Source organism: Melospiza georgiana, unplaced genomic scaffold, assembly GCF_028018845.1.
Source record: "Melospiza georgiana isolate bMelGeo1 unplaced genomic scaffold, bMelGeo1.pri scaffold_29, whole genome shotgun sequence".
Taxonomy (NCBI): Eukaryota; Metazoa; Chordata; class Aves; order Passeriformes; family Passerellidae; genus Melospiza; species Melospiza georgiana.
In genome coordinates this window covers 3976502-4041908 of record NW_026652215.1, presented here as the reverse complement: position 1 = coordinate 4041908, position 65407 = coordinate 3976502, and the positions used below count along the sequence as shown (strand labels likewise).

Genomic DNA, 65407 nt, shown 5'->3' with positions numbered 1-65407 from the left:
GAGATCCAAAATGAGGGAATCCTCCTTGAAACCCACAGTGGTTGCCATTACCCCAAGAACAGCAGGCAAAGCACCAAAGAGAGGTGACAATAAAACCTCACTGGCAATCCAGACTTTGTCTCAGCCTAGGCTGCAGTACACTTTGGCACTCCCCTGATGTCACTAGAGGACAGGAAAGAACAGAAGCACACATGGCTGTTCTCAAGGTGAAGAAAAAATGTGAAGTTTATATTCTGACTCCAGCATTTATAGTTTTCCAAAAGTGACAGTGGATTGGAGGGTGACAGTGCCACCTCTCCAATGACACTGATCAAACCAACAGCCCTTCAACTCTCTCCTCCTCCATAAAAGGAATGCGAAACAATGAGTTATTTACAGAAAGTGTGTGAGAAAGTTCACTACAAGAATGTCAACATCAGAAGGCTTAGAAAATCTTAAAAAACCAGGATGACACAAGTTGGGCTAAACTTGACCTCTGGTGACTGCTTCTCTGGTGACTGCCCCTGCACCACTGGGGCTCACTTGTTTCCTTCCTATGGAGACCATTGTGACACTGCGGAGCATTGTGGAACCAATGGGCCATGGTGACACTTAGGGACTTGTGGAACCAAGAGGAACATTGTGACCCCGCAGGGTACCATGGATCCCAGGGGCCACTGTGACACTCTGGGACCTTGTGGAACCAAGAACATCTTTCTGTTCTCTTCGAACCAAGAACATGTGGCCCAGTTGGGCCTCACGGTCCCAAGGGGCCAGTGTGAAGCAGCAGGACTTTGTGGAACCAAGAGGCTATTGCTGCATTTCAGGGCCTTGTGGAGCCAAAGGCCCGTTGTGATCCTGCAGGGCACTGTGGATCCATGGAGAGCATTGTGGCATTGCAAGGCCCCATGGAATCAGGGAGACAATTGTGACCCTGCAGGGGCTCATGGAAGGAAGGGGCCATTGTGACACTATGGGAAGTTGTGGAACCAAGGGAATCATTGTTGCACTACTGGGCCCCAATGGAACCAAGGGGCCATTGGACACAGCGGGACTTCATGGAACCTATAGACCATTATGGCACTGTGGGGCCTTGTGGAACCATGGAGACCATTAAGATCCTTAAGGACTTGTGTAATCAAGTGACCATTATGACACCTGAGGGCCTCATGGAAGCAAGGAGCCATTGTGACACTGCAGGGCCCTGTGGAATGAAGGGAACATGAACTAGGCGTGGCTGCCTTGGCTTCCCAGGGGTCTCCTGACAGGTCTGCCTGACCTTGGAATGCTGAAGGCCATTCCCATCTGCCCTGAAACATTTGGGCTCTGGGCTTTTCTTTTTATGGAAAAGAACTGTCCATGTTTTCCAGGCATCCATGGCCAAAATTACGATTCCACCTCCCAATGTTTGTCTATCCAAGGATTGCTCCCAGACAGAAGCTGCCAGGACAAACAGGTCTGGCTTGTCTTTGACTTCTGTGTGGCAGCACTCATCTGTTTTCCAAACACTGGAAAGGGCTCTGTGCTTTTCTTTGTATGGAAAAAAAAATCCCTCTTTTCCAGGCACAAATGTTCTAAATTAGGACTCCACATTCTTAATTTCAAATATCCAAGGGTTGCTCCAAGCAAACCTGCAAGGACAGACAGGTCAGGCTTGCCTTGGCTGCTGATGGCTGCTGCTCATCAGCTCCTGAAACATTGGGGCTCTGTGGTTTCCTTCCTATGGAGACCAATGTGACATTTGAGAGCCTTGTGAAATGAAGGGGCCATTGTGACACTGCAGAGCCTTGTGGAACCAAGGATAGCATTGTGGCTCTGTTTGGCCACATGGTCCCAAGGGGTCAGTGCAAAGCAGCGGTGTGGGAGTTAGCCCAGATATAACTCAGAGTCAGACAGATTTTACCCTGGAAGAACTGGGCATGAGTTTCAAGTCCTAGGAATCATTCAATTTACTTAGGGTGAGCTTGAGACATTTCCCATAAGCCTTTAGTGTTGTTATGCTAAGTTGTCCAAGTTCTACTCCTGTATTGGTTTATTGGTTACTTATTTCTTCTACATGATTGTTGTTCTAGTTTTCTAGCCCCAAGTTGTTGCTGCTTGCCCTTTGTCTCAGGTTTTAGCATCCTGCCCCTTGTACTGTGCTGGATTTCTCCATGTTTATTATTTTTCACCCTGTTATTAAAGTTCCTTTTAAACAACTCCATTGATCCTGCTCCTTTTCATTTTCGCCACACTCACCCTGAACTCAGGGAGGCAGAGATGTTTGTCAGAGCCACCCTCATTGGGACATTTGGTGCCCAAACAGGGACCATGACATTCAGGGATCCCTGTGTCAGTCATGTCAGCTGGGGTTAGCTGATGGATAGGCCAGTGCTCCCTGGGATTTTAGATTGTGCCGGGCCTGGCGGATTCATCGTTGCTTCAAGGGACCTTGCCCAGGATCGGCAGGGACAACGATGGTTTCACCTGCATAGGATTGCAGGTGGGTTTGGGGAAATGCAAGATATTTATTGCCCATTTTGCCATTGTGTTTTTACAGTATGCACCCATAATAATTTGAGGTGTTGCGGTGGCTCTTCTCCATAAGGCAAAGAAAGGAAAATGGCCAGCCAGATGTCCACAGTAGAAAGGAGTGTATATGAATGCTTTAATTGTCACTGGTCATGATGAAATATTTTCAAAGAACGAATAAAAATCAATCATGAGGTGGATCATTAAAAAATTTCCAGACACCTCTGGTGTCAAAATCCATACCACTGAATTTTGAGACTAAGTGGAAGTTAAATTGTACAACCTTTTGATCAAAAGGGACTCCATTGCATCCCACATACTCCCCATCATCCACAACACCCTTGAGACCCTTCACCAGCCAGCAGTGTGTTGAAAACTCAATCCATTGGTCACTCCTAACTTGGGACCTCGCCCCAAACCTGCCTTTCTCAGACCTTCCACGATGGTCCAAGATGGTGATGGCCATGCTCTCTTGGAGTATCATGCCCTGGAGAGTTAAGATGGAAGGAGCCTGAACGTGGCTCGAGAGGCCAATCATCCTCCCTCCATCTTGGCTCCTCCATTTCCTGCTACCACAACATTCTCTTCCGCCCCGAACGCACCTCCAGACTCCACCCCCACAACTGTGGGTCACACCCCCACTGTCAATCATTTCACCTCCACCCTGGGCCATGCCTCCAGAATGCCAGCCCAGTTGTTTGCCATCCTAAATCAAGGCCCTTCCTCCCCAACACCTGACAAAATGGCAGTGCCCTTTGCCTCAACCTCCAGCAACAATATAACCCCATGGTCAAAGATACTAAGGCCAACTGTCACACTATTTCTAATCCAAATATTTCTCCTCCAAGTTATTCTTCCTCCTTAGAAAATAGTTTGGATTCCCCAGAGCCACCTCACCCCTTTAACCCCAGAAGATCCCTGGGAAATGATCTGGAAATAAGCAGTTAAGGAAAGAGATTGGCAAACAGTCTCAAAACCCCTCATTGCCCCCGTATGTTATGAAAGAAGGGGCCAGAATCCCAGGTATCAGCCATTGATTTGAGGGGAAATCAAGGATCTGTGTAGGGCAGCTAAAGACCATAGGAGAGACTTCCCTTGTTTTAATGGCCTAATGAGGGCCATGTTTACAGCACATGTCTTAACTCCCTATGATTTAAAATATATTATGACCATGTTGTTGTCACCCACAGAATACACCCTGTGGGAAGGGGGATGGAAGTGTTTACTAAATCAATTAATAGCGACTATGCTAATAATGACGCAAGAGCGGAATCAACCATCTAGCTGGAGAAGGACAACACAGCCTACCAGATGACCAAGCAGCAGGTATCCCTAGAGAAGTACTGGATGATATCAAAGAGATGGCTTTGTAAGCTTTAATCCAGGTATTGGATGGTAGCATCCCCAGTGTGGACTACCTTGGGTGGCTGCAGCTAAAACTTTAGGACAATTAGACCATCTTGGGTGCCTGTTAAGTAAGCAAACCAATGTTACTCCCTCACACTGAGTGGCCTGCTCTCAGACATAGAGACCATCAAACATGCCACCTTGCAGAACAGCGATAGAGTTTTTACTCTGGGAACAGGGGCATGGCTGTGTAGACTGTGAGGGCATGTGTTGCATGGACCTCTCCATCCACAGCGAGTCAATCCACAAGAGCATTCAGGTACTTGAAGGATTCAAGAAGCTTCAAGTGGAAAAAAAAGACTGGTTCAATAAACTCTTCCAGTCCAAGGGACTAAAGGGTTGGATGATGTCTATCTAAAACAGGACTATTAATTCTCTTGGTGGTTGTTGTTGTATTGTTAATGTTCCCATGATTGTTTGAATGCTTTTAGAAAGTCTTACAAAATTTTTTAAGTTCCATCTTTGTTGTAAAACAGAAAGGGGAAAGATACACAACACAGGCTCCTCATGGACTCCTTGGAGGAGAGAATTGGAGGCCAGGATGGCACAAAAACCTCTCAGAGACTCAGTGAGGAAAGGAAAATCTGTAAAAATACCTAAAAGGATTCTTAAATCCAGAAAGTACCTTAAAACCTTGAGTATCTCAAAGCATTAATGAGCCCTGCTAAGTTTCAGTACAAAGCTCTCAAGGGACTCGTTAAAGCAGATAACTGGGGCCATGATTGCACAAACCTCTCACAGATTCTGTATCAAAAGGGAAACATCAAGTACTTTGAAAAAACTCAAGTACCCTGAAGCATAAACGAGCTCCACTGAGTGTTGTTACTGACAAAGCCTCTCCAGGGACTAAGTACAGCAGATAATTGGAGGCCATGATTGCACAAAACTTTTAGAGACTCCAAGGCAAAAGCCAAACCGAAAGTCCTTTGAAAAACCTGCACAGAGGCTCCTGGCACAGAGGCAGCTCCTGGCAAGGGCAGTGCTGCAGAGAGACAGCTCTGGCCAGGAGCAGCTCCTGTGCACAGCCCAGCAGGGCTGGGGCACTGCCTGCAGCCCCCCTGGGCACAGCACAGGGGCACAGAGGGGTTAAACTCAGCCTGGGCTGGGAGCACCGAGCAGAGCTCACTCAGGGCTCACTAGAGCAGAAATCAGCCCAGCTTTGAAACAGTCATTCCCTGGCTTTGGGAAGAGAAGCTGCTGTTCCTGCCAGGATCTCCTGGAGCAGGCACATCCCACAGCTATGTGGACCTTTCAGGAGGACTCTCAGAGCTGCTCCAGGGCAGGGCTGTGTCCCCAGGGCAGGGCTGGCTTTCCCTGCTGCCCCAGCCCAGGCACAGCCCAAGGCAGCTCTTGTTGCCAGGCTCTGCTGCAGGGCTGAGCAGCCAGGGCTGCAGCCAGGGGTGCCCAGGGCTGTCCTGCAGAGCAGGGTCCTGCAGCCCAGGGTGCTGTGCTGGGGCAGGGACTCTGCTGCCTGCCAGGGACAGCTCTCAGCCGGCCCGGGGAGCTGCTGCCAGCGCTGGGGAGAAGCTGTGGGGGGAAGGAGCCACCCTGAGCAGGGCAGGGGCTGCTGCAGAGAGGGGCTGGGTGGGGCAGGGCTGCTCCCAGCTTCAGACCTGCCTGGGCACAGCTCCGGAGTACACTTCCCAAAGAAGGTAAGCCAGGGATTGCTGTAAAGGTCAGGAGCTTTACTGAGAGTGTTTTCAATTTCCTACTTGGAGAAGGGGGAAAGGTGGGGTGATGACAAAAAGGTTTATACATTTTATACTTTTTTATATACTCAAAGCTCTGTTAATTATTACCAATTATATAGTTATAAATCTACAATCCTTACATAACACTACTACATTTTTAATTAACAGTATTAAATTACTATTATATACTTACATACTTATAATCCTTATTTAACTATAGTACAGTTCCTAACCTTTCTCTTAGATTTTAGAACAATAATCTCACTGTCTAAATACATTTCTGAAATACTGTCATATCAGTCTTACTATCCAATAATCTTATTATGAGGAAGAGAACCTACAAAAACATTTTTTTAATTGACCACGATGTGAACAATCAGAACAAAAAGTGAAGGTAAAGAAGCCTTTGGACCTACTCCAATTGGTTGTCCCAGGGGTGTGTAACCAGGGCAACTGAATCTCATATTGGATGCTCCTGTTAAATATCCTAATTTATCAACCTTGATAAATTGCTGAAATCAGGGGCCAGGATGTGCTACATCCTCAAAGGGACACCTGAAAGCTTCCTATAAGTGTCTCTTTTCTTACTTTACTGTTCTAACATAGTTGGAAGGGTTTTTTTTTCTCTCTTGATTATAGACAACAGGGGGATGACAGAAGCAGAACAGGAATTGTAATCCCAGAATCACAGAATATTCTGAGTTGAAAGGGACACACAGGATCTTACAACGAATGTTTGAACATTTACAGGGACTGCAGAACTGTGACTTAAGCTGGTCAGTATCTCTGCTGGGAGCCTCCCAAAGGGCCCTCAGCCACTCCTCAGCCCTGGACAGCAGCAGCATCAACTCTGCAGGGCCCAGCAGGGCACTCCTGAGCTGCCCTTTGCCCAGCTGCACACAGAGCCTGCCCCAGCCAGGGCCCTGCACACAGGCAGGTTTCTGTAGGGCCCCGGCCAGGGCACACAGGCTGGGATGGGCTCTGTGAGCACGGGCAGGGACAAGGCTCCTCTCAGGAGGGAATGTCCAGGCCCAGGGAGATGCTCAGGGAAGGAGAGGGGGCTGAAGAGAGCAGAGCTGGGGGCAGGTTGAGGGCACTGTTGGTGTGTGGGAGGTGCCAGGCACAGGTGGGCATGGGAACACTGTCCTGAGTGTCCGGCTGTCTCTGCCCTGCCCTCTCAGGCACACAACATCTTCTCTTGTTTCTGCCCTGCCCTGATATTGTCACTGTTATCTGCTGCTCTCAGGGAGGCTCTGGCATTTGCAGCAGCTGAGTCAGGCATTGCCCTTGGCATTCCTGCCAGGCAGGGGTGTGTCCATGGGAATGAGGTGTCCAAGCTTCCCTGGCACCTGTGGGGCTGTGGGCAAAGCAGTCCATGGGAAAGGGGAATGAGCTGAGCCCCCTCCCTGAGATCCCATCATGGGCACAGCCAGGGATCTCCTTGCTGTGCCCTTCCAAGCTCTGAGCTGCCCTCCTGGGTGCAAATCTGTGCCAGAGCCTCTGGGAGTTCCCTGAATGTCCCACGGGGAAGGGCAGAGCTGCCACAGCTGAGGAAATGCTGTTGGGTTTGCCCAGGGAGCCGTGAGTGTCCTTGGTACAAGGGGGGGCTGAGACCTTACCCAGACACCTTTAGAGAGGGTGAGACATTCAGGGATCCTCTGATCTGGGAAGGGGCTGGTTTATCCCAGGGTGACCTGGGAGTGTGACTGTGCTCTGATTGCAGACAAAGGTTCCCCCCAGAGCAGGAAGGGGGAAGAGTGAGTCCCAGCTATAGGGACTGTCTACAGGGAATGGACGAGGTTTGGCTCCAAGCAGCCTCTCCTGACTTGTCACTGTCCTTTCTCCATGAACAGGTCCCCAGAAGCCTCAGCAAATGTCCAACAGCAGCTCCATCAGCCACTTCCTCCTGCTGGCATTGGCAGACACGCGGCAGCTGCAGCTCCTGCACTTCTGCCTCTTGCTGGGCATCTCCCTGGCTGCCATCCTGGGTAACAGCCTCATCATCAGCGCCGTAGCCTGCGGCCACCACCTGCACACGCCCATGTTCTTCTTCCTGCTCAACCTGGCCCTCAGCGACCTGGGCATGATCTGCACCACTGTCCCCAAAGCCATGCACAATTCCCTCTGGGACACCAGGGACATCTCCTACACTGGATGTGCTGCACAGCTCTTTTTCTTTGTGTTCTTCATTGGAGCAGAGTTTTATCTGCTGACCGTCATGTGCTATGACCGCTACGTGTCCATCTGCAAACCCCTGCACTACGGGACCCTCCTGGGCAGCAGAGCTTGTGCCCACATGGCAGCAGCTGCCTGGGCCAGTGCCTTTCTCAATGCTCTGCTGCACACCGCCAATACATTTTCCCTGCCCCTGTGCCATGGCAATGCCCTGGGCCAGTTCTTCTGTGAAATCCCACAGATCCTCAAGCTCTCCTGCTCACAGTCTAAACTGAGGAAACTGGGGCTCATTGTTGGTAGTTCCTGTTTAGGTTTGGGTTGTTTTGTGTTCATTGTTTTCTCCTATGTGCAGATCTTCAGGGTTGTGCTGAGGATCCCCTCTGAGCAGGGACGGCACAAAGCCTTTTCCACCTGCCTCCCTCACCTGGCTGTGATCTCCATGTTCCTCAGCACTATTGTCTTTGCTCACCTGAAGCCCCCCTCAGTCTTGTCTCCATCCCTGGATCTGGCCCTGTCATTTCTGTACTCGGTGGTGCCTCCAGCCCTGAACCCCCTCATCTACAGCCTGAGGAACCAGGAGCTCAAGGCTGCAGTGTGGAGACTGATGGCTGCATGCATTCAGGAACATTAAAACGCTGGCCAATTTCTGCCTATCACTTCTACTAAAAGACATCTTTCATACTTCTTGTTGCTTTGGTTGTGGTTTGTTCTTTTTTTCCTTTGTATTAGTTTTTCATATTGCCCACAAAGAAATGTCATTGTTTTTGCCATTTCTCATTTTGTTTCTCTCCAACTTCCCTGTGGCCAGAGACTGTGTCAATGAGGGGCCACGCACTTGTGGCTTTAAAGGAACTAAAGGATCTCCCAGCCAAGTTGTTTTGCATAGATGCCCTTTTGTTCCCTTCTCTGGAGCTGCAGCAGCAATGTCTGTGTGCAGAGCTGTGGGCAGATCAGTGTTGGCACAGCAGCTGTGCTGCTGCTGGCCCCACCATTCCTGATCCAGGCCAGGAGCCATTGGCATTCTTGGCCACCTGGGCACACTGCTGCCTCATGCCCAGCCTGCTGTCCATCAGTCCCTGCAGGTCCCTTTCTGCCTGGCTACTGTCCAGCCATTCTGTCCCCAGCCTGTAGTGCTGCAGGTGTTGTTGTGGCCAAAGTGCAGGACTCGGCACTTGGTCTTCCTAAACCTCCCCTTGTTGGATTCACCCCCTAGATCCACCTGTCCAGGTCCCTGTGCAGAGCCCTCCTATGCTCCCACAGAATCAACACTCACACTCAGCTTGGTGTCATCTGCAAAGATGTCCTTGGTTCCATGAGGCCTCTCATTGTCACAATGGCCTCCTTGTTACACCAGGCCCTGCACTGTCACACTGGTCTCCTGGGTTCCATAGGGCCCCAATATTTGACAGTGGACTCCTTGGTTCCATGGGGCTTCACAGTGTCACAATGTTCTCATTGGTGCCACAGTTTCACAGTGGCCCCTTGGTTCCATGGGGCCCCAGAGTGTCACAATGGCCCCATGGTTGTTTTGCAGAGAAAAGAAGAAACCTCACAACTTTGTAAAAGTTGTAAAGCCCGGAATGCTTTTATTACGACGGGTGCCGGACGCAAGTCCCCCAAAAAGGCATGCATACCTCTGAAGACTTTGGGTCTTCTTTTATCCCCCTTCCAAATGCATATGAATACAGTTTCTCAATAAGTTTATACATATTCATTCCGTGTGACATTTAGCACCAGTTCTTCTTTATCATAGGAATTTCTAAGTCGGGGGCAAATTGATCTTGTAGTCTTTTCTGTTTTTCTTTCTCTGTCTCCTTGCTGTCTCGGCATGCGAGTTCTTCCTTCAGCTTTGGCCTCACAGACTTTTCACCTCTCTTAGACACTTCACCTAATTCAGAATGGATCTTTACTCTGTCTCATTCCCCCCTTTCCTAGGAAATAAGTAAATTCTTTTACTTAATGAAAACCTTCATGACAGTAAGTGTCTTTTAGTGCTTCACCATGTACATTTGACACAGAGGTTAGTACAGCCATTCGTTGTAGCATTCTCCAGTTCCAAATTAACAATATAATAGATAATCCTAATCTTATCCCAACTAATATTAGTAAAGCTACAATGGGGTGGCACAAGTTAAAGATTCCATTTGCAGTTGGTGACCACCCAAAGATCACATCTCACCAGTGACGATTCATATTTTGTTTTATTCTTTGTAGAACTCTGGTTATCTCCTTTGTATCATGTTGGACAGTAATTAAAGTTTTCTTTCCGCTTCCTTGGATTCCTTTCAAGCCTTCCAATAGGTCTTGGTGCTTAATTAATTGTTTTACCAATGAAAGGTTCATCCCACTAGGGGTAGGTGGTAGTCTGTGATACATTGTGTAATTGCCTTAAATCAGCTGGTGGGATATTACTGGTACCAAATACGAAAAATCACACCCAATAATCTTAACAAAATTAGAAATACAGAGATTAGAATGGTTTCTACTAGACAGAATAACATCATTGCTATCAATTTGTACAGCAGCACAAGCAGTTCTCAAGCATACACCATTTTCCAGTATATACAAGCACAGTTCTCTGGTCAGTGACTGGATGAATTTCAAAGTGACAAATACTCTGTTCAGTGTCCAAACACACATCCTGAGCATTAATAGTATTGCTTTCACAAATTAATCCCATCTGTTCTCTAGTAATGCAGGATTCCAAGTGTACTGTCTGCCACTTTCCATTCATCTTTCGTGCCCACACTCTATGTTCTGGAGGATAGAGTATTTTTTTTTCATGGTTTAATCCTAGAGCAACGATGGGATGGATAACATAAACAGTGGCATTACGTACGGTAAGCACACAGGCAGTTGCCACATTAGAAACAGGATCACAGGTGAAATTCACCATAGTCCACCAGGATTGAAACTTCCTTTCAATATCAATTGCATTATCCCACACAATTTCTTGAATTTCAGCTGGAAAATTACCTTCACCCCTTTCCCATTTGATCAGAGCTGCTGTTGCTTGTATCCATAACTGTGCTTGTATACAACTGAAAGCTAAAGACACATTATCTTGAACTATACTAAGTGCTTCTGCTATCAACTGTGTGGTCTTGGTCCCCGGCCTTTTCATACTTCCTTACTTTGGCAGTACATTTGAAATCTGTCACTGGCTAGTTCCTAATGCCAATAGAGATTACTATAAAGGCTGCTTCAATTTTGTTAGGCTACCTGCTGCAGTGGCCAGTTTATTCACCAGTATTTCTGAATCAATTCCATTTAAAACTCCTAATCTTGTCCCTAATATGCCAGTTAGATGTTTGTTATGGGGAACAGGAACTGTTTCTGTCCATGACCATCCCTCCCTGCCAGAGGGATGTGCTGGGCTCACACTGCAAATTCAGACACACTTCACAAGTGTATCTGACAGAGGTTTAGGTCATACTTGAGGCAGATGTTTGTTCTGAAATGTAGAGACCTCAAGGAATCTCCTTCCCCCTCCAGAGCACCTGATTTCCCAGATGTGTGGCAAGCAGGAATGTCTCTCCTGGTCTACAAAACCTCACCCACCTTGCCCCTAGCTTCAGGTCCAAGCCTCAAGTAAATAATGAAGGGGAAGTCTGAGAGAAGAGCCTAAATTCATTGCAGTGCCTCAGAAGAAACTGGGATCAGGTTTCTGCTACTTGAAACACTCCCCACAAAAGTGATGCACAAAATCCTACAGCCTGCTGCTGAGCTCTGAGGGGGGGGGGGGGTCTCTCTCCACCTCTTTTAAGCAGAATCCAACCGCCTCAGACTGGGACAATCACTGATCCAGATCTCAGTAGGAAAAGGGATAGCTATAAATAAAGAAAATCACCTTCCTTGCTTGGGTTAATTTACCACCTGCAGTTCAGCACCCTTTACCAGCCATTGCTTGAGTGTTCAGCCAACCAGCTTGGAAAATGACCTAGGGAAACTGATTTCTTGGTGTTCCTGGTTTTAGGCACCAGGAGAGCTGGCTCCTTCCTTTCTTGTCCTGAGATATGCCTGTTTTTGTAACCATGTTGTCCAGCCCTCAAAGGAAGTTTTTAGGGAGGAGGAGCAGGCTGGTTGGATTTTTGAGATGCTAATTTGCATTATCAACTCCACACATTTGAGAGACCATTCTGGATTGAATAATAGCTGTTGTTCAGTCGCATTCTTTACTACGTTAGGTTCTAGTTTGGAGTTTTGGTAGAGTCTGAACTAGTATGGGGTGTATAAGGCCCTGCTGTGGTAAAAAGTGCAGTGTCCACTTCGAATTCAAATGAAAGTCTGATAGTAATTCAAGCTCAAAGGCAGGTCACTTCTACAGGCTGTATCAAGGTGAAATTACACCAACAGTCTGATTCACTTAGGTTATCACAGACTTCCTGGTGTTCATATACACCAGGGGAGGTTCAGACACTAATTACATCTGGTCTCTCATAAGCTACCCTATTGATGACCTGGCACCCTACTTTGATTTCTTCTCCTCTGATTCCTTGAAGTGTCCACAGTTCCTGTTCCTGCCATTCTTGCTCCTCATATACCTGATTCTCGTGGATGACTACAGTAGATATGTTTAAATCTTTTATCTCAGAAGGTTTTCCTATGGATCCAGTATACTGATTAAATGCCAGGGACCAAGGCCATTCAGCATTGCTTTGAATAGAGCTACTCTCAAGTTCTAAAACTTCAGTTATGATTATACACAAAACAATTCTACAAACTAAAATATGAGGTACTCCCGACCGCAATATACTCAGTTTGCCCGAGTAAGTTTTAGTCTCAGTTCATTGTCTCCTGGCGTCACTCCTCAAGGGGTTTCTGGGCCTTCTTCACCCGAGAGTGATGAATTTAGGCGTTTTGCTCTTTGATTTTGATTGCAGTGAAGGTGGTGAGAAGTACTTGCAGTGGTCTCTCCCACTGTGGTTCCGAAGTCTTAAGTCTCTGTAAGAGACTTAACATATACATTATCTCTAGGCTATCTAACTCTTTGCTCCGAGTTCCAGCCACATGTACTCTGAGCTGTTTGCTTAATGCCACCATGTAGGTGGACATTCTGGACATTCCCTTTGTATTCTATATGGTCTTCTATAAGGCATTCCAAAAGGACTCAGCATTCCTTTAGCTCAAGGTTTAGTTTGAATTTGCAATAGTGCTAGTGGAAGAGCTTGGGCTAGGGTAGATTAACTTCTTGCCCCAGTCTTATTCATTCTCTCCACCTGGCCGCTTGATTGGGGGTGGTATGATGTGTGAAGTTCCTAATCTATGCCCAGATGGCTACTAATCTGTTGCACTATTTTGGAAATGAAATGTGATTCTTTATCTGAGGATATCATGGCTGGAACTCTGAAGTGTGGTATTATTTCTTGTAAAAATAATCTGGTCACCTCTTGAATTTTGACAGTTCTGGTGGGGAATGTTTCTGGCCACCCTGAAAATGTATCTATGAATACCAGTAAATACTGATACCCCCCTTTCCTTGGGAGTTCTGAAAAGTTGATTTGCCACTGCTGTACAGGCCCATGGCCTCTCCCAGTCTGACCGAGTTTTGGCCAGGGGGTATTTTGGGGTTAGTCTGGAGGCAAGGATCACACTGTCGGCTCACCTTAGTGATAGTGGCATATAAATTCCTGACAACGATACAACGATTGTTTCAATCAGATGTGTGTTCTAGAATGCCTGTGGAAATTACTACTTCAAAGTCAATACTTCATTTCAATGCACTCTGTATCACTCGCAGCCTTGGTCATTTTGAGAAAGGAGCCACTCTCTATAAAAGGCTTTTAAGTAGTTAGGCTCTAGTGTGTTTTCTAGTGCCCTTCCTTCACTAGTAACCACGAAAATGGGAAGGGATTACTAGCTCTCTTTCAATGGTAGCCCACCCCTTGCAGTTGTACGTCTCTTTTGATTAGTATTATTGTATGATGGCTTAACTTTGAGGAAAATCTGTACCTCACCCTTTGCTGCTTTCTTTGCCTCTCCATCCGCCAACTCATTTCTTTCCTCCATTTTTAAGCTCACTCTCTGGTGTGCCTTAATATGCTTTTTCAGGTAGCTGAACTGCTTCCAGCATCTGGATTGTCTCTTCTTTCCCTGTGAGGTCAGCAGTCCCCTCTCCTTCCAGATGGCTCCATGTGCATATATGACTCCAAATGCATACCTTGGGTCTGTGTAGATGGTTATTCTCCTCCCTTTTGCCCTTTCCAGGGCACGGGTCAGGGCAATTATCTCAGCCTTCTGCGCGGAGGTACCTGTTGGTAAGGGTCCAGACTCGATTACCTCTCTGCAGGTAGTCACTGTGAACTTTGCAACGTCGCTCTCCTGTCAGTGAACCAGGTCTCTGCATCGTCTGGAGGAGTGTCCTTTAAGTCTGGGTGGCTGGAGTAGGTAGCTTCAATGGTCTCTAGGCAACTATGGTGTACTGCTTCTCCTTGATTCCACAGAAAAAAAAGCTGGGTTGACAATATTAGTCACCACTATCTCTACATCATCTTGCTCTACCCTGATGGCCTGGTATTTCAGAAACCTCTGTGGTGAAAGCCAGTGGCCACCCTTTACTTCCAGTACTGCGACACTGTGTGGGACACTAGCACAGTCATTTTTGTCCCTGGGTAAACTTGCGTGCCTCTTGAATATTCAGCACAACTGCTGCTACAGCTCTGAGGCAACCTGGCCATCCTTTGGCTGTTGCATCTAGCTGCTTAGAGAAGTAAGCAACTGCCCTTCAGTATGGGCCCAAGTCCTGAGCCCATATTCCCAGGGCAATTCCTTGCGTGGAAAAATAGAAAGAATGGTTTACTTACATCTGGAAGTTTCAAAGCTGGAGCCGACATGAGGGCACTCTCTAGCTGGAGAAAGGCCCATGTGGTGTCTTTTGTCCACTGCAGATCTCAGTTTCCATTGGCAATAAGAGCATAGAGGGGTCTGGCGAGCAGTCCATAATTATAAACCCACAGCTGGCACTACCCTGCCATGCCTAAGAAGGTTCGGAGTTCTTTCGTTGTCTGGGGTTTCAGGGTTTGGCATAGGGCTTCCCTGCCTTAAAGTCTGCTGCTCAGCACTCACTTCTTACCCCAGGTAGATTACCTTCTGTTTCACTACCTGTGCCTTTTTCTTTGAGACTCTGTGTCCTTGGAGTCCTAGGAAATTCAAAAGGCTTACCGTCCAGACTTCTCTTGCTTCCCTCATCTGAGTGGCTACTAGAAGATCATCCACGTACTGCAACAGCCTCCTTTCCTCTTGTGGAGCTTCCCGGGACTCTGGGTTTTTGCAAGCTGTTCTCCAATCGGAGTGGGGAATCTTGAAGCCTTCAGGCACATGGACTATGTGAGCTTGAGTTTGAATGCAAAAAATTTCTGGCTGGCTTTGTGGATAGGGAGGCAAAGGAAGGCATCTCTTAGGCCTAAAACAGTGAACTAGGTTAGCTCAGGTGTTAAACAAGTCAGTAAGGTATATGGATTTGCTACCACAGGGTATAAATTCTGTGTTATCTTATTGACAGCCCTTAATCCAGTACTATCAGTTATTTGGCTGATTCCTTCCTTATCTTCCTTTCGAGGGTACTACTCAGTTCTCACTAGTTGTGTTCTTTCCTTAAGCTTGATGCTCATGGGGGAGCATCTTTCAGTCTCCCTGGTACAGCAGAGGCCCATACCCTTGAAAACACTTATTTCCTTATTCTAATATCTCCTTACTAATGTCTTTAATTTCAGTGTCTGTTAATGTTAAGCCTAACCTCTTTATATCATTTGCCTCCAGAGTAACCTTTCTCATTTGAGAATGTTTAGCAAATTGAGCGAACTGTACAAAAGCTTTTAGGTACACATAGTACACATGTTACTTTAAAGGTTTGCACAAGTATGCCTTCTCAGACTGGCCAGTTGTTCATTCTCCTCACTACAACATAAACATTCTCCACAGGTACTAAAGCTTTATTAAAACTGAATATATAACCCTTGTGTCGACAAAAATTCTTCCCTTTTGGGGAGGTCACCTTTACCCTTCCTCCCTTACCTTGGGAGGAGCTTTTAGCAAATCATATGTACTCATTTTGCGAACTGTGACTGCTTTGCATTTCAGCATGATAATCCTTGCCTGATTTTATACGTTGCTATCTTATGCTGCATGCTGAACAACATGTTTGATTTGCTTTCTCTTTGCCTTGTTTTCCTTTTTCAAGGACCAAGACCAGAGGGCGGTCTGATCTTACAGTCTCTTTGCCATTCTTGGTGATTTCTTAAAACAAAAAGACATATCAGCATACAAAACCCCATCCCATTTACCTTCCTATTTTAAAACAGTTTTAACTGCAATGAAATATTATAAATATTTTTATTTTCTGAGCTGCTCTTACTGGCAGCCTTCTCCCAGTGAGCCCCTCTTAAAAGGGGCTAATTTAGGAACCTCTTTGCTCTGGTCAGTTCTCATTATCTCTTTTTCCTTGCCCTGTCTCGCTTCCCCCCAAACTTCTCTTTACCAAGCTTCACAGTAGTTTCTCAGTCTTCCTCCCACACCCCCACACAGATCCAGGTGGCAGGTATCAGATGTGATTTCCCACACACGAGCCTTAAGATCTTAGGTTCTGAATCAGCTTGATCAGAAATCTTTAATTTACACTCGGGGCATGTTCCCTGATGCTCATTAGAACAGCAATACTAGCGTTTCTCACAAACACCACACTGCAGTAATACCCAAGCAGCCTGCCAGCCTCTTGATGCACCAAAGGCTCCCCAGAATTGCCCGCAAAGGCAGGCTATTCCGTTTATTACAGAGAACTCTAAATCCCTACCGCAGGCCGTTCCCAGTCCAGACTTACTATAGTACCAGCTGAAGTCTCATAAACTCATTCATCTCTTCTATCTAAACTCTGTTTTCCAAAATATCAATCTTTTCTAGTTCTCTTCTTGCACAATCTAATTAAGCACTGTGTCTACTTACACTTGTTTTACTGCCTTGCAGAAAGGCTGTGCATGTCACAGCCGGAACTCTGATATGCCCACAGACACAGACACACATACCCCCCCCTTTATCTCAAATTCACTAGAGCCAAGGCTTGAATTGCTGAGGGGGGGAGAATTCTTGGAATTCCTTTAATTCGCTTTATCATAGTTAAGCATAAATCACCATACCATAGTTCTTCTGTGTAAAATGTTACTCTTGTTGCAAACAAAATCTTAAAATCTCCACAAACACCACTATACAATCTGAGAATCAAATTACCACAATGCAGTGGAAGAAAGTCACCACACAAAATCACTGGGAAAGGGCATATCTCTGAAAGTGCCCACTTTTCTCAACACAACACGGCATACCATAATTCAGCATTTACTCTCATCAGTTTTTCCTGGACACAATCAAAATAACAGCACACAGTCCAGAGATCAAGTCCAAACATCCAGGGCAAAGGAACTCTCTGAGCTCGTACTCTCATTTAAAATGTACCAAATTTACACAAATCACTACATGTAAACACAATAAATACCATCACTGACATTCCTCCACTTGCTTCTCCGCAGGGCACTTCTCTCCCTGCCCCTACAGCCTGCTGCAGCCAGCACCTCAGGCCTAACTCAGCTGCTTCAAACACGGGAAGTACTCACCCCCACGCACTGTAGGGCACTGTAGATCTACTCTCTTTTATACACCATACACTTATACACTTGCACGATTACAAACAGTGCACTGACCATACAATGAATTAACCATACAGTGACACGGTGTTTGACACACACAAGCACAGAGAGATTCACTCGACCCACCCCCAGGGTCGCTAGCAGCTGCTCTATCAGACAATGAACCCCCATACAGTGTCCTGACACTATACATACACACACACATAGAGATTCATTCGACCCACCCCTAGGGTCACTAGCGGTCTGCCCTGTCAGAACAATGAACCCCCATCTCTACTCCAGCTGCTCCATCAGCTGGACCCAGACATCTCTGAGTGATTTACTCCCTAGGTCTCTTTTCCCCCAGGGGCCCCTCAGTACATACCATAACTTCCTCTGCAGCCAGCAGGTCCTTGTCTGTCCTCGCAGGAGGCAAGTTGAGACAAGTGGACACCCACCAGGAAAAAAAATCCTAGGGCGCGCCTTGGAGGTCCATCTATCCTCCCTGCCCCTGCGGGGACAGAGAACTGCCTGGCTGGCTCGCCATAATGTTTTGCAGAGAAAAGAAGAAACATCACAACTTTGTGTAAAAGTTGTAAAGCTTGGTATGTTTCTTACAGCGCTGGACGCATGCGGAGATTGCTCTCCTAAAAAAAGGCATGTGTACCTCTGAGAACTTCAGATTTCCTTTTATCTCCCCTTCCAAATACATATGCATACAGTTTCACAATAGGTTCATACAGATTCATTCCGTGTGACATTTATTGCCAGTTCCTCTTTATCAAAAGAATTTCTAGGTCAGGGCAGATCGACCTTGTGGCCATTTCTGGTTATTTTTCTCTGTCTCCTCACTATCTCTGTCCTGCAGTTTTCCCCTTCAGCTTTGGCCTTAAAGACTTTTTACCTCTCCTAGACACTTCACCTAATTCAAAACGGATTTTTACTCTGTCTCATTGGGCTGGCCTCGTGCTCCTGGTTTTAACCCCCTGGGCCTTCATGGGCCCATCCCTGGGGTAGGACTGCTAGTTGTTTACCCAATCAGAGTCAGGGTAGCACCAGCTTCTAGTGTGTGATTGATTGACAGCTGGGCCAATCAGAGCTGGGTTAGCACAGCCCCTACTGTGTGATTGACAGCTCTGCCAGGCCAGGGCTTGGGCAGGGCTCTGTCCCACCACAAACCAAGGCCTGACCCAGCCCTGGCCCCACACGGGCATTACAAGCATCCCAAGGTGTCTCGGGACATCGATCTCATCCAGCCTCTGACAGCTGGTGGCACTACAGAACCTCATGGAACCATGGGTCAGTTGTGACAATGGAGATCCAAAGAAACTATGGTGAGACTGTGGAATCCGGGAATCATGGAATCAAGGAGACCATTTTGCAACTCAGAGGCCTTATGGAAGCAAGGGTCAGTGATCGACCTGTGATGTCCATATAATCATGGAGCCCTTGTAACACAGTGGGGCGGCATGGAGCCAAGAGACTCCTGTGGCTCTGTTGGGACTCATGAAACCAAGAAGCCATTGTGACATTGCAAGACTTCATGGAATCGAGACCATTGTGACAATGTGGGGATCCATGAAATCAAGGGAACATGGAACAGGTCTGTCTGGTTTGGCCTCCTAGGGGCTATCAGGGCCCACTGAATTTGACGTGTCAAGATCCACTTCCCATCTGACTGTGAAGCACTGGGGCTCTGTACTTTTATTCCTATGGAAAAGAACTGTCTTTCTTGTCCAGGCATCCATGGCCAAAATTGGGATTCTGCGTCTAAAATTCTCTATATCCAAGGGTTACTCCCAGACAAAATCTGCCCATGCAGTCAAGTCTGGCTTGACTTGGCCTCTGGTGGCTGCCTCTCATCTGCCCCTGCACCACTGGGGCTCGCTTGTTTCCTTCCTATGGAGACCATTGTGACACTGCGGAGCATTGTGGAACCAATGGGCCATAGTGATACTGAAGGGCCTTGTGGAACCTGTTACACTGTAGGAACTTGTGGAACCAGGGAAACATTGTGACACTGCAGGGTACCATGGATCCAAGGGGCCACTGTGAAACTGTGGGGCCTTGTGGAACCAAGGACATCTTTGTGGGTCTGTTGGGCCGCATGGTCCTAAGGGGCCAGTGTGAAGCAGCAGGGCTTTGTGGAACCAAGAGGGCAGTGCTGCATTTCAGGACCTCATGGAGCCAAAGGGCCGTTGTGATCCTGTGAGGCACCATGGATCCATGGAGACCATTGTGGCATTGCAAGGCCCCATGGAATCATGGAGACCATTGTGACCCTGCAGGGCCTCATGGAAGCAAGGGGGCCATTGTGACACTATGGGAACTTGTGGAAACAAGGGGATCATTGTTGCACTACTGGGCTCCAATGGAACCAAGGGGCCATTGGACACAGCAAGGCTTCATGGAACCAATAGGCCATTATGACACTATGGGCCTTGTGGAACCATGGAGACCATTAAGATCCTTAAGGACTTGTGTAACCAAGAGGCCATTATGACACCAGAGAGCATCATGGAAGCAAGAGAACCATTGTGACACTGCAGGGCCCTGTGGAAACAAGAGAACATGAAATACATGTGGCAGCCTTGGCCTCCCAGGGGTCATCTGACTGGTCTGTTTGACCTTGGAATGTGGAAGGTCACTCCCATCTGCCAATGAAACACCGGAGTTTTGGGCTTTTCTTTTTCTGGAAAAGAACTCTCAATTTTTTCCAGGCATCCATGGCCAAAATCAGGATTCCACCTCCCAATGTTTGTCTATCCAAGGATTGCTCCCAGACGAAAGCTGCAGGACAGATTAGTCTGGCTTGTCTTTCACTCCTGAGGGGCAGCATTCACCTGTTTTCCAAACACTTGAAAGGAATCTGTGCTTTTCTTTTTGTGAAAAAAAAAAAACAACTCTTCTCCAGGCACAAATGTTTTAAATTAGACTCCGCATTAATAATTTCAAATATCCAAGGGTTGCTGCAAGCAAACCTGCCAAGACAGGAAGGTCAGGCTTGCCTTGGCCTCTGGTGGCTGCCATTCATCAGCTCCTGAAACATGGAGGTTTCCTCCGTGGTTTCCTTCCTATGGAGACCAATGTGACTTTTGGGAGCCTTGTGAAATGAAGGGGCCATTGTGGCACCACAGAGCACTATGGATACAAGGGACCAATGTGACACTGTGGAGCCTCATGGAACCAAGGACATCATTGTGGCTCTGCTGGGCTGCATGGTCACAAGGAGCCAGTGCAAACAAGCGGTACGGTAGTTAGGCCAGCTGTAACTCAGAGTCAGCCAGATTTTACCCCAAAAGAATTGGGCATGAGTTTCATGTCGACGGAAGGGAACCAGGACATCATTTTGATCATCACAGGCTCAATTTTATTGATCAATACGGCGGGTTAAATACAGTTAATAATGAGCTTCATACATATTGCAAAAGTTGAGCTCAGGATTGGTCAGCTTGCATATCAGCACCTACGCCTACTTCTACATTCCTATGGTTCTACTTTTGATACTTTCTACATATTCTTAGGATGTATTCAGGGCTAATCTCAACTCCCTATCCTCATGTTGCAGCAAGGTCGCTGCTGACTCTTCCTTTTAGCTTGCTGACTGCTGACTTTTCTCCTTCAGTTTAACCAGTGGCATTATATCAGTGTGGCCTTTCTCAGCTAACCAATTATTAATAATGCTCTCCACATTTCCCCCGTTTTCTTCTTGTGCAAGGAGATTAGTTTGCCATGTTTTTGCTATTGTACGGCTGACCATGTTTTGGATACAGTTAAAGATACAAGGTAAAATAAGCAAAAACAGTAAAATTACACCCAGCAATCCTATAGCATAGATCACAAGGTTCCTCAGCCACGGTCCGAGTCCCAGGCCTTTAAGCCATTCATCAATTCCTAAACCGTCTTCTTCCTTAAGTTTGTGAAGTCCCCGTTGTAATTCTTTTATCTTAGTGTGAATGGACACTGAATGATCAGACAGATTCATGCAACACATTCCCTCAAACTCTTCACATCCATGCCCTTGTGCTAAGAGCAAAAAATCTACAGCAGCTCTATTTTGCAAAACAGCATGGTTAACACTTTGCACATCTGCAGTTAGCATGTCTAGAATTTGTGATGTCTTGTTCAGCTCATTCTTTGCCCAGCATCCTAATTGTTTTGCCAAATTCATGGCTTTATTGGCAGATCCTCCTGGTAAGATAGTTGAAACCACCACCTGTTTGAATGTGCCCCAAAATCGTGGATCTCCTATCTTGCTGCAGTCTAAGTCATGTATGCTACGTTTTCTCCTGTTTGAATTTTGACTCAGCTGCATTAGCAAGGACACATTAGGATGAAACAGTGACAATTTTCCCAAAAAACAGGGTCCACCCTGTGGTTTAGCTGGTATACCATTCCATGCCCTGTCTCCACAAATCAAAAATATTCCTGTGGGTAATTTCATTGGTGCTGTGATATTTGTGCCGTTACATTGACTGTAATGCTGTGGAGAGAATTCACTCACATTCAGGGATGAATCTAGGGTGGCCCATGTTTCTTTAGGTTGGTTTAAATTCTGAGCACCCAAAAGTTTGAAGCTAAACCATCTACCAGCTGTAGTGTTAGATATGCTGGCATTTGTACTTCCAAAAAGATCCAATTCTTCAGGAGGAGAATGCAAAGAGGTGTTAAGTGATTGGATTAGTAAGCATTGACGATAGCCATCACTCTGACCTGCAGTATATCCTTGTTGCACCGGCAATGTGATGTTTGACATGTTAGACATACATAAGGTTTGATTGTTTATCAAACTGCAAAATTCTCCAGGAGACCACACCGGAAGTCCCACCAGGCATGTTCGAAATGGGTTAGTGACTCCTCCAAGACTAAGACAAAGTGATGATTGGTTAGTTTGATTAGCAAGTGTTACCCATATATTTTCCCTTGGTTGACTAAAGTGTGTTACTCCTACTGCTTCACTTGTTACAGCATTGAGCAGTATAACAAAACCAAACCTCATTTTTCTTTCTGCTTACTTTGCTTCTCCTTTTCTTCCTTCTGCTTACGTTGTTTTTTCTTTCTTCGCTGTCTTTTCCCTGGTTTGCTAGATTGTCTATTGCAAGGCTGAGTCAATTCTTGAATATACTGATCTAATTCTAAATCAGCATCCTTGCTCACAAGTATAGCACGAGGTAAGTTTGAAGGCAAATCAGCTTTGCAGCGAGCTGCTATGATGCGTGAGGCTCTAGTAATTTCAAATATTCTAAGGTTTTCCTGTAACTTCCACTTAAGATATGCTATAACCACTTGTTCTGCACTCTCAAAGAGCTGTAATCCTGTCCGTCCTGGCAGGCCAGTACTTTGTTCAAGAGCTCTAACCCAGATATGATTTCGAATCCACTTTCCAAAACAAGATGTACACCATAAATATCCCAATGACTTCTGTGAATACCAATAAACCTGATTACAATCTGCACAATGCAAAGCTACCCATGCATAGCATTTATCTTTATCCTTTTTGCAAACATAACAAGGAAGCGAATGTAAGTAAGGACCAGTATAAAATTGTGTATCTTCAACCCAAAGCAACCAATTCAATAGTGGTGATCGCAAAGCCTCTTCAGCCTTTTTACTATATGAGGCTAACAGCTCAAGGTCTTTCTTTAACACAAGGTGTATCTTATTTCGTAATCGTAGTTCTTGTTCGTTATCCTCCTCAACAACTATATCCTCCCGAGGGTCCCACAACAGTAAAATTGTTCTAATCATAGAAAATTAATTAGCAATCACTGATACCCCTATTCAAATGAGACCGTTCCCTTTTTGCCTTCTTTTTCTTATCTGTCTTCAATCTTGCTGCTCCTAATTTCACTGGTCCTGCCACTTTCAAACTTAATTTTTTCAACTTATCAATGCAGCAATCTAATGCTCTATCAGGATCCCCTTGGAAGGGTCCTACAACTGAATGCTGTGTTAAAGGCACTAATTTCCTACACCTTATAGAAACTATACGTGATTTACTTTGAACCTTAATTCTATTTACAATACATTGTATTTCCCATCGATAATAAGCAAGAACCTTCTGTTCAGGAGACTCATAAAGATTTAAAGCTATATATGCGTTTTGCCCCGTTTGTCTCCTTAATTCATCTTGCCAGCTTTTTCCCCACGTATGCTCGTGTTCACAAGTATGACACCACAAATCCCGTAATAATGATTGTTCTATCCAAAAAGTTCTTTCACAACCCCCACAACGGAGAGCTATCCAGGCAGCACAATGTGAATTGTGACAGTCAAGGCAATGTAGTTTCGCTGGATCTGTTAAGTGAAAAGTTGATAATGAGTCAATGAAACCAATCAACTCCTGGGCCGTCCGGTAGTGACGTGTCAGTGCTCTGTCCACCGCTTCCGAGTACCCCTTGAATTGTAACAGCAGTGGTTGTAGGACTAGAAGCAGTTTCTTCCCCAGTCGCTCCTTGTCCTCCTCCGTAAGGCGATCCACCAGAGGCTGCATCAAAAACAGGTTTAGTCCACTTAGCAGGCACCCACAAAGGCCCTGTAGGTGAGGAAACACAAAGATACCCCCGACCCCAATATAATACTTTTGCAGGTTTTTCCCATAATCCTGTGCTTGGGTTCTTATACTTAACCCAGACCTCTGTTTCCTTAGTATTTTCCTGACCTGACCTTGGATGATGTTTCATTGCAGGGGGGGTATCATCTTCCCCAAAAATGCATAAATGATTAATCACATACAAAACCTTAGCCAAACATGCTTGTGGATCTGTCAAATCTTGATGTTTTTCAATATACTGCTTAAGGGTACCGTTTGCTCTTTCCCGTAAAGCTTTCCTTAACTGTATCAGTAACTCATACAATCATTTATTATTCACTTCCTTGATTGCTGCTTCCTCTATTCGTTTGACTACTCCTGCAACATACATAGAGTCTGTGACCACATTTAAAGGCTCCTGTAAGTTGGACACCGCCCATACTACTGCTAACAATTCCAAAGTTTGTAAGCTATCTGCAGGGTCTGCTGTGAGGAGTTGATGCTTCCATTGTCCTTTTTCTTGCCAGGTAACAGCAGCACGCCTTGATTTCTTTCCTGCATCTGTAAAAGCTGTAATAGCTCCTTCTATGGGGTGTTCTTCTCTTAAAGGTCGAGTAATCCAGTTCCATTTTGTCATCCATTGCAAAACTCTAGGCACTAATTTACTAGTCTCTACTTTAGCAGGTGACATCAATAATGCTTCTTGTAAATTCTTTGAATTTATCAAGTACCAGTCCAAGGTTTCTTTTTCCATAGGCAATCTAATAGTAGCAGGTTCTCTACCATCCACTTCAAGAATTCTGAGACGCCCCTTTTTGATTAATGCAGCCAATTGTTCAATTTTTGAAAATATTGTTTTCTTATGCTGTAGTGGTGGTGATAACCATTCCAACACCCGTATCTCCCCCGTTTTCTTTTGCAACTGAGAGAGAGCACCAAGCAAGTGGCAAGGGCTATTCCAAATAGTAAGGTCAATGGGGTGGTCGAGTTGTCGACGAGACACATACCCTTGCTGTACACAGTTACTAATTTGCTGCAAGGCAAGATGATGCTCCTTTGTCAGGTGTACAGGAGTAGTAGGGTCCACACCTTTTAACAAAGGCCGTAGGGCTTCTAATAAGTGATTTGGTATTCCCACAATAGGCTTCAGCCACTGTAAGTCTCCCAGCAACTTCTGTGCATCATGTAGAGTTTTAATGTCCAATTGTAATTCCAATTTTTGTGGTATCACTATTTGATCCGTCAAAGTCCATCCCAAATATTTCCAGGGCTTTGTAGTCTGAATTTTCTCTGCAGCAATAACAAGTGAATATGCAGCAAGAGTATTTTTAATGGTGTTAATCTGTAAAGAGGAGAATGGCTGTTGCTGTGCAAACAAAATATCGTCCATGTAATGATATATTATAGTTGCTGGCCATTTACGACGTAGTGGCTGTAATGCTGCATCAACATAAAGCTGACATAAAGTGGGAGAGTTGCGCATGCCCTGCAGAAGAGATGTCCATTCAAATCTTTTATCTGGTTCCCTACGATTTATTGCTGGTAAAGTAAAAGCAAATCTCTTCATGTCATCAGGATGCAGGCCAATAGTGAAAAAACAATCCTTTAGGTCAATAATTAAAAGTGGCCAGTGTTCTGGAATCATAGCTGGATTTGGAAGACCAGGCTGTAAGGCCCCCATTGGTTCCATTTGGTCATTTACAGCCCTCAAATCATGTATCAAACGATATTTCCCTGATTTCTTTTTGATTACAAAAATAGGTGTATTCCAAGGGCTTGTGGACAGTCGCAGGTGTCCCTTTGTATATTGTTCCTGTACCAATTCATGGGCATGCATAAGACTCTCCCCTTTTAATGGCCATTGCTTAACCATCACCGGTGTATCCGTTTTCCAGGTGAGTGGAATGGGGAAAGTCCAAGCAATGGCAATTACCCCAAAGGGTGCTGATTAGTTAACACCACTCCCAATTGTGTTAAAATGTCCCTTCCAATTAAACAGGAAACTGTAGGAGGCAGTTGAACAATTGAAAACACAGCAGATATTTGTTGATTCTCAATGCACACAGACAAAGACGGCGACCTGCTTGCCAATGTAAATCCTCCCACTCCTGTGAGCATGTTTGATGAAGGAAATAGAGGCCAATGTTGTGGCCAGGCTTCTGGAGAAATGATGCTAGTATCTGCTCCTGTATCCAATAATCCATAAAGGGTTATGCTTTGATGCCCATAGGTAATTTCAACCTTTTGTTTTGGTCTATTTTGTAAATCCACAGTTAAAAGTGTAACACCAGTAGAGCCAAAACCTTTTTCATCCCGTGCTTGCCCAGTAAATGATTGTATTCCCGATGTCATTTGTGACAGTGGTACCAATTGTGCAATGCATTGTCCTTTTGTAATTTTAATCGGAGGATAAAGGGTGTAAGCCATAATTTGTATCTCCCCTGTAAAGTCCGCATCGATAACACCAGGCAAAACAAATAATCCCAACATAGTTATAGAGGAACGTCCCAGCAATAATGCTCCACATGTTTGTCCATTTAGTATAAGAGGACCCTTTATTCCAGTGGGTATCCTCTCAGGCCGGTTCGTCATTAGTGTGACGTCTACTGCTGCTGATAAGTCCAAGCCGAGGCTCCCGGTTGTTGCGGGTTGCAGACAGGAGGTAGTAGTGATGTCACGGCAGCAGCTGGTGTCTCCGATGTCAGGGCAGTAACTTGTGTCTGTCCCTCATTGCCGCATCGGTAACACTTGATGAATGGTCTCGAGCCTCTTTACGTGACTGCCAGTGAGCCGCTTTGGAGAGGAGCAAGAGCAGCTAACACCTGATTTTGAGTAGACTATGCTTTTGCAACCCTAATCCTAATTCCTTTAAGGCTTCTGCTATAAATGCCTGTGAAGCTGTTGGCATTAATGCCATTCGCTCTAATGCTTCCTCAATAGTCTAATTTGCCCCTAAAGTAGCTAACACTCTTTGGGTTGCTGGATTGCTATTTTGCAAGGCACACCTGCTTCAATAGCGCCCTGCAACACCAGCCCGATCTATAGCAGTAGCTGTTCTATCGATAAAATTTCCAAATGATTCTTCCCTTCCTTGCTTAATGCCCATATAAGCCGGTAACCCTCCTGGCTCTTTAACCATGTCTATTGCAGCACGCACTAACCACATAGACTCTGTAAGTTTATCAGCTCCCGATATCATCTGTGCCTCTGTACGTAAATATGCCCCTAAGCCCATCAGCTCCTTTACTGTTACTCCATGTAATGGGTCATGTGCATTAAACAATAACTGCTGATGCTGAGTAAATATCAACCGAACTATTCCTCTTAAATCATTAGGACATAAAACCTGAGTATTAAAAGGATAATCTAACATTTGCTTAACAGGTTCACTTTTTACTCCAAACTGACTAACCGTAGAACGTAGCTGAGTTAACAGCTTCCAATCTAAGGGAGTATATTCTGCTATATTATGCGTAAGGTTCCCCTGTGCATCATACTGTGGTGTGTATGTAACTGGACATGCAAGACTAGAAGCTATTTCCACCGCCTCACCATCCCCCATTTGCATTACTTCTTTCGCCAAAGCAGCCCAAGCTTCCCTCCTCTGTTTAGCCATCTCCCCCCATGGATCACGGTGTGCCCCTGGGATGGGATCTGGCCCTTTAAGGGTGCTATGCTGCTGGCGCTTCAGTGCAGACACTGAGGTTTCGCGCGGGGGGGGCAGTGAAGCAGAGGCTGGCTCGCGCGGGGGAAGCAGGGGCCCCCCCGCTGGAGCTGACAGTGAAACCGGAGCCGGCTCGGGCTGAGGAGGTGACCCCCCCACCGAAGCTGTAACCTGAGCCAGCTCATTGAGGGGTAGCGGCGGAGGCAAGGCTGGCGGCGGAGGCGAAGCTGGCTTGCCCCTACTCCCACCATCCGACCCGCCTGAAGCTGGTGGCGGAGGCAAAGCTGGCTTGCTCCTACCTCCACCATCCGACTCGCCCTCCCCCTCTGACAGGAAAGGTGCAGACGGTTCCACTGCGCCTATAGAGAAATCCTCCACACCACTTTGCTGGGGACTCTTAGGCATAAGTACTTTAGTTACAGAGGGTGCCAGGGGATCATCTTCACGACCATACCCTATATTCCTCTTATGAGCTTCTGTTGCCCTTTCTGCTGCCTTTCTCTCAGAGACCTGCTGAAGTAACGTGTTATACACCACCCGCCATAACTTCCCGAATTTCTTTGCTGACTTATCATCATCTAGTACTGTATCCCACAATATTTCCCCAAACTTTCTCCACTCTGATAACTCATGAACTGTATGAGGATTAGAAAAGATACCCTTAGCATGGCCATAAGCTAATAACCCTGGTAACTCCTTTTTTAAATCTATCCCTTTTATCCCACGCCGCTCTAAATAGGCGGTAAATAAATCATATGCCGCTTGCCTATCCATACCTATTAATCAGCGCGCGCTGTTGCAGCTCTCCAGGCTCCTGCGACACGTATTGGCTTAAGTCACCGTTGTGAACCTTAAGGGTGCTTCAAATTCCGGCACCGTCCCGGCTGCTGGGACCCAAACCCAACTTCCGGACCGTGGCGTAATCCCTTTTTCTTTTAATCCGAGAAAAAGGGCAGAGATTCGGTTATGCCCGCATTCTCCACCATTTGTCGGCGGAAGGGAACCAGGACATCATTTTGATCATCACAGGCTCAATTTTATTGATCAATACGGCGGGTTAAATACAGTTAATAATGAGCTTCATACATATTGCAAAAGTTGAGCTCAGGATTGGTCAGCTTGCATATCAGCACCTACGCCTACTTCTACATTCCTATGGTTCTACTTTTGATACTTTCTACATATTCTTAGGATGTATTCAGGGCTAATCTCAACTCCCTATCCTCATGTTGCAGCAAGGTCGCTGCTGACTCTTCCTTTTAGCTTGCTGACTGCTGACTTTTCTCCTTCAGTTTAACCAGTGGCATTATATCAGTGTGGCCTTTCTCAGCTAACCAATTATTAATAATGCTCTCCACAGTTTCAAGCCCTAGGAATCATTTGTTTAACTTAAGGTGAGCTTGAGAGTTCCCCCATAAGCCTTTAGTGTTGTTATGCTCAGTTGTCCAAATTCTATTCCCCTATTGGTTACTTGTTTCCCTTATAGAGTTATTGTTCTAGAGTGTTGTACCTCCAAGCGTACATGTTTTTGCTTCCTCTTAGTCTTGGATCTTTGGATCCTGCCTCTCATGCTGTTCTCAAGTTCTCTATTTTTATTGTTTTTCACCCTGTTAATAAAGTTCCTTTTAAACAACTCCATTGATCCTGCTCCTTTTCCTTTTTGCCACCCTTGCCCTGAAGTCAGGAGAACCAGAGAGATTTGTTGCAGCCACCTTCATTGTGACAATTGGAATCCGAACAGGGACCATGACATTCAGGGCTCCCTGTGTCAGTCATGTCAGCTGGGGTTAGCTGATGGATAGGCCAGTGCTTCCCGGGATTTTGGATTGTGCTTGGCCGGGCAGATTCATCGTTTCTTCAAGGGACCTAGACCAGGATCAGCAGGGACAATGATGGTTTCACTTGCATAGGATTGCAGGTGGGTTTGGGGAAATGCAAGACATTTATTGCCCATTTTGCCACTTTGTTTTTACAAGATGCACCCACATCCCATTATTGATTTGGGGTGTTCTGGTGGCTCTTCCCCATAAGGGAAAGAAAAGGAAAAATGGGAAGCCAGATGTCCAAAGTAGAAAGGAGCATATATGGATGCTTTCATTCTCACTGATCATGACATCATATTTTCAAAGAATGAAGTAAAATCAATCATGAGGTGGATGTTTAAAAGTTTTCCGGCGGCCTCTGCTGACGAAATCCATACCACTGAATTTTGGGACTCAGTGGGAGTTTAACTGTACAATCTTTCAATCAAGAAGGACCCCATTGCACCCCGCATGCTCCCCATTTTCCACACCAAATTTGAGACTCTTTACCAGCAAGAAACATGTTGAAAACTCAATCCGTTGGTCACTCCTAAAGTGGGACCTCCCCTCAAACCTGCCCTTCTCAGATCTTTTATGATGGTCCAAGATGGCAATGGCCACGCAGTCTTGGAGCATCATGCCCTGGAGAGTCAAGATGGAAGGAGCCTGAATGTGACTTGGGAGCCCGACCATTCTCCCTCCATCTTGGCTCCTCCACTTCCTGCTACCACAACCTTCTCTTCCGCCCTGAACAAATCTCCAGACTCCACCTCCACAACTGCGGGTCATTCCCCCACTGTCAATCATTCCATCTTCACCCTGGGACATGCCTCCAGAACTCCACCCCAGAAGTCCGCCATCCTAAATCAAGGCCTGGAATACCTGACAAAATGGCAGTGCCCCTTGCCTCACCGTCCAGCAACAATATAACCCCATGGTCAAAGATACGAAGCCCAACTGTCACACTATTTCTAATCCAAAAGTTTCTGCTCCAAGTTATTCTTCCTCTCCAGAAGACAGTTTGGATTCCCCAGAGCCACCTTTCCCCTCAACCCCAGAAGACCCCTAGGAAAGAATCCAGCAAGAAGCAGTTAAGGAAGGAGACTGGCCAATAGTCTCAAAACTCCCTTTGCCCCCGCATGTTATGAAAGAAGGGGGCAGAATCCCAGGTATCAGCCATTGATTTACGGGGAAATCAAGGATCTGTGCAGGGCAGCTAAAGACCATGGGAAGGACTAATCTTGTTTTAATGACTTAATGAGGTCCATGTTTACAGCATGTCTTAAACCCCTATGATTTAAAATATATTATGACCATGTTGTTGTCACATACAAAATACACCCTGTGGGAAGGGGGATGGAAGTGTTTACTAAATCGATCAATAGCAGACTATGCTAATAATGAGGCAAAGGCAGAATTGACAATCAACCATTTAGCTGGAGAAGGACAACACAGCCTACCAGATGATCAAGCAGCAGGTATCCTCAGAGAACTATTGGATGATATCAAAGAGATGGTTTTGCAAGCTTTAATCCAGATATCAGATGGTAGCACCGCCAATTTGGACTACCTTGGGTGGCTGCAGCTAAAGCTTTAGGACAATTAGAACACCTTGGGTGCCTGTTAAGTAAGCAAACCAATGCTACCTCCCTCACACTGAGTGGCCTGCTCTCAGAAATAGAGACCAGCAGACCTGCCATCTCGCAGAACAGTGATAGAGTTTTTACTCTGCGCACATGGGCATGGCTGTGTAGACTCCAAGAGCTGTGTTGTAAGAAACTTTCCAGCCAAAGCGAGTCAATCCACAAGAGCATTAAGGTACTGAATGAAGGGTTCAAAAAGCTTCAAGTGGAAAACAAAGACTGGGTCAATGGGCTCTTCCAATCCAAGGTACTAAAGGGTTGGATGATGTCCATCTAAAACAGGACATTTATTTTCTTTGCTGTTGTTGTATTGTTAATTGTCTCATGTTTGTTTGGATGATTTTAGAAAGCCTTACAAAATTCTTTCAGTTCCATCTTGGTTGTAAAACAGAAAGAGGGAAGATACCCAACACAGGCTCCTCATGGACTCCTTGGAGGAGAGAACTGGAGGTCCGGAAGGCACAAAAACCTCTCAGAGACTCAGTTTGGGAAGGAAACACATTAACATACCTAAAAGTATTCTTAAATCCATAAAGTACATAAAAATCTTGAGTATCTCAAGACATTAATGAGTCCCACTGAGTGTCAGTACAAAGCTCTCCAGGGACTCATTAAAGCAGATAACTGGGGCCACGATTGCAAAACCTCTCACACAGTGTGTATCAAAAGGGAAAAACCAAGTACCTTAAAATAACTGAAGTACCCTGTAGTATTAATGAGCCCCACTGAGTGTTGTTACTTAGAAAGCCTCTTCAGGGAATAATTACCACAGATAATTGGAGGCCATGATTGCACAAAGCTCTCAGAGACTCCAAGGCAAAAGCCAAACCTAAAGTTCTTTGAAAAACCTGCAGTCCCTTCAGGGATCATTCAGGAGCCCCCAGGGCCATTCCTGAGCAAAGCTCCCCAGGGACTCCTTCCAGCAGATCCTTGAGGCCACTGGGATGTGGGCTGGGGGGGTATGCTGAGGGCAGGACAAGGGGCTGACAGTGCCCAGCCTGGCTGGGGCTGTGCCAGGAGGCCCCAGGGCCTCAGGACAAGGTGTCTCCTCCCAGCCCTTATTGGCACAGACCCTGCTGTGCCCCAGGGCACCAAGACTTGGCTTCTCTTTGTCCCCACCTGTCATCACTGCCTGCAGTCCTCTGCCCTGCTTGGGGACACTTTCTCATTTGTGTTCCTCAGTGGGACCCATTAAAAGTCCAAGAAACTTTGGAGTTTGATTCTGACTTGGAGTTCTTGAGAGGTTTCTTCAGCTCCCTCTCAGGGACTGATGTTCAGGGCCTGAGCACAAAGCCCCAGAGGCTCATTCAAGTCCTTGTGCTGTGTCTGTGCTGCTGAGCTGGGCTGGGCTCCTGGCACAGAGGCAGCTCCTGGTAACCAAGAAGAGCTTCAAAAGCACATTTCTCTTATGAGCAGCTCTCCTGCCAGCCCAGCAGGGCTGGGACACTGCCTGCAGCCACTCCGGGCACAGCACAGAGGCACAGAGAGCTTCAATCAGTCAGGGCTGGGAAGGTGCTGAGAAGTGCCTGGGGCAGAATCACTGCCAGCCCTTGGCACAGGAACCTCTGGCTGCAGGACAATGCAGCTGCAGCTCCTGGAGCCATCTCCTAAAGCTGGAACATCCCAATGCCTACAGACTCTGTGAGTACATTCTCTGATTGTCTCTTGTGCAGAGCAGCCAGGGGTGGCCAGGGCTGTCCTGCAGAGCAGGGTCCTGCAGCCCAGGGTGTGGTGCTGGGGCAGGGACTCTGCTGCCTGCTGGGGACAGTTCTCAGTAAGCCCTGGCAGCGGCTCCCAGCACTGGGGGACAAGATCTAGGTGGAAGGAGACAGCTGGTGCAGCTTGGAAGTGTTCTCCTTGTGTGGTGAGGTTGATGCATTGTTCAGGACTGCTCCCAGCCTGACATTTAACTCCATAACATTTCCACGTAGATTATACAGGGAGCAGAGCAAGGCAGGGGCTGCATAAAAGGGAAAATGCTGCTTTTATATTCTACTACTCTGGGTGGCCATTATAGGAAATTGCCCATAGGTATTCATCTCTCATTTCATGCGGAGAAGAATCAAAATATTTTCACTCAGATCTTAAAAAACCAGGCAATGCAGAAATAATCACAGGAGCCCTTAGAGGCAGCAGCAGTGTCACTTTTCCAGCCTCCTCAGGGTTGATGTGATGTTGCCATCTGAGCCTGCAGAGCAGAGCTGTCCCTAGGAAGTGCCTGAGCTGGGAGGGTTCTGCAGGGCACGGATGAGCCGCAAGGGCTGGGCTGGGCTCTGGCAGCACTGGCAGGGCGCAGCCCTGGGCACAGGGAAGCAGCTGCTGGCAGGGACAGCTCAACGCAGCAGAGCCCTGGGCAGGCAGTGGGGGGAAAGTGCCTCCACGCTGTGCTGGGATATTTCAAGTCCTCTCCAAACCCAACTATTCCATGCTTCCTTTTTTTACAGATCCCCATGCAAAGACACAGAAAATGTCCAACAGCAGCTCCATCAGCCACTTCCTCCTGCTGGCATTGGCAGACACTCGGCAGGTGCAGCTCCTGCACTTCTGCCTCTTGCTGGGCATCTCCCTGGCTGCCCTCCTGGGCAACGGCCTCATCATCAGCGCCGTAGCCTGCAGCCACCCCCTGCACACGCCCATGTTTTTCTTCCTGCTCAACCTGGCCCTCACTGACCTGGGCTCCATCTGCACCACTGTCCCCAAAGCCATGCACAATTCCCTCTGGGACACCAGGGACATCTCCTACACTGGATGTGCTGCACAGCTCTTTTTCTTTGTGTTCTTCATTGGAGCAGAGTTTTATCTGCTGACCGTCATGTGCTATGACCGCTACGTGTCCATCTGCAAACCCCTGCACTACGGGACCCTCCTGGGCAGCAGAGCTTGTGCCCACATGGCAGCAGCTGCCTGGGCCAGTGCCTTTCTCAATGCTCTGCTACTCATGGCCAATACATTTTCCCTGCCCCTGTGCCACGGCAATGCTCTGGGCCAGTTCTTCTGTGAAATCCCACATATCCTCAAGCTCTCCTGCTCCAAATCCTATCTCAGGGAACTTGGGCTCATTGCTGTAAGTTCCTGTTTGGTATTTGGCTGTTTTGTGTTCATTGTTTTCTCCTATGTGCAGATCTTCAGGGCTGTCCTGAGGATCCCCTCTGAGCAGGGACGGCACAAAGACTTTTCCACCTGCCTCCCTCACCTGGCTGTGCTCTCCCTGTTCATCAGCACTGGCATATTTGCCAACCTAAAGTCCTCATCCATCTCGTCGCCATCCCTGGATGTGGTCCTGTCATTTCTGTACTCGGTGGTGCCTCCAGCCCTGAACCCTCTCATCTACAGCCTGAGGAAACAGGAGCTCAAAGCTGCAGTGTGGAGACTGATAACTGGATGGTTTCAGGAACATTAAACTGCTAACAAATTTTGTAAACCATGTGTAATACAATTTATCTTTGATAGTTCTTCTTGGTATCATTTTGAGGGTTATTTTTTTTAGTTTTACTTTTTAAGTATTGTCCACAAATAAACGTCATTTTTTGTGCCATTTCTCCTTTTGTTTCTTTGCACCCTCCCTGTGACCACAGACTCTGTCAATGAGGGGCTGTGCTCTCAGTGCCTTTAAATGAAGTAAAGGATCTGCGAGCAGAGTTTTCTGCAGAGATGCCCTTTTGTTGCCTTCTCTGGAGCTGCAGCAGCAATGTCTGTGTGCAGAGCTGGGGGCAGATCAGGGCTGGCCCAGCAGCTGTGCCCAGCAGCAGCAGCACTTGTTGTTGCCAGTGCTGCTGCCATGGCCCTGCCCCGCTGCCCTGGTGGCCCTGGTGTTGCTGCAGGGCCTGAGTGCTCTCGGGGCTGGGCACAGCCCTGGGGGTGGCAGTGCCGGGGCTGCAGCAGGGACAGGCCATGGGAACTGCTGGGGCAGCGCTGACGCCTCAGCCCAGGGCCTGGGGGCTCCAGGCTCCTTGCCCAGGCTCTCTCAAGAACACACCCAGGCCAATGCTCAGCACAGAAAGGCCCCGTGAGCAGCCCCAAGCTGGCCGTGGGCAGGCTGGGGACAAACAGCATGGCTGGGGCTCTGCAAGGGCCCTGGGGCACATGGGAAGGAGCGGCAGAGCAGGGGCTGATCCATCCCCAGTGTGCTGCACAGCCCAGGGCAGCGTCCCAGAGCGTCCTCATGGAGCTGCCAACAACATCCCCCCTCTGTAGCCCTGGCCTCTCCCCCAGCTCACACAGGTGCCCCATCCTTGCAGGCACAGACAAGGCAGCACTGGCTCAGCAGCCCCTGATTGCATTGCACACAGCAGGGGGAGCACCCCCATGCTGTTGGTGTGGGGACATGAACCTGAGGGAGCACAAATGCCATCAGCCCCTGGGGCCAGCAAGGGCTGGGGGACACCAGGGAAACCACTCAGCTTTGTCCTGGCCTCTGCAGTCAGCCAGAAAGTTTGTTCCCATCATCCGGGAGTTTCCTGTGCCACTGCAGACGCTGTTGCTCAGAGCCAGGGGCTGCCTGGCAGCCATCCCCAAACTGCCCTGAGCATTTCCTTTGCTTCACCTTTGCTTTCTTTACTCTTCCTGATACAAATTTCTTCTAATTCCCCACCCCAGGGGACCCAGAACTAGACACAGCACTCGAGGTGCTGCCCAACCAGTGCCCAGCACAGGGGAAGAATCCCTGCCCTGCTCCTGCTGGCCACACCATTCCTGATCCAGGCCAGGAGCCATTTGCCTTCTTGGCCACCTGGGAACTCTGCTGGCTCATGTCCAGTCTGCTGTCCATCAGTCCCTGCAGGTCCCTTTCTGCCTGGCTGCTGTCCAGCCACTCTGTCCCCAGCCTGTAGCACTGCAGGGGTTGTTGTGGCCAAAGTGCAGGACCTGGCACTTGGAGTTGTTAAACCTCACCTTGTTGGATTTGGGCCCTGCATCTATCATGTCCTGGAGCCCTGCTCCCAGCATGAGCCCAGGTGCTGCCCCTGTGTCCTTCCAGTTTCCTTGTCACTCCCAGGATGATCCTGGTCACTTCCCCTCACTCCTGGCAGGGTCCCTCCTCTTCCCAGTATGAGCCCAGGCACTCACAGTCGTTCCCCTTTATGCAATTTGTCCCCAACATGGTCCCAGTTGCTCCCAGTTGCTCCCACTTTCATCCAGTGTGTTCCCAGTTCTACCAGTTGCCCATAGTATAGTCCCAGTACCTCCCAGTATGGTGCCAGTCTCTCCCAGCAGGGCCCCAGTCACTCACACTTGCCCCCAGTTGCCCCCAGCATGGTCCCAGTTCCCCCTGCACATTCCCAGTGGCTCCTAGTGTGGTTCCAGTCACCACCTGCATGGTCGCAGACACTCCCAGTATATCCCAGTTGCCCTGAACATTCTCGTACTCATTGCCAGGCACTCCCAGTTACCTGAGTGTGGTTCAGCTGCCCCCAGTTTTATCCCAGTCACTGCCAGGAAATCCCAGTTGTCACCAGCATGCATCCTGTCATTCCCAGTTGTTCCCAGTTCCTCCCAGTGTGTGCGCAGGCAGCTCCCAATATGGGCCTGGTAGCTCCCAGTAACCCCAGTCAGGGTCTATTGACACCCACTATAGTCCCAGTAGGATCCCAGTCACTCCCAGTATGATGCCAGTGGCCCCCAGTGGGATCCCAGTTGCTCCCTGTCAATGCCAGCAGGACCCCAGTAGTGTCCAGTATGATCCTCATGACTCCCAGTGTCTCCCAGTATATCCCAGTCAACCTCAGCATGCTCCCAGTCACTGCCACTTCCTCCCAGTTGCTTTCAGCATGATTGCAGTTGCCCACAGTGTGATCCCAGTCTCAGCCAGCATGGACCCAGCTGCTCCCACTGTGATCCCAGTATGACCCCAGCTGCTGCCAGAATAGTTCCAGTTGTTCCCAGTTCCTCCCAGTATGATCCCAGTTTTCTCTAGAATAGTCCCAGTGCCTCTCAGCATGGTCCCACTCACTCCCAGTTGCGTCTGGCATGGTCCCAGCTGTTTGCAGTGTGGTTCCAGTGCCCCCAGTATGGTCACAGACACTCCCAGTATATCCCAGTGTGCCCAGTAATGTTCTGGTTAGCTCAGAATGATCCCAGTCTTTCCCAGTTCCTCCCAGTTGCCTCCAGCATGATTTCAATTTCTGGCAGTTGCCTGAAGTAATGTCTTAGTTGCTCCCAATATAATCCCAGTTATAGTCTCAGTCCCCTCAGCATGGTTCCAGTACCTTCCAGTTGATCCCAGTTGCTCCCACTCTGTCCACATTTTCCTCCCAGCATGGGCCCAGTAGCTCCCAGTAACCCCCAGTCAGGATCCATTCTCATCTGCTGTAATCCCAGTGGCCCCCAGGATGATCCCAGTTGCACCCAGTCCACACCAGTATGGTTACAACCACCCCCGGTATGATCCCTGTCACTCCCAGTGTGGGCCCAGTTGCTCCCAGTCACCTCCAGCATAGTTCCAGTCAGAGCCAGCACCTTTCCAGTCACTCCCAGTCTGGTTCCAGTATGACCCCAGTCACTCTCAGATACTCCTAATACTTTTCCAGTCACTCCCAGTATGATGCCTGTCAGTATGACCCCAGCATGGGCCCAGCTGCTCCCATTATCATCTAGTGGGCTTCCAGTTGCTCCCATTTACCCCCACTGTGGTTTCAATCAGTCCCAGCATATTCCAATTACTCCCTGCAGGTTCCCATTTAGTCCCAGTTGTCCTCAGTTGCTTCCAGCCTGATCCCAGTTGCTCACAGCCACTCCCAGTCACCCTCAGTGCAGTCCCAGTTGCTCCAAGTATTATCCAGTATGATCCCAGTTGCCCCCAGCATGGTTCCAGTTGCTCCCTGTTCCTCCCAGTGTGATCCCAGTTGAACCCTGTTGTCCCTCCTATAGTCCCAGTCACTCCCCATGTGATCCCAGTCCCTGCCAGCATGATCCCAGTCATGCCCAGTTGCCCCCAGTGTAGACCCAGTCACTCCCACTCACTCCCAGTTGCCCCTACCATGGTCCCAGCTCTCCCCAGCATGGTCCCTCTTGTTCCCAGTCATTGCCAGTATGATTACAAACACTCCCAGTACATCCCAGTTTCCCTCAGCATGTCCATGGTCCTTCCCAGACACTCACAGTGATCCCAGGAATGTGCTTGTTATCCCAGTATGTTCTCAGTCATGCCCAGCATATCCCAGTTGCCTCCAGCCTGCATCCAGTAATTCCCAGTTCCGCCAGTTTGCTTGCAGCATGATCCCAGTTTCTCTCAGTTGCTCCCAGTGGCCCAAAGTGTGATCCCAGTTGCTCCCTTTCAATACCAATAAGAGCCCAGTAAGCTCCAGTTTGATCCTTGTCACATGCCAGCACTCCCAGTATGGTCCCAGTATAATCCCAGTAACTTTCAGTCGCTCCCAGTATGGTCACAGTTGCCTCCAGCTAGATCAACCCAGTCAGTCCCAGTATGATGCCATTTCTGCCAGCGTGCTCCCAGTTGCTCCCAGTCAACCCCAGCATGGGGGATGATGTGCAGGGTATGTTCCCAGTCACTCTCAGACGCTTCCAGTATTAGTCCAGTCCCTCCCAGTAGGATCCAGGGATGATCCCAGAGTGCTCCCAGTCCCTGCCAGTATGAACCAGTTGTGCTCCACGTGGTTCCACTTGTTCTCTTTCACCCTCACTTTTGTTCCAGTCACTCCCAGTCTCTCCCAGTGTACCCCGGTTCCTTCCAGCACATTCCCAGTCACTCCCAGTTCCATCCAGCATGTTCCCATTTGCTCACAACCACTCCCAGTCAGCCTCAGTGTAGTGGCACTCACTGCCAGTATGATCCCAGTCACCTCCAGCATGATCCAGTTCATCCCAGTATAAACCCAGTGGCTTCCAATCACCCCAGCACGCACCCAGTCACTACCAGTTCCTCCCAGTTGCTCCTTGCATGATCCCAGTTGCTCAGAGCTGCTCCTGGTCACCCTCAGAATGATCCCAGTCACTCCCAGTATACCCCATCTGTCCCCAATACGGTCTCAATTGCCCCCTGCAGGCTCCAACTCCATCCCAGTATGATCCCAGTATGATCCCAGTATGATCCAGTCTCCCTCAGTGTGCTCGCAGTCTGCCCTGGCATGGGCCCAGCTGCTCCCAGTATGATCCCTGTAGCATCCCAGTACAATCCCAGTCACTGAAGGTGTAGATATTTGACATCCCTGAATGATCCCTTTTGGTCCTGAAACAGACTTGCAGAATCCTGAAACAAAGAACTGCTAAAGAAAAATCACCAATAAATAAATAAATAAATAAATAAATAAATAAATAGACAAACAAACAAATAAATAAATAAAAATCCATTTATATTTATGAAACAATATTGAGAAAATTTCTGGAATACCTTGGCCACAGCCCTTACTTGAATCACTTAGGCTGAGTCTGACTCGTGGCTTTCCAGTACTTTGAGCTGGTAACTCTGACCACCTTTTTATTCTTTCTTTATTTTCTTTTTTTTTCTTTTTTTTTTTTTTCCAGAACAATCAGCAGCAGCAGCAGCAGCAGAGGGTTTTTTGGACCTGCACAACTGGGTGGGACAGGGTCCCTGGCCCCAGTCCAAGTGGGCAGACCAAGGACCCCAGACCTGGCCCACAGAACAGAGCCCCAGGCCTGAGTAGGGGGATCAAAGCCCCCAAACCTGGTGGTGGGCAGGCCAAACAGCCCAGACCTGGCCTGCAGGGCAGGGTCTTTGTTCTCACAGCCCACCCCCACCGTGCTGCCAGTGCCTCGGCAGCAGGAGTGACCGAACGCTTTGTCCCTCTCCCCCCAGAACCACCAGTGCACACTGGTGGCTGGGAAGGAGAAGCTTTCCCAGGGATCTCCATCCCAGATCTGCAGGTCTTCTTTCCCCAGAAAAAGTGAGCGATGCTCGCTGTCCACCCCCGCACCGAACCCCACGATTCACATTCCCGTGTTCCTGTTTTCTGCTCCTCAACATCACCCCCATCCCCTCCGGGCTTGTGGCCAGAGGCAGCGCCTCTGGGAGCCACATCCCCCACGCCACTGGCGCCCATGAGGGGAGTCAGGCACCCCAAATCCCAGCGAAAAGCCCCTGACCAAACGTGGATCAGCCTTTGAAAAATGTTGTGTCCCAGAAAAACACTGAGTTTGAAAGTTTTCAGCTGGGAGGCACGGGCAGTTAGCAAATGAGCCGTGCCTCCCCTGAGGGACAGACCAGCGTCCCCTTCTTCTCTCCCAGCTCCCACCACAGGGGTGTTATAAATGAGAAGCTTGACTAGGCCAATATTCAAGCAGCAATTAATTAATTAATATGGTAAAGTAAGAGCAATACAGTGCTGGGTACAGTGGGGGATATTTTCCCTCCAACAGCACACTGATAGCTGAGGCTTACAGGTATTTATAGGGGTACTCAGCTTTCTCAGCAGTTTCTATTCCCAATTTTTATGTCACAATTCAATACCTATTGTGATATATTTTTTCTCAGGATGTATCCCAGAAAGGAGTATCCCCAGATGGTGGTGGTTCGATTTCCGAAAGAAGGAATTAATCTCCCAGATGGTGAGCTCCAGCTCTCCAGATGTGGGCCCAGCATTTAATTGCAGAGACTATAAATCTCAAAACAGTGATGTCCAGCTTCCCTTGGTCAAAACTATTATTCCTTGAGTTGATGTTCATCTTCCTTTCTAAAGCTGCTTTTCACTGTTTTGTTAAGATATGAGATAAGCATGTTTCCTTTCATATATTCTAAAGCTATATTTTCAAAGACCCTTACTACAAGCAATATTCTAAAATTATACTTCAAAAGGTTATTATTGCAAAACTCTTTAAGGCTTAGCTACAAGAAGAAAGTTCCTGTCAAAAAGCAACATTCTTAAGGCTTTAATTCAAATGCTCCTAAATCAACTAAAGACTTATAAAGGGTAATCATGAACAAAAGATAGGCTCAAAGGCCTTCTTCCATGCTTTACTTTCCTCAGTAATTATTAGAATTTGTCTTTATAACTGTCCCATGGTCGGTTTCCACACATATTACAATCACAAATACCACGTTGCCTGTATGTACCTGACACGAAACACAGCTTTGTATTTCACAGGGGGGCACAGGGACGGCTCCTGTGAGAAGCTGCTGGAAGCTTCCACCGTGTCTGGCACAGCCAATTCCTGGTGGCTTCAAAGATGGACCTGCTGCTGGCAAAGGCTGGGCCAGTTACAAATGGTGGCAATGTCTCTGTGATAACAGATTGAAAAAGAAATCAAAATAGAGATTGTGGCGCAGTTTTAACTCCAGTCAGAAGAGAGCTGAGGGAGAACATGTGAGAAGAAAAACTCTGCAGACATCAAGGTCAGTGCAGAAGGAGGGGCAGGAGGTGCTCCAGGCCCTGGAGACCCAGGCACCCTGCAGGAGAGCCATGAAGAGAGGGGCCCTGCTCCCAGGCTGGAGCAGCCTCTCCCTGGAGGAATGCACCCCCTGGAAGAGTGACCCATGCTGCAGCAGTTTGGGAAGGACTGTTGTCCCTGGCATGGACTCACACTGCAGCAGTTTGCAGAGGGCTGCTGCCCCTGAAATGGACTCACATGGGAGAAGCTCCTGCAGAACTGTCTCCCTTGGGAGGGACCCACGGTGCAGCAGGGGAACCACTCCTCTCCCTGAGCAGGGCCAGAAGCCATGGGTGATGAACTGACCATAACCCCCATTCCCTGTCTCCCTGCACTGCTGGGGTAGGAGGTAGAGCTGGAAGGAGGGAGGTGAGGAGCTTATTTTATTTCCCCTTTTCCTGCTCTGACTTTGTTAGTAATAAATGAATTTCACATCTCTAAGCCAAGCCTGTTTTTCCCAGGACAGTATTTGATGAGTGATCTCGCCCAGTCCTTATCTCAACCCATGAACCCTTTATTAAATTTTCTTTGTCCAGCTGCAGAGGGGAGTGAGTGAGCAGCCCACATGGATGCCTGGCATTTGGCCTGGGTCAACCCATGACACCTTGGTACCACAGGGTCACAATGGACCCTTGGCTCTATGGTTCCATCAGGCCCTGCAGGGCCACTTAATTCAACAAGGCCCCAAAGTTTCACCGTGGTCTCCAGGATTCCATGATGCCCTGCAATGTCAAAATGGACCTTTGGATCCACGGGGGCCCAGAGTGTCACAATGGGCTCATTTGGTCCTACAGCTTCACAATGGCCCTTCGGTTCCATGTGTCCTGCACTGTTCCATGAATCCTTAGTTCCACGGGATCCTGAAGGATCACATCCTTGGTTTCATGGTGCCACAGTTGCCATAATTTCCGTGGTATCACAACTGCTCTTGGATCCCAAGAGGCCCCATAGTGTGACAATGGCCCCTTGCTTTCATGACGCCCTGTAGTGTCATAATGGTGTCCATGATTCCATCAGGCCCTGCAGTGTCACCATGGGCAGTTGGTTGAATGACACTCCACAATGTCACCATGGCCCCCTGGTTCCACAGAGCCCCACTGTGTCACTGTGGTCTCTTTGGTTCTAAGGCTCAGAAGTGCCAGAATGACCCTTTGGTTCCATCAGGCCTTGAAGTTTCAAAATGGTCTCCATGGTTTCATGAGCACCTTCCCCTGTGTCACAAGAGACTCTTGGTTCCCTGAAGTTCTTCAGTGTCACAATGGGCCCTTGGTTCCATGAGGTTTGGTAGAATCCCAATTGACTCCTGGGTTCCATGAAGCCCTGCTGTGCCACAACGCCCATGGCTCCATGAGTGTCCATGGTGTCACCATGGTCTCCTTGGATCCCCAGTATCACCATGGTCTCCTTGGTACCATCCAGGCCTTGTAACAAGAGACAGTGAGCCATTTTGTGCTATAGATGAAAGGCTGCAGAACTCAGGGTTGTGAGGCTGTGTCACTGATAAGAAGAAAAAAAAACACCTGAATCTGAACACCAAATATCATCTCAAGTACCTTCAATCCCAGCCTCGACAGAGGTAGAAAATACAAACAGAGATTCCACAGTAAATCAAAAACAAGGACAATATTTTGAATGCAGGCAAAACGCATTCAAGTGCATTCAAATGCACTCAATATGATGGGGAGGTGATAATCCCCTATTCCAAGAGTGAACTTAACAAGGGCTGACTATAGAAGGAACTACAGAGAACCACAATATAAGAAAAGCAGGTGGCACAGGTAATTCTGGGACAGGGAGACCAGAAAGCAAGAGCAGATGAACCAGTGCAATTGCCACCAAGAAGATCACATTCACACGCTGCGGGCAGCAACCCCATCAGACCATGCCACCATCCCCTGGGACAAGGAGCGTCACGATGGTTCGTTTCACTGATCTCAGGCTGCAAAGACACACCGCAGGGGACTTTCAGTATTAACCAAAACAAATGCACCTTTTATTGAGTGCCCACAGCAGATGCAGCACAAGGATTAGAAAGGAGATAAAGGATAGAGAGACAGAGAAAAGGGGGGGGGGGGAATAACTACCAACAGAGAGATGAAATCCTCGTGCTCCGGCCAAATGATCCGTCTGGTCACATCGGGGAGAGTCTCAAAGTCTTTGGTTAACTCAGGGCTCTTTTATAATCTACCACCAGGAGGGGAGCAGGACGGCACATGGAGGGAACAGTGGAGAATAAATCCATTGGGAACAGGTACAGACAGTCCAGTTCTGAACAGCACAAACCGGTGCCAGCAGTGAGTGGGGCCTGTTGTTTCAGGACTGGTTCCTACAGGAAACATCCCGCTTCCCATGGCAAACATTCTGCTCCAGTCAGGCCAGCACCCCGGGTTAGAATTTGAAGGGTCTCATTCTCAGTCCTTGGGGAGGGCTTCAATCTCCATCCTTGACGGCAGCTGTGAGGCAGATGAGGGATCTTTGGACCATCTCTTACAGACTGACATCCCAAAACCTAAAAATAATTATGCATTTCCCCTTAAAAAGAAAATTTACGGAAATAAGAAAATTATAATTGTTTTTCTTATTTATAATAGTATTATTCTATATTTGTATTACGAAATTTTAATATTTGTATTTAAAATCCATACCTTTTTAGCAAGCAAAAAATTTATTAGTCATTGTTTCTAAGTAACACAATTCCCAACATTAATTCATTTGTTATAAACAAAAATCTTCCAATTTGTTTTGTGAGAAAAAAGGCTACAAAAACTAATCAGACCACTGTTGCTGCTGGGGTGCTGCTTGTTTGTTATGGTAATTACAGGTCATTGTGGTTAATAGTTGTTTTTGTATCAGTAAAAGCCCTGGCTGGGGCCAACTTAATGGCTCTCTTCCCCAGATGGTGAACAGAAGGGACTGAGACATGGGAGGGGGTGCATGCAAACTAACTTTGGGATCAGCATGCCATGGGAAGCTACTATTCCAAAATCACTGAAAACAACCCCAAAACAACGAGCCAGTATAGAGTTGAGAAATTGGAGTGATGTCTAAACGTGAGGAACAGAGTGCTGAGCCTGCAGAGATGCTGAACACCTTCATAGTCCCTCTCATCTGGAGCGCTGGAGTCGTCCTGACACCAGGACCGGGAAGGGGGATGAGGCTGCAGAGTTGAAGACCAGGGGTCACCACGCCCTAAAGGTTCCCATGAGGATTGGATCCCCAGCTCTGGCCCTAGTGGACAAAGCTGCGCATATCCTCCTCCTCCTCCTCCTCACCCTGGGAGAGACAACAGAGACTGCAGACCCGGCGAGCTGCCCAATCCTGAGCTGATCACTTTTAATAAAGGCATTAAAAGGAGAAAAAGTCTCCTGCCCTGTTTGTTTCAGCTGGGGCGCTCGTTCGGGATAGCCATGCCAGAAGAGGACACCAGGACTGGCCATCTTGGACCTTCAGAACAGCTGGTTATCAGGACCAGAGAGATCGGATCAGGACCAGCGACGCAGAGGAGCACCGGAGCACAGGACTGGTGAGAAATCTGGTGGCGGGAGTGGGAGATGAGCGAGTGTGTGTGTGAATGAGACAAAGGCCAGCAGCCAGACCTTTGGAGCAAGAGTGGCCCCTCAGTACTGCTTTTCCTGACTTCCATGAGGAAGCTGGCCAGGAACAGGGGGAAGCGTGTGGAATTAGTGTGCATCAGTCATCTCCTAAGGGGGAAAGAGGGCCCCCTCCCCCAGGTGTGCGGAGGGAATAGTTGTATGAGTGGCATGCACCCCAAAAGTCCTGACAGAGGGAAGTCAGGCAGATTGCAAGTCCCGAGAAGGATTCGGGCAAGCTCACAAGCCCTGCAGGCAAAGTAAATCCTGACAAAGGGGTCAGGCACAAATCCTAGCAAAGGAGGCTGCGGTTTGTTTTTAAGTCCTGATACGGTGAAGCCTAAAAATTGGCAGGTTAGGCAAACTAAAAATCAGGCAGTTGTTTTTCCTGACACAGGGGAGTCAGGCATGAACCGGCTTCTTATGCTGGGGTTTCGCGTTTTCAAGTCCTGGTAAATAGAAAACCTGACCTTAGGAAAGTTAGGCAATCAAGAGATCAGGCAGTTGTTTCAGTATAAAGTCCTGAGCATCAGGCAAATAAATTTTTCTTCAGATTACCTGTCAGTAGAGGCACCTTTGGGATTTTTTTTACTGTTCAGACCTGAAAAATGGGAGGGTGTAATAGTAAAAAGACCGGCAAGAGACTGAGGAATATACCTCCCAATAGTCCCTTAGGAGAACTGTTAGAGAAATGGGATTCTATAGAGGCCACAGAGGAATTAGATAAAGTGAAGATGATCCACTACAGTGTAGAAGTCTGGCCAGAATTTGAGGTGCAAGGAGGATGGCCTTGATGTGGGACAAGGGACAAGTGGATGTGTCAACAACTGAGTCATTATCTGACAGCTTGAGAAGATACCAATCCTGAGCAATTATTGTACATAGCTTGCTGGTTAAAGAGCGCTATTGGGGATGAAGGGGTGTGAATTTGTAAGGTACAGAAGAAGAAAGAGGGGAAGGAAGGAGGGGATGATGGAATTAATAAAAGATGGGACCCCGTGGATTATTGGCCTCCTTCTGCCCCTCCACCTTATAATCCTCTTCCTCAAGTACCGCAAATGGAAGGTCCAGTTCTTCCCCTGGCTGCCATCTCATTACCACCTGCTCAAATTCCTCCTTCTACCTCTTCAGCTTCCCCTATGATAAACCCAGTGTCCTGGTTTAGGGCAAATTTGATAGAGAATCTCCAAAGGAGGGCCCCTCCAGAAAGCAAACCCACACGGCCTTCCCCAACCGGTTCGGGAAGAATTCCTCAGAGAGAAGTGGAAAGAACCTGTTTATTTAACAGGCACAGCACCCCCAGCACACAAAATGAACAATACCGGATGACACCGCTCTGAAAAAGGTAACAAAATCAGAAAGTGTCTTTCGGGGGTGGTTGCTCTGCTAGGCCCTCTGGCGCTGGGGCAGCTGCTGCAGGCCAAACGGTGCAAACCCTCGGTGTTCCCAGGTCCCAGTCCAGAGCAGGTTCAAGATGGTTGAAGAAAAAGGAGAGGAGAAACAGTCCAGGAAGGAATTTGGACTGTTTAGCTAGAACTAGCTAATAAGCAGAAGCAAAAGCAAGCAGAAGCAAGAGCAGAGAGAGAGAGAGCAAAGCAGAAAGCCAAAAGCAAAAGGCGAAAACAGCCCTATGTACTGGCCGTCTCTGTGTCCCTGACAAGAGAAACCCAAACAAAACTTTCACTCTTCAGAGACAGTCTTAAAGGCACAGAACATCTGAATGGGGATATAAGCATCATAACCTCACCCCAGGACAATGGGAAGGAAAGAACCCACTCCAGTGTTGCAGGGGCAGTCACCACAGGCCAAGGGCAGCCAGACTTGATGGTACGGACCGATTTACCTGGGAGCAACCCTTGGATGTACAGAATTTTGGAGGTGGAATCCCTATTTCAGACATGGACACCTGGAGGAGAAGGACGGTTCTTTTACATAGGAAGGAAAGCAGGGAACACCGGTATTTGAGGGGCAGACAAAAGGTGGCCATCAGAGGCCTAGGTCAGCCAGACCTCTCTGTTCTAGTTGCTTTTGTGTGAAAGCAACCCTTGGATATAGGGAATTTAAGAGGTGGAATCCCAATTTTGGCCATTTCTTTGTAGATAAGAATGACAGTTCTTTTTCATAGGAAAAAAAGCATGGAACCCAAGTGTTTCAAAGGCAGAAGAGGAGACAGGTGCCTCCTGTCCTGGCTCCCAAGCCAGCCAGACCTGATTGTCATGGCAGCTTTTGTCATGGAGGAGTCCTTGGATATTTGGAATTTCAGAGGAGAAATCTCAGTTTTGACCTTGGACTCCTTGAGAAGAAGGATGGTTCTTTTCCAGAGGAAGGAAAGCATCAAACACAGTGTTTTGATGCAGGTGAGGGACAGCTTCCAAGCAGCAAGGGCAGCTAGACCTGTCTGGCTTTCATTTGGGAGCAATCCTTGGATGTACAGAGTTTTGGAGGTAGAATTCCAGGTTTGGCCATGGGCACCGGGTCAGGATGGATGGTTTTTACCAATAGGAAAGAAAAATGCCAAGTCTAAGTGTTTTTGAAGAAGATGAGAGGTGGTCACCCTTAGGCCAACACAGCCAGACCTGTCTGTCCTGGCACCTTTCATCTAGGGACTCTCCTTGGACATAGGGCATTTTGGAGGTGGAATCTCATATTTGGCTGTGGGTGCCTGGACAGGAAGAAGAGTTCTTTTCATTAGGAAGGAAAGCACAGAGCCCCAGTGTTTCAGAGGCAGTTGATTGCCAGCCCTCAGGAAGCCAAGTCCAGCCAGATTTGTCAGTCCTGGCAGCTTTTGTCTTGGAGTTATCCTTGGATATAGGGAATTCTGGAGGCAGATTCTCAATTTTGGCCATGGGCACCTGGTCGAGATGGATGGTTTTGTCCCATAAGAAAAAAAAAACACATGATCCCAGTGTTTCAAAGGCAGATGAGAAGTGGCCCCTGGGTGGCCAAGGCAGCCAGATGTGTCTCTCCTGGCAGATTTCATCTGGGAACAATCTTTGCATATAAGAAAATTTGGGGAAGGAATCCCAGTTCTGGCTATGAGCTCCTGGAGAGGAAGGATAGTTCTCTCCCACAGGAAGGAAAGCCCAGAGCCTCAGTGCTTCAGGGGCAGTTGAGAAGCTGCCTTGACATGCCAAAGTCAGCCAGACCTGTCCAGCAGCCTCTGGGTGACCAAACCAGCCACACCTGTTCCCTGTTGCCTTGGTTCCATGGGGCCCCACAGTGCCACAACGGTCTCCTTGGTTCCATGAGGCCCTGGAGAGTCACAGTGTTCGCCTTTCTTCTGTAGTGTCACAGTAGCCCCATGCTTCCCTGAGGCCTTCCAATGTCACCATGGCCCCTCGGCTCCATGCGGCCCCGCTGTGTCACAATGACTCCTTGGTTCCATGGGCCCCACAGCTTCATCCTTGACCCTTGGTTCCACAGGGGTCCTGAATTTCGTAATGGTCCCCCTTATTCTGTGAGGTACCAGAGTGTCACAATGGTCTCTCTGATTCCATGAGGTTCCATAGTGTCACCATGGTGTCCTTGGATCTGCATTGTTCCAATGGCCCCTTGATTCCGTGAGTTCTGTACTGTCAGCAATGCTTTTTCTGTTCCAACAGGGCCTTGATGTGTCACAATGGCTCCTTGGTTCTGTGATGTTCCAGAGTGTCATGTACGGAAAATCACACTATGAAAAGCCAGTGTCCATAAATGAGAGGGAGGAGTCCTTCAACTTTAATGGAATAAAGGGAGAGAATTCACCAGGGCACATGCCCACGGGGTTTTCTCTTTCGAGGTTTCAGAAGGTGTAGCCTCTTTTTATCCTAAGCTCCTGGCTGCATGTTGCCCTCTTCTATTCCCTATTGGTTGAGGTACAAAGAAGGTACAGCCCTCCTGAATCCCCAACCCCATATTCCCCTCTTGAACCCATCATTTTAACCCAAAGTTCATTAACTGAAGCTCATGCAGACCCACTCGCCTGTTTCAGAAGCCAGGCCATCTGGGCTCTGTAATAAACCTGTTGCTTGAAGTTAGTAGAAACATTAAGACCCAATTCAAGGATGTTAACACCCTTACATTCACCCATCAAATTGTCTGTAAAGACATCTTGCCTATCAGTCACAATGGATTCCTCAGTTCCATGGGGCTCCACAGTGTCACCATGGCCCTGTTGGCTCCATGAGTTTCTGTAAGTGTCACCGTGGTGTTCCTAGACCTGCATTGTCACAATTGAGCCATGGTTCCTTGAAGTTCCATAGTGTCACCATGGTGTCTTTGGACCTGCATTCTCACAGCTGACCCATGGTGCCATGAGAAGTTGGTATGTATGTGCATGTCTTTCTATAGACAGTCTGTCTTGTGATTGTGGAGCAGAGTGGGTTGGCAACAAAGACAACCACTCACTCAATGTCCATGTGGAACAGAGAGCATTTATTCCTCCACCTCCTCTTTATAAAGAGAGGTATGAAAAACCCAGTCTAGATATCCCATTGGTCTGATCTTTTACACTGCCCAGCTCCTGGACCAGTGACACGTCTGCAGCTTAGGATGCAATGTAATTAGTTGAGGTTCTGTAATTAGTTGAGGTTGACTGACCCGCCAGTCAACGCAGGGGTTGGTTTAATGGAGCTGGCTGGGTTTCTTATTTATAGATGAATTAATTGTGCAGTACAAACCAGCTTGTATTGTGACATAATGTGACAACACTGTCTTTCTGTTATTCTCTATTTCTTCTCCTTCTAATCCGACTTACCTGAAACATTTTTGGGTAACCTCTTAAAGGTTGATGGTTTTTTGGTTAAATGGCTAAGTTAATGGTACGATAAGAGTTTCATGTTGAAGTGGATGTTGTATTAAACCCTTTGCAAAAGTTCCTTGACTGTCTGTATTTTGCCAGTAAAATTTGGTGTAATTTTGATGTCTTAGCACAGTTGGTTAGAGCATGGTGCTGATATCACCAGGGCTGTGAGTTCAATTGCTGTGTGGGCCATTCACTTAAGAGCTGGACTTGATGATCATTTTAAGTCCCTTCTTAGCAAGAATATTCTTTGCATCTGTCAATGTGGAGAATATCTGGTTGGTGTTTCTCCTGTGCACCAAATTCAAATCAAGGAAGCTTTGGTTACCCCCAGAATTTCAATGTTCTTGGGTGTTACAGTCCTTCAGGCTCAAAATGGCCTCTTGTTTCCATGAGGCCCCACAGTGTCCCACTGGCCCCTTGGTTCCCTGAGGATCTGGAGTGTCACACAAGTTTATGACATTTGTCCTTGCTGCCTCTCACATCCCACTGCCCCACAAACAGCCCCGAGCCACCCGTGAGGGACAGGCCCTGCTGTCCCAGGCTGGGCTCAGGGCTTGGCCTTTCTGCTTCCCCACACCAGCCCAGGCCTTGCTCAGCATTGCAGTTCCCTGCTCAGAGCCTTTGGCTCCCTGCAATCCTGGCCTCAAGGATCTGCTCTCAGCAGTCCCTGGGGAGTCTTTGGCACTCCCTGCCCTCAGTGGGGCCCAGTGATGCTCCAAGGGACTTGGAGTTTTGCTTCTCACTTCTTGAGAAGATTCTTCAGCCTTCTCTCAGTGCCTGAGGGTCCTGAACTCAGCCCCAAATCCACCATGGGTTTTGTTGGAGAGTTTTGTTCAGACATGGCTTATAGAAAAAGGCCATGATCATATACAGCTGGTTAAGCAGTAAAAAGCAGCTGTAAGCAGTAAGTTCTTAGCCTTCTGATTACGAGAAAAACAAAAACACTGTGTCCTTGATCAAATGATGAGGAAAAATGTGGCGAAAAACATTGAGTCCTTGAATGTAGTCAGCAGCAGGATAAAAAACAAGTATTAGTCTCAACAAGAAAGCCACAGGTATTAGTAACAAAGGAGGGGATAACATGTAATCTGTAACCAATGATGAGCTCAGCTTTTGCAATATGTATGAGCTTAATTAACAATACTATAAAGGTATGTAAGCTGCATCAATAAATTTGAGACAAAGATCATCAATAGGATGTGCTCATCTCCCTTCACCTCCCTCAGGTTTGATTAAAATACAGAAAGCACTTCAGGGCTCTTTCTCTGGGTTCAATGGTTTTCAGGTCTTCGGGGCTTGGACAGCTCCCTGGAGTCAGTTTGGAATTCTTTTCAAGAGAAGGATTTTAAGTGCATCTCATGACTTTTCTTCTTTAATAGAGTATATTTTTACTTTTTCAGTTCAGAGAAGAGCTGATAGAAGCATTCCCCAGATGATCCTAATGCTGAATGTCTCCCTAGGAGGTCTGGGCACAGAGAAGAATGAGCCCCTTGAGGGCTGACCCTGTTTGGACAAGCTGCTCCTCACCCCCAGCCTCACCATGTCTGACATGGCCCACGTGGCACAGACATCCCTGTGCCCTGCAGCAGAACCTTGTCCCCTGAGCTCTGCAGCTCCATGTCTTAGCCCAGTGCACCATGTCCCACCTGCTCTCCTCATGGCTCTGCCTGCACACAGGCCCAGGAGAAGTTTTCCTGTTGGGAAGGAAAGAATGGAAAAGCCTGAGCAGGTTTCCTGAACAGCAAACCCCACTCAGGAACCACCTGCTCAATCCAGGCTGCGTGGAATGGTGTCACCTTTCTACAAGGGACACTGTGAGCAGAAATGATCTCTGGAAGCAGTATTCTCTGAGTCTCTCAGCTGAATTCTCTGTCTCTGTCCTTTCCCTGGATCTCTGTTGCAGATGGAAGCTGCTGGTGCCATCCTCACCTTTAACCTCTCTTGAATGCAAACAGATGTTCCCAGCTGTGTTGAGCAGGATTTTCTCAATGTTTCTACAAAACTTTTGTGTTCTTCATGGAATGAAGGGGCCATTTTGGCACTGAGGGGATGTCGTGGAAGCAAGGAGTCAATTTTGACCCTGGGGTCCCATGGAACCAAGGGGCCATGGTGACACAGCAGGGCCAGGTGGATCCAGTGGTCCATTGTGACACTGTGGATCCAAGGAGACCATGGAGAACCCCCCAGAACCTCATGGAACCAAGGCGTCCATGGTGACCCAGCGGGGCTGCATGGAGCCAATGGTCCATGGTGACACTGCCCATCCAAGGAAGCCATTGTGACACTGCGGAAGCTCATGGAGCGAGGGAGGCCATTGTGACTCTGAAGAACTTCATGGCACCAAATATCTACTGTGACACAGCAGGGCATCACGGGAACCAAGGAACTGATACTGTCAGTACGGAAACTCATGGAACCAGGGGCTGTTGTGGCATTGCAGAAGCAACAAAACTGCTGGACCTTGTCCCCTGGCCCTGCACAGCTCCTTGGGAGGCACAGCAGGAGCAGTGCCCTGGGAGCCTCAGGAATGCCCCTCTGGGATCCATGGCACACACTCCCAGGGGCTGGAATTCCAGTTCCCAGCCAGGAAAATATGTTCCTGCCCTTGAAGGCAAAACTCTCAAGAAGGAGCCAAAAGTCAAGTGGAGCAAGATCTTACAGTGACACTCGACGAAAAACAGAGCAGGCAAAGAAAGGCAGCAAAGAAAGGAGGACACAAACACAATAATTTGAGAAGGTGGCAGGCTGAAAAATAAACTGGAAGTGATGGAAAATGATTGAGGCAGAAATAAATAATTCTGGAAATTTTATTTACTATCAAAATAGATCCCACACACCCAGTCCTACATAATCCTGGTCCAACACCCAAGAATTTGGATCCCACTTCTCCCAGTCTCCTTCCAACCCCATCACACCCTGGAGGCTGTGGAATTTAATAATTTTGACATGGGACTGAGGGTTTTTTAGGTGGGAATAAGACAATTTGAGGTGGAGTTGAGCTCTTTTGGGGTAAGATTGAATTGTTTTTGGTGGGACTGAGTCAGTTTGAGGTGACAAATCAATCCATCTTGACTTTTAGAGTGCAAAGATATGGAGAACACTTCCTGAAATCCCCCAAGAACCCACAAATCCTACAGAACATGTCCCCAAACCATAAAGTCCACCTGAAATAGGTGTGAAATCCTTGATCAATTACTTTCTTTTTAGTCTTATTTCTTCTTAGTCTACTTTCTATTTAGTCTTATTTAGTGTTTTTAAGTGATAAAAATGAATCAAGGGGAACTTGGGGCCAAACCAAAAGGAAAACCAGCCAGGTGTCCTCTCAGCGCAGATCACTGGGAATATGGGTCACCAGGGCTCTGACCAATGTGGATCCTTCCAAGAAGGATGAAGCTGGAGTGGGGCATGAAGCTGTTCCTGCAGTCATGGCATTTGCAGGGCTTCCCTTATCATTGCCTTCATTGGTGTTTGGTCCAGTGAGAGCTCTGGGTGAAGCTCTTCCCACACTGGGGACACTCGTAGGGCCCCTCCCCAGTGTGGATGCGCTGGTGTGTGATGAGGTTGGAGTTGTGCTTGAAGCCCTTCCTGCAATCAGGGCAGCGAAAGGGCCTTTCCTCAGTGTGAATCTGCTGATGCTGGAGGAGATTGGAGCTGCTCTGAAACCTCTTCCTACACTGGGGACACTGCTAGGGCCTCTCCCCAGTGGATGCATTGGTGGATGACATGGGCAGAGTTGCAGCTGAAGCCCTTCCCACACTCCCCACACTCATAGGTCCATTTCCTAGCACAGATCATCTGGTGCTGAATCAGGGTGTTGCTCTGCATGAAGCTCTTCTCACACTCCAAGCACCTGCGGGCCTTCTCCCAATCATGAAGCTGCCCATGGACCACCAGCTCTGAGCTGTGGCTGAAGCTCTGTCCACCTTCCTGGCACAGGGTGGGTATTTCCTCCTCAGAGCACACTGGGCTGGGTTTGCAGCCCCTCTTCCTTTGGGATCTCGGGATTTTCCTCCCCATTGGATTCCTGTGCTGTGGAGCCAGTCAAAACAGCCTCTTCCACGAGATTCTGCTGAGGAGATTTGTCCTTCCTGGTCTCCATCTTCAACTCCTTGTCTGGGGCAGGAAGGACAAGAAAAGGATGGGATTTGCCTCTATGCCAGGGGGAAGGGGAAGGAGATTCCCCCAGTGCATCCCCGGCAGGATGGCGTTGGCAAGGGGTTGTCCTGCAGCCTGGGGCTGTGCTGGGTTGGGAGATGGAGCAGGAGAGAGGGGGAAAGGGGCACTGAATTCCTCCTCACTTGCCTGGTGACCCAGGGCTCCTTCCTCTTCCTCGCAGCCTCCTCCTCCATCTGGCAAAAGTTTAGGGATGGGAAATCCTGTTTTGGGAGGAAAACAAGGGATGAGTACATTGAGTTTTGTACTGGTTTCGAGGCAAATCTGTGGGAGAGTCTAAGCTAGAATTACAATTTAATAAGAAAATTTAGATCAAGGCAATGATACAGAAACCCTGCCTTAAACTGTTCTGTGACCCCAAGTGCCTTTGACAACAGAATGGTTTCCTCCTCTGAGCAGATTGTGGTTCTCTCTGGAAGAATTCTTGGAAACTTGGACACAGCTTCCTCTGAGCAACTTATGGGAGAACTGATGAGGAAAATGGCTGTTGTGGGTGGCCAGTGTAAAGAAAATATTTTGTTGTTATTCCTTGAAAAGTTTGTTAAAATCATTGGAGGAAAGGGAGCAAATGATACCAGCAAGACTGACAAGGTTTATTCACCCAACAGTGAGGAACACAAGGCTGCTAAAAGTCCCACAAGAAGCCCAGCTCAAGTAGCTAAATTCCTGAAAACTACTGAATTCCAAGGCTTAGGTTCTGTGCCTCAGATTCCCACACATTTAACATAAAATCCTTTAACCCTTAACATGTGAAGTTACCCAAAAATGTTCCAGGTAAGTAGGATTAGAGGGAGAAGGAAGAGAACAACAGAAAGACAGAAGATCCATAGAAAGAGACGCACATAGGTGCGAACTGCTTGGGTTCCAGCATCACCAACAGAGGAACCCCATGAGAAGGCAGGATCCAGACCCTGGGCTGGGCTCATGCTCCGGCTTTTAACCCCCTGGGCCTTCATGGGCCCACCCCTGGGGTGGGACTGCTAGCTGCTTGTCCAATCAGAGTCAGGGTAGGCATCAGCTGCCTAAGTGTGATTGATTGATTAACAGCTCAGCCAGTCAGAGCTGGGTAAACACCATCCTCTGCTGTGTGATTGACAGCTCTGCCAGGCCAGGGCTGGGGGCGGGGCTCTGTTCCACCACAAACCAAGGTGTGACCCAGCTCTGGCCCCACACGGGCATTCCGAGCATCAGGACATCAATCTCATCCAGACTCTGACAGCAACCACGGTGACACTTTGGAACCTCATGGAACCACGGGTCAGTTGAGACAATGGAGATCCAAGGAAACGATGGTGAGACAATGGAATCCAGGAATCATGGAATCAAGGAGACCATTGTGCAACTCAGGGGCCCTATGGATTCAAGGGTCAGCGATAGAACTGTTGTGTCCATATAAAAAAGGAGCCCTTGTGACACAATGGGGCAGAATGGAGACAAGGGACTCCTATGACTCTGTTGGGACTCATGAAACCAAGAAGCCATTGTGACATTGCCAGACCTCATGGAATCGAGACCATTGTGACAATGTGGGGTTCCATGAAATCAAGGGAACATGGAACAGGTCTGCCTGGTTTGGCCTCCTGGGGCCTGTCTGACAGGTGCCACTGAATTTGACATGCCAAGGGCCATTTCCCATCTGACCGTGAAGCACTGGGGCTCTGTGCTTTTATTCCTATGGGAAAGAACTGTCTTTCTTATCTAGGCATCCTTGGCCAAAATTGGAATTCCGCGTCTAAAAATTCCTATATCCAAGGGTTACTCCCGGATGAAAGCTGCCCATACAGTCAAGTCTGGCCAGACTTGGACTCTAGTGACTGCCTCTCTGGTGACTGCCCCTGACCCACTGGGGCTCACTTGTTTCCTTCATATGGAGACCATTATGACACTGTGGAGCATTGTGGAAACAAGGGGCCATGGTGACACTGCAGGCCCTTGTGGAACCTGTTACACTGTAGGAACTTGTGGAACCAAGGGGAACATTGTTACCCTGCAGAGTACCATGGTTTCAAGGGGCCATTGTGACACTGTGGGGCATCATGGAACCAAGGACATCTTTGTGGCTCTGTGGGGCCGCATGGTCCCAAGGGGCCAGTGTGAAGCTGTGGGGCTTCATGGAACCAAGAGGCCCTTGCTGCATTTCAGGGCCTCGTGGAGCCAAAGGGCTGTTGTGATCTTGCAGGGCACCATGGTTTCATGGAGAGCATTGTGGCATTGCAAGGCCCAGTGGAATCATGGAGACCATTGCTACCCTGCAGGTCCTCATGGAAGGAAGGGGCCACTGAGACACTATGGGTACTTGTGGAACCAAGGGAATCATTATTGCACTATTGGGCCCCAATAGAAACAAGGGGCCATTATGACACCTGAGGGCATCATGGAAGCAATAGAACCACTGTGGCACTGCAAGGCCTCATGGAAGCAAGGAGCCAATTTGACACTGCAGAACCCTGTGGAACCAAGGGAACATTAAATAGGTGTGGCTGCCTTGGCCTCCCAGGGGTCACCTGACAGGTATGGCTGACCTTGGAATGTGGAACGCCACTCCCATCTGCCCCTGAAACACTGGGGCTCTGGGCTCTTCTGTTTATGGAAAAGAACTGTCCATTTTTTTCCAGGCATCCATGGCCAAAATTACTATTCCACCTCAAAAGTTTAGTCAATGAAAGGATTACTCCCAGACAAAAGTTCCAGGACAGAGAAGTCTGGCTGGTCTTTGACTCCTGAGGGACAGCACTCACCTATTTTCGAAACACTGGAAAGGTCTCTGTGCTTTTTTACGAAAAAAAACCAACCCATCCCTCTTTTCCAGGCACAAATGTTTTAAATTGGGACTCTGCATTCATAATTTCAAATATCCAAGGGTTGCGCCAAGCAAACCTGCCAGGACAGACAGGTCAGGCTTGTCTTGGCCTCTGGTGTTTGCTGTTCATCAGCTCCTGTACATGGGTCTCTATGGTTTCCTTCCTATGGAGACCGATTGACACTTGGGAGCCTTATGAAATGAAGGGGCCATTGTGACACTGCAGAGCACCATGGATCCAAGGGATCATTGTGACACTGTAGAGCCTCCTGGAACCAAGGACATCATTGTGGCCCTGTTGGGCCACATGGTCCCAAGGGACTAGAGCAAAGCAGCAGTGTGGGAGTTGGCCCAGCTGTACCTCAGAGTCAACCAGATTTTACCCCGGATAAACTGGATGTGAGTTTCAAGCCCTAGGAATCATTTGTTTAACTTAGGGTGAGCTTGAGAGTTCCCCCATAAGCCTTTAGTGTTGTTATGCTAAGTTGTCCAAGTTCTCCTCCCCTATTAGTTACTTGTTTGTCCTGTATGGTTATTGTTCTAGAGTGTTCTACCCTCAAATGTATATATTGTTGCTTTGCCTTTATCTCAGGTCTTTGAATCCCACCCCTTGTACTGTGCTCAACTTCTCCATGTTAATTGTTTTTCCCCCCATTTACTAAAGTTCTTTTTGGGCAACTCCATTGATCCTGCTTGTTGTAGCATTGGGCAGTAGGAAAGTTGGGACAGACGGAGATGAGAGATTTCTGAAGCCAGGTCTTGGAACTTGTGGTTTATTGCAAAGGGTTTTAGGTGCAGGGACCTTGTTTGGAGCTGCCAGCCACAGCTTGGAGAAGGCCCAAAAGAGGAGCTCAAAAGAGGAACCCAAAATGGATGTGCGAAAGAGGAGGGGAGTTCCTGTTACAATACAATAAATCTTTTTCTGTGCTGCATATTCTAATTTTCTCTAACCAATATAATACAAGATACAAATCTTATAGCATTTATATACAGCCTATAAGAATCATTACATTACCATACTGTGTTACATTTTAAACCCTAAAAACTACTCTTTGGACCCCTTCTTTTGACCTCCTTTGTCAAGCTAGTAGGATCGGCTCTGACTCTTGGACCTATCTGCAAGCAGAGGAAATTGTTTCATCAAAAGAGTATTACCTTCAGCCATACCATTGTTTTCCAGTTGTTCAGTAGCTAAGGCTTGGTATCGCAAAGCTTGCTTTCATTTCAGTCTGACTTATAGTTTCCTTATTTTCAAAATCTTTTGCCAGGCAATCATATCTTTAAGGCTTTCTTGTTTCATCTTCCCCAGCATCTGCTCCTTTTCATTTTCACCACCCTTGCCCTGAAGCTGGGGAACCAGAAAGGTTTGTCACCACCAGCCTCATTGTGACTTTTGGTGCCCAGACAGGGACCTTGACATTCAGTCACGTCAGCTGGGGTTGGCTGATGGATAGGCCAGTGCTCCCCGGGGTTTTGGATTGTGCCAGGCTGGCAGATTCATTATTGCTTCGAGGGACCTCGGCCAGGATCCACAAGACACAACAACAATTTCACCTGCATAGGATTGCAGGTGGGTTTAGGGAAACGCAGGAAAATTATTGCCCATTTTGTCACTGCCTTTTTACAATATGCACTGATGTCCCATAATTGATTTGGGGTGTTCCAGTGGCTGTTCTACCTAAAGCAAAGAAAGAGAAAAATGGGCAGCCAGATGTCCAAAGTAGAAAGGTGTGTATATCGATACTTTAGGTTAATTCTCACTGATCATGACCAAATATCTTCAAAGAACAAGTTAAAATCAATCCTGAGGCGGATCATTAAAATTTCTCCAAAGGCCCCTGAGCCTGACCATCCTCCCTCCATCTTGGCTCCTCCACTTCCTGCTACCAAAACCTTCTCTTCTGCCCCTAATGAACCTCCAGACTCCCCCTCCAAAACTGCGGGTCATGCCTCACTGTCAGTCATTCCACCTTCACCCTGGGCCATGCCTCCAGATCTCCACCCTGGAAGTCTGCCATCCTAAATCAAGGCCCTTCCTCCCAGCACCTGACAAAATGGCAGTGCCCTTTGCCTCCCCCTCTGGCAATGATATAACCCCATGATACAACATACTCTGCCCTGCTGTCACAGTATTTCTAATCCAAATGTTTCTGCTCCAAGTTATTCTTCGTCCCCAGAAGACAGTTTGGATTCCCCAGAGCCACCTTGCCCCTCAACCCCAGAAGATCCCTAGGAAAGGATCCAGAAGGAAGCAGTTAAGGAAGGAGACTGGCAAATAGTCTGAACACTCCTCATTGCCCCTGTATGTTATGAAAGAAGGGGGCAGAATCCCAGGTATCAGCCATTGGTTTATGAGGAAATCAAGGATCTGTGTAGGGCGGATAAAGACCATAGGAGGGATTTACCTTGTTTTAATGGCCTAATGAGGGCCATGTTTACAGCACATGTCTTAACCCCCTATGATTTAAAATATATTATGACCATGTTGTTGTCATCTACAGAATACACCCTGTGGGAAGGGGGATGGAAGTGTTTACTAAATCAATTAATAGCAAACTATGCTAATAATGAGGCAAGGGTGGAATTGACAATCAACCATCTAGCTGGAGAAGGACAACACAGCCCACCAGATGATCAAGCAGCAGGTACCCTCAGAGAAGTATGGGATGATATCAAAGAGATGGCTTTGAAAGCTTTAATCCAGGTATCAGATGGTAGCAACCCCAATTTGAGCTACCTTGGGTGGCTGCATCTAAAGCTTTAGGACAAATTGACCATCCTGGGTGCCTGTTAAGTATGCAAACCAATGCTACCTCCCTCACATTGAGTGGCCTGCTCTCAGACATAGAGACCACCAGACATACCACCTTGCAGAACAGCAATAAAATTTTTATTCTGGGCACATGGGCATGGCCGTGTAGATTCTGAGGGCATGTGTTGTATGAACCTCTCCAGCCACAGCGAGTCAATCCACAAGAGCATTCAAATTCTGAAGGAACAGTTCAAGAAGCTTCAAGTGGAAAACAAAGACTGGTTCAATAAACTCTTCCAATCCTGAGGACTAAAGGGTTGGAGGATGTTTACTAAAACAGTTGGGGTGACGACAAAAAGACTATTAATTCTCTTAGTGGTTGTTGTTATTGTATTGTTAATTGTCCCATGTTTGTTTGAATGGTTTTAGAAAGTCTTATAAAATTCTTTCAGTTCCATCTTTGTTGTAAAACAGAAAGGGGGAAGATACCCAACACAGGCTTTTCATGGACTCCTTGGACGAGAGAATTGGAAGCCAGGATGGCACAAAATCCTCTCAGAGACTCGGTGTGGGAAGGAAAATCCTTAAAAGTACGTAAAAGTATTCTTAAATCCATAAAGTACCTTAAAAACCTTGAGTATCTCAAAGCATTAATGAGCCCCACTGAGTGTCAGTACAAAGCTCTCAAGGGACTCATTAAAGCAGAGAATTGGGGCCATGATTGCACAAACTTCTCACAGAGTGTGTATCAAAAGGGAAACACCAAGTACATTCAAATAACTGAAGTACCTTGAAGTAGTAATGAGCCCCACTGAGTTTATTACTGACAAAGGCTCTCCAGGGACTAATTAAAGCAGATAATTGGAGACCATGATTGCACAAACCTCTCACAGACTCTAAGAAAAAAGCCAAACCCAAAGTCCTTTGAGAAACCTGCAGTCCCTGGGAACATTAGGGAGCCCTCAGGGCCATTCCTGAGCAAGGCTCCCCAGGGACTTCTTCCAGCACATCCTTGAGGCCACTGGCATGTGGGCTAGGGGAGGATGCTGAGGGCAGGACAAGGGGCTGACAGTGCCCAGCCTGGCTGGGGCTGTGCCAGGAGGCCCCAGGGCCTCAGGACAAGGTGTCTCCTCACAGCCCGTGGTGGCACAGACCCTGCTGCTGTGCCCCAGGGCACCAAGACTTGGCTTCTCTTTGTCGCCACCTGCCATCACTGCCTCCAGTTCTCTGCTCTGCCTGGGGCCTGGGGACACTTTCTCAGTCGTGTTCCTCAGTGGGACCCATTAAAAGTCCAAGAAACTTTGGAGTTGGATTCTGACTTGGAGTTCTGGAGAGGTTTCTTCAGCTCCCTCTCAGGGACTGATGTTCAGGGCCTGAGCACAAAGCCCCAGAGGCTCGTTAACGTCCTTGTGCTGTGTCTCTGCTGCTGAGCTCAGGGTGGCACAGAGGCAGCTCCTGGTAACCAAGAAGAGCTTCAAAAGCACATTTCTCTTGATGAGCAGCTCTTCTGCCAGCCCAGCAGGGCTGGGGCACTGCCTGCAGCCACCCTGGGCACAGCACAGAGGCACAGAGAGCTTCAGTCAGTCAGGGCTGGGAAGGTGCTGAGAAGTGCCTGGGGCAGAATCACTGCCAGCCCTTGGCACAGGAACCTCTGGCTGCAGGACAATGCAGCTGCAGCTCCTGGAGCCATCTCCTAAAGCTGGGACATCCCAATGCCTACAGACTCTGTGAGTACAACTGAATGTTTCTGGTGTGGGGTAGGTGAAATGCTCTTGAAGCTCTGATATGCTGAGGGTTTCTGATCAGTCATAGAATATTTCCAGGACAAGGACTTTGTAAAAAATGAGGTAAATTCCTAAGACTTTGTATTCAGTTTCCTACTACTGGACCATGGCAGGGAGGGGGAGGTAAATATTGAAGTTTGATTATGAATTATTTATTATTAATTTTGACAAGTGCCTGAGACAATGTAAACTGTACCTTTTAGTGATCAGTAGGAGATCTCTAATTTCCTTCCAGCCCCTCTGCCCATGGACAGCACCAGCATCACCTTTGCTGGACCCATCAGGCTCAGTCTGAGCTCTCCTTTCTCCAAGCTGCAAACAGAACCTGCCCCCAGCCAGTGCCCTGCAGACAGGCAGGGTTCTGTCAGGCCAAGGAGAGTGCACAGAGATTTGGGCTCTGTGAGTGCTGGCAGGGAGAGATCAGGCAGAGGGAAACACCTGCAAGAGGAAAATCTGCAGGAAACAGAGAGAAGATCGGGCAATGAGAGAATAGAAAACCCAGAAATGCTGTGGCCGGGAGAGTTGAGAGATATCCACAAGATCCTCTCCAGTGCAGCCCCTCCCTCTGAACAAGCCCCCTCCCTCCTGTGCCCCAAGCCAAGCCTCTGCCCTCAGGGCATGGGCTCCAAGGCGTGCAGCCCCTCCAGTGCAGGCAGAGCTGCAGCAGAGCCGTGGGGCAGCTCTGCAACCCTGGGCCCAGTTCCCTCTGCAGAGCACAGGGCTGGGAGCAGCTGCCCGGCACTGGGGGCTCTGGCAGGGGGCACAGCTGGCTCAGGGTGACACTGTCCCCAGGGCCCGGCTCTGGGCAATGCTGTCAGTGCAGCCAGGGAAGGAGCTACATCTCCCTTCATCCAATGCTATCATAAGGAAACTTGGGAGTCTCCCTGAGATTTCAGTCCAAGCTGGGAGATTCAATCCAGGGGGAAAACCTGCCCTAGAGCATCTCTGAGTTGTAAGATTGATGGGGAAAGGCAGAAGTGTTCTGACACTGAAAATACTGCTGTGTTGGTGAAATGAGCAACGTGAGCCCTTGGCTACAAGTGTGGAGCTGGACTGCGGTGGATCCATCTGCTCTCACCAGCATCTGGGGGTTTTTTAGAGCAACAAGGGAGTGTTCAAATCCTCCATGTGAGAAAAAAGAAAGCCAGAGAAACTCCAAACAAAATGAAATGAGAGACCATTTCTCCTCAGTCTCTACTCTTAATCTTGCCTCACGGAACTCACTCTGCTCTTCCAGAGGGCTGGAGAAAAGCTGAGGTTTTCTGATACTTAAGAATAGCAGGAAAGACACCGGGGGAGCTTTAAAAGAAAGCCACAGAACACCTGAATACCAAAAGCTGTGTGTGTGTTCTAGGGAAGGGTGTATGAGAAATGGCCTTGATTTTGGTTACAGGTATGTCCTCTCACACTTCACTGTCCTTTTCTCCATGAACAGGATCCCATGTTCAGCAACAGCAAATGTCCAACAGCAGCTCCATCAGCCACTTCCTCCTGCTGGCATTGGCAGACACGCGGCAGCTGCAGCTCCTGCATTTCTGTCTCTTGCTGGGCATCGCCCTGGCTGCCCTCCTGGGCAATGGCCTCATCATCAGCGCCGTAGCCTGCAGCCACCACCTGCACACACCCATGTTCTTCTTCCTGCTCAACCTGGCCCTCAGCGACCTGGGCTCCATCTGCACCACTGTCCCCAAAGCCATGCACAATTCCCTCTGGGACACCAGGAACATCTCCTACAAAGGATGTGCTGCACAGGTTTTTCTGATTACTTTCTTCCTTGGAACAGAGCTTGCTCTCCTGACCATCATGTGCTACGACCGCTACATGTCCATCTGCAAACCCCTGCACTACGGGGCCCTCCTGGGCAGCAGAGCTTGTGCCCACATGGCAGCAGCTGCCTGGGCCAGTGCCTTTCTCAATGCTCTGCTGCACACAGCCAATACATTTTCCCTGCCCCTGTGCCATGGTAATGCCCTGGGCCAGTTCTTCTGTGAAATCCCACAGATCCTCAAGCTCTCCTGCTCACAGTCCAAACTCAGGAAACTGGGGGTCATTGTTGGTAGTTCCTGTTTAGGTTTGAGTTGTTTCATATTCATTGTTTTCTCTTATGTGCAGATCTTCAGGGCCGTGCTGAGGATCCCCTCTGAGCAGGGACGGCACAAAGCCTTTTCCACCTGCCTCCCTCACCTGGCTGTGATCTCCATGTTCCTCAGCACTATTCTCTTTGCTCACCTGAAGCCCCCCTCCATGTCCTCCCCATCCCTGGATCTGGCCGTGTCAGTTCTGTACTCGGTGGTGCCTCCAGCCCTGAACCCCCTCATCTACAGCCTGAGGAACCAGGAGCTCAAGGCTGCAGTGTGGAGAATGATGACTGGATGGTTTAACAAACCCTAAACTGCTGGTCATGTTCTGCAATACGCTTGCAATTCAAGTTGTCTTTGATAGTAGTTAGGTTTGGTGCTTTAGGTGTTGTCTTTTTCTTTTGTTTTAGTTTTTTAAGATTGTCCAGAAATAAATGCCATTGTTTGTGCCATTTCTATATTTGTTTCTTTCCACCTTTGCTGTGGTCATAGACTGTGTCAATGAGGTGCTGCACTCTCAGTGGCTTCAAGTGAACTAAAGTATCTCCCAGCAGTTTTCAAGGGAGATCCCCTTTTTTTCCTTCTCTGGAGCTGCAACAGCAATGTCTGTGTGCAGAGCTGGGGGCAGATCAGGGCTGGCCCAGCAGCTGTGCCCAGCAGCAGCAGCACTTGGTGTTGCCAGTGCTGCTGCCGTGGCCCTGCCCCGCTGCCCTGGTGGCCCTGGTGTTGCTGCAAGTCCTGAGTGCTCTCGGGGCCGGGCACAGCCCTGGGGGTGGCAGTGCCGGGGCTGCAGCAGGGACAGGCCATGGGCACTGCTGGGGCAGCGCTGACGCCTCAGCCCAGGGCCTGGGGGCTTCAGACTCCTTGCCCAGGCTCTCTCAAGAACACGCCCAGGCCAATGCTCAGCACAGAAAAGCCCCGTGAGCAGCCCCAGGCTGGCTGTGGGCAGGCTGGGGGCAAACAGCATGGCTGGGGCTCTGCAAGGGCCCTGGGGGAGATGGGAAGGAGCAGCAGAACAGGGGCTGATCCATCCCCAGTGCACTGGACAGCCCAGGGCAGCGTCCCAGAGCGTCCTCATGGAGCTGCCAACAACATCCTCCCTCTGCAGCCCTGGCCTCTCCCCCAGCTCACACAGGTGCCCCATCCTTGCAGGCACAGACACAGCAGCACTGGCTCAGCAGCCCCTGTTTGCATCGCACAGAGCAGGGGGAGCACCCCCATGCTGTTGGTGTGGGGACATGAACCTGAGGGAGCACAAATGCCATCAGCCCCTGGGGCCAGCAAGGGCTGGGGGACACCAGGGAAACCACTCAGGTTTCTCTTGGCCTCTGCAGTCAGCCAGAAATTTTGCTCCCATCAGCTGGGAGTTTTCTGTCCCACTGCAGATGCTGTTGCTCAGAGCCAGGGCTGCCTGGCAGCCACCCTCAGACTGCCCCAAGCATTTCCTTTCCTTCAACTGTGCTTTCGTTCTTTTTTCCTGATCCAGATTTCTTCCTCTTGCCCATCCCTGTTCCCTCCCCTGCAAACAGCCCCTCCCTGGTTGCCCTTTCCCCTCTGGCCCCACTCCCCATTGCAGTTCCTGACTTGGCACCATGGGAACGTCCCTTCGGCTGCAGGATCATCCTACAAATGCTGCAGGAATTGTCTGCAGGCTCCTGCAGTGCCTGGTGCTGCTCCCTTGCCAGAGGCATCCCAAGCCAGGGGGGCACATCTGGGCTGCTGTGTCTGCCTCTGGGGCTCCCTGTTCTGGGCAGTGAGGAGGAGCTGCAGAGGCTCTGCAGGACTGACAGGATGGGCTTTGGGGCTGGGAGGAGAAGTTGAGGGACCTGGGCTGCTGGAGCTTCTGAAGAGGAGGCCCAGGGCTCATCCTGCAACTGCTGCAAGGGTGGTTTCAGAGAATCCCAGAATCAACAAGGTCTTAAAAGACCTTGGAGATCATACAGTCCAATCTGTGCCCTGGTACCACCTTGTGTCCCCTGAGCCTCCTCTTCTCCAGGATAAACAACCTGAGCTCCCTCAGCAACTCCTCACAGGACTGGTGCTCCAGACCCCTCCCCAGCCTTGTTGCTCTTCTCTTGACACACTCCAGCCCCT

At 48.3% G+C, this 65407-nt stretch overlaps 3 protein-coding genes across 3 annotated transcripts; all 3 read left to right on the top strand.

The window, feature by feature from the left end:
• The first annotated feature begins 7461 nt into the window (after window positions 1-7461).
• LOC131096459 (olfactory receptor 14C36-like) lies at window positions 7462-8394 on the top strand. Its single transcript, XM_058044799.1, has one exon. The coding sequence runs from the start codon at window positions 7462-7464 to the stop codon at window positions 8392-8394; it is 933 nt and encodes a 310-aa protein (XP_057900782.1).
• Window positions 8395-33464: 25070 nt separating this feature from the next.
• On the top strand, window positions 33465-34415 carry LOC131096374 (olfactory receptor 14I1-like). Its single transcript, XM_058044713.1, has one exon. The coding sequence runs from the start codon at window positions 33483-33485 to the stop codon at window positions 34413-34415; it is 933 nt and encodes a 310-aa protein (XP_057900696.1). The 5' UTR covers window positions 33465-33482.
• Window positions 34416-62693: 28278 nt separating this feature from the next.
• On the top strand, window positions 62694-63626 carry LOC131096373 (olfactory receptor 14C36-like). The gene has a single exon (XM_058044711.1). The coding sequence runs from the start codon at window positions 62694-62696 to the stop codon at window positions 63624-63626; it is 933 nt and encodes a 310-aa protein (XP_057900694.1).
• Window positions 63627-65407: the final 1781 nt, after the last annotated feature.

What these genes read in the sequence shown, in the direction of transcription:
- LOC131096459 (XM_058044799.1), top strand. Translation starts at nt 7,462, where the DNA reads ATGTCCAACAGCAGCTCCATCAGCCACTTCCTCCTGCTGGCATTGGCA.
- LOC131096374 (XM_058044713.1), top strand. Translation starts at nt 33,483, where the DNA reads ATGTCCAACAGCAGCTCCATCAGCCACTTCCTCCTGCTGGCATTGGCA.
- LOC131096373 (XM_058044711.1), top strand. Translation starts at nt 62,694, where the DNA reads ATGTCCAACAGCAGCTCCATCAGCCACTTCCTCCTGCTGGCATTGGCA.